Raw genomic sequence first — 60,948 nt, 5'->3', positions numbered from 1 at the left:
AAAGTGTGTTACCTTCCATCCTCTTGCTGTCATCCACCGTCTGCCAGCCTGCCCAGCAGTCAGTGGTTGGGGGGAAGATTCATTCCCTGGGAGAAACATACCACCAAAGAAGTGACCTGCTATAGATATATAGCTACCGCTACACTAAAGCCACAGGTCCTCTTGCTGAGACTGAATCATAGAATAGTCAGGGTTGGAAAGGACCTTGAGATCATCTAGTTCCAACCCCCCTGCCATGGGCAGGGACACCCCACACTAAACCATGCCACCCAAGCCCACATCCAACCTGGCCTTGAACACCACCAAGGATGGAGCATTCACAACCTCCCTGGGCAACCCATTCCAGTGCCTCACCACCCTCACAGTAAAGAATTTCTTCCTTAGATCCAATCTAAACTTCCCCTGTTTAAGTTTGAACCCATTACCCCTTGTCCTGTCACTACAGTCCCTGATGAAGAGTCCATCCCCAGCACCCTTGTGTCCTTCCTATTCCTTTCTTGGCTTTCCTTGCTCAGCCCACATCATCAGGAGACCCAAGCAGCTTTTCTAGATAATTGCATCAGGTGTGCTCCTTTGTGCAGGTGCTCCAAGTCTCTGCAGGGCTGCATCCAAATGCTTGTGCCCCTGCTAAGGAAAGCAACCCACCATCTCAGTCAAAACTCCCACTGTGGCCCCATACCAAACCCATTGCACCAGAAACAGGTGAGGACAGAGGGCACCACAGCTTTGCTCTTGAGCAGCCCACAAATGCCAGTGTTAAAAAAGGCACGTTCCTCTCACACCAGTCCATGGGCAAGATGCAGAAGAAGAGGGTCTAGTGGTAAATCTTCACAGAATATCAAAAAATGAGAACTTGTCTCGCCAATGACTAAAAGTTTTGCTCCAAGGAAGGATCCTGCAAACTCTGCTCAAGGCAATTCTTTCTGGTATTCCCTTCTATACACACATGGAAAACCTGGCTCTATTTCCCAAAGCAGATGAGGACGTTGAAAAGCTGGGCAGGACTGCAGCTGAACACTCAGTAGGAAGATGCACTTTTGCCACCTGTCCTTTGTTTTTTAAATTGTGCCAGATAGCAGCTTTCATTACACTGCGAGCAGTTTTGGACACAGTTCCACTACCTCTGATATTTATTCAGTCCGTTAAAAATTCATGAAGTGGATGCACTATTGATTTCAGAAGGGCACTTTGCATAGCATCCTAACTCAAATACCACTCCGTGTGGCTGGGGAAGCCTGTGGAAAGGTAATATAGTTAGTGTGCGACCAGCCCTGAATGTTAAGAGAGCACAGAAAACCCCCTCTGCAGACACAGCATACACAAACTAAGCTTAAGCAAGCTTTCTGAGAGGCAGAATTTTTGTGTCTGTGCATGTTTTAGTTACTGCTGGCAAACAACGCAATAGTTTTATCAGCTGCCCATGTTCTATGTCCTATAGAAGGCGTGCTAATGCAGAGAACATGGAGGCAGAGTCTCAAACAGCACTGAGCAGGATGGGGGAGGTTGCAGGTACCTGAAGGCTTTGCAAAGGGGAAGAAAGAATTAATGTTATTTCAAAAGTACCAGGAAGATCAGACAGAACTGCAGAAGGGAGGGAGGACAGTGATGGAATGAAGGGAAAAATTAAAAGAATTCCACTGACACATAAACTCCTATATATATGCAAAAATATATATAGGATGAAAGCAAGAGAGAGTCTAATAATGTTGGGGAATTATCATATCCAGGCTGGATTTAGCTACCACTGTTAATCACGGCAATGAAATACAACAGCACTAAAGATTAAATCAAATATCACCATACTATACTCAGAAGTAAGACCACCTTTGGGTGATGGGGACTCCAACCTGTAAGTACAGAGGAAAGGGGACTCCTGGACTCTTGGAGAGAGATCTGACCCAGCCATAGGTGTCACCAGGACAGACCCACTTGCACTGTGAGCCTTCAGTTGCTGACAACTCTTTCAGTATGCTGTACTTAGCACCAGTGTAAACAGGCAATTGAAAAATCTAGTCCAAACACATACACGCCCAAAAATTAACGCAGAATCATTGTCACATGATAAAAGAATGATTTATTAGAGCAATTTTATGATAAAATTATATAAAATAACAATTTGTCTTTTAAAGATGTCCACAACATCACCTTGAAACAAAATGTACAGATACTGCCTATAATCTGACTAAAAATAAATTACCATTCAAAAAGAAAACAAAACAGGAAAACAATTTGGGCAGGAGAAACAAATCAAAAATATACACAGCATTTCAAGAGGGTGTGGAAAAGAGAAAGTCATTGATTCAAGTTATACAAACGTGTTTCAGCTTTACTCTCAGACAGCTCAGCTTGCATTTGTGTTGCATGCAAATGGAATGATCCAGTGAACAGTTCAGAACAGCAGAATCAGCAGCATAACAACAGCAGAGAGTGAAATAGGCACAATTCAGCACGGGGCACATTGAAAGTGAACAGGTAGTTCTGTCTGGTCTTTGCAAAAGTTATACACATTTACAGAACTTCAAAAATAGCTAGTGTGATCTGCAAAACAAGCAAAAATTAGCAGAATCTTGCACTTAGATACTATACACTTTATCTTTCTTCTCTCTCCTCTTTTTTGCTTCAGTAGGCTGTATGTAAACATTCCACTAATTGTACCTTTACTGAAATACTCAAAGATGATGCAGGCGTTCCTTTTCTCCTGGAGCATGACCACAACATGACGTCATTGTAGATACATTTAGGTCCTTGCTCCCAAAGCTTGTACGCATTCTCGCAGGAATTTACATTCACGCTATCAGAACAGAGTAACAGGTTTTTACATTTGAAAGCGTCAGACTGAGAACATGGTTTTCAAGTATAATGGAAGAGCTGAGGCTGGGATTTTGAAAGGTGTTCATGGCATCAGGCACCCAAAGAGTATGGAAACCCAAAGGGACCTGAGCATTTGCTTCCCCCATGACTTTGAGAATCCCATCCTTTGTTACATTTTTTGAGTCAGATACAAAACACATGAAAGCAATATGGTATGAAAGTGACCCACAGACCACTGTCACCACTACCAACCTCAACACAAGGCCCATCTGTACCTCATGGAAGCCAACAGGTATTTCACACACTGATCCTGGGCCACCTAGATACTCCACTTCTAGTGGAGTCACCCAGAGGCATGTTTTAATGATCACGTACAGTACTGCTTGTAATAATGAACAATCAATGAAGGAGTTAGTCAGGTGGCCAGCTCTTTGGCTTATCTGGAGCAGACAAGTGCAAATGAGGTGTACTTCTGAAGCAGTGAATACAAGAAAAAAATAAAAATATGTTGCATTTCATCATTAACTCGCAAAACTGTTTTAAATGCAGAGATCCAAGGAATGTCATGTCAGGACACAGAAGCATTTTATAGTTTGGCCGAGTCACAAATAAATCAAGCTGTGCATCCTCCACTCCCTTCACACACACATTTCCAAATTATAAACAGACACCAATTGTTGCATCTTTATTAGTTACTTGAAGAGGTACCGTATCTTGTGGGTTAATTGATGTACGGTGTCTGTGGGCTCTCTCTTGAGTTCAGAACAGAGCAACCAAGGAATAAAATCCATCCCTGATGTATTCATGGATGAAAGAAGAAAAAAAGCAATTTTCAAGTGAAAGTACATGATAGGACCTCTGTTTAGAGAAATAAAATCCACTAGAGCATAACCATGAAGATGTAGAAACACAGTTATCAAATAATAATACACGTCAGATGTCTGCATAATTCACTTGTCTCTACAGCAAAACTGAAACTAACAACAATACCTAATCGGTGAAGGCCCTTCAACTCCTAGTGAGTTGAGGTAGCACCTGGTTGGTTCAAACCCTAACCCAGAAGAGCCTGAAAAATTGTGTCTCATATGTCAGAAACAATACCACCACTTCTGATATTCATCAAGGACATAGGTATTTCAAGAAAAGACAGATCAGAATAAACGACTGAATGAACACATTCAGATAGTGCGTATATTACAGGCAGAAGAATATCAAGGGCAAATTCTTTTTTATTCTGCATTCATCTACATGAAATCCAGCAGACTTCTTCATGGAAGAGCATCTCCACACAAGCTGATGAGTCTTATAACCTACTGGAAATCTTGGAAGGATATTTGCACCTATTGTTTATCAGCCAGCATCTTGCACACTCAAAGAAACTAATGGCCTGTCGGCATACTCCCACTTTGGGACTGACCCTGTTCTGCTGAATTGATAGACAGCTCCCACTGGCATCACCAGGAAAGCCATCACGATCTTGGCTAGTAAGATTAAACACTTTGTGAGCATCCCTATTTATTTAAATTATTTTAACAGGTTCCCACTGTTACAACATTCTAGCAGAAAAGCTCAGGTAACTACTGAAGCTAACTAAAGAATCCACTACCCACCCCCAAAATATAAACTCAGCACACAAGAAGCAGTCAAGCTTGGGAAATCATTTTCACTGGTTAAACTACGCACTGTATGAGGGCAAAGTGGAACTCATCTGCTCACCTTTCCCAATAAATGTATCCTCGTCAGCTACAAAAGAACTTCTTTACCCAATTACTTTTTATTGACCAGGAAGAATGAAAAAGGAATTGATACAAGACTGAAAAAACTGGGAGCAAACACATCTGGCCCCCTCAAAAACCAAAAACTTAGTTCTTCAAGCCACAAAAATCGCTTAAGTGTTTTGCAGTTTAGCAGAAAGACAAATACAAAAAAACCAATTGGTTTTAAACAAGAAACTGCTCAGTGCAACTGCGCATAACCCTTAGTGTTTCTAGGATTATAACAGACCAAAACCAAAATGCAGACAAAAACGCCAAATGTACCAAGTGCCTGACACTGTTGAACAGTATCTGAAGAATACCACAGAATGATGGTCTTCAAGCACTTTCGCATTGAAAAAGATTCATAACAGAACTAGCCATAAAAGGTGAAGCTACATTTTAAGCCATCATTTTTTTCAGTGCTGTCAAGGGAACACTAGTTCACAGCAACTGTGTAATTAAGTTTATTGCATGAGCCATTGGAACAGATGTTTTTCTTAGCAATTAGCTCATCACAATATCTTAGTCTTTGGCTCAGCCAAGAGCATTTGTAGCTCATTGTAAAAGGTTGTATATGTAAAGGAGAAAAAAAAAACCAACTCCAACAAAACAACCAAAACCAAAAAGCAGCTTAAAGACAGCATTTGTACCAAAGTCATAAAAATTTGGCAAGCTAAAGTGTAAAATCTGACTTTTTGTACCTACCCCAAACTTTGGGCCTGAAACATCATCAAAAATAGTAACTGTATTAGTAGTCTTTACATTCATATCAGTATTAACTTTTACACTTTCCATAGAGAAAAAAAAAAATAGTTTATTCTGTTCTGTTTTGGGTCTTGGACTGAAAAACATGGACAACTTCACTGTGGTTGCCTTTTTATGGCTTCTTACACAACTGGACTAAGAGTTTCAAACAGAAACCCATGATATTGCACGATCATTCTGTTGGATTTGCACATTGATTCCAACAGAGTTGTTATGCTTCTTGTATGCTTCTTACTTGTACGCTTAAAAAAACCCAAATAAAACCAAAACAAATATAGTACCAAAAAAAGTGGTTTTTAAAATTGCGCCTCATTACAACTGAAAAATTATGAACAGGTCAATGCAACAACACTTTATCTTCGACAGTATTGGATGGAGCATGTGCAAAGCCTGTTTTCTTATGGCACACTGGAAGAAGTAGTGAGTAACTTTCCAAAAATCAGTTTGCCTCTATGCTGAATATGTGCTGCTCCACAGTGCTAGTCTTGTTTAAAAGGCATACACAGACCTTCCATCCACCCTCACAGCATAGATTTTTTTTGTGCAACGTGTTAGCAATCTAAACAACTGCTCCACACAAACTGTCCACAAACCACTCATACACAATACTAATGCAACAGTAGATTACAATATGATAGCAATACAAAATATTCTATCAGATCACGTATTTCTCTCCATCTGGAATGAAATTCGAATCTTGTAAGCTAGAAGACCCACAGTTCGATTTCTGCGTGTAGCTTCTCATCTGTGCTGGGGACAAAGTCTCCAGTGTTGACCCAGAATTGTTAGCAGTCCTTACTTTAGTGGCTGTAGATTGTTTAGCAGCAGCAGATGTTTTGTTACTGGCAACTACATCCAAGTTTCCAGTAGGGTCAATGATAGCGTTTATGACTGGGGGGAAGGAAGGAAAAAAAAAAAACAAAACAACAAAACACACAGAGACTTATTAGCAGCACTCAGCAGAGTTTCTAAACAGAAGGGTGGTGCCTTCATTTTGAAGGCAGTAGAACTGTAGGCAGTACTTGCATTGATTTTAGTCATGGTATTTTCCTCATTAGTAGCTTCAGGCCTAAGCAGCTTTAACAAGCAAAACCTCTCCCAAACTGAAGCTATGAGAATATTCAACTTTCTGGTTAAATTGGAAAAGACAATCTACAGCAGCCAAATGGCAAGCTTTTAGTAGGAGCCCAAAATGTCACCTCTACGTTTTTGTATGTTTTTTTTAAGCTTCTAGATGATGCACGAGCTTGTCTTGCTTTTTCTGTCGCACAGAGCTCTATGTGCAAAATTCAAGTCCAAAAAGCATAGCAGAGCCTATTGGCTGAATGAGCTGTTAAATATTGTTTCAGCATAACAGACTTTTGTCAGTTAATCATATAGGAATATGCTAATTCCCACAAAGCATTTCCACAGCAACAACTTCCACACTTTAAAAGTCAACAATTTTCTCCAAAATTGGCAGCACAAGATAAATCTACTGTTCATTCCATATGCACTCAGAGAGCACTCTGCTAACAAACTAAACTTCTGCATCCTTTCCCAGCTTCCACAGGCACATCAAGCCACATTATTTTGTGCAACTTACTGGCATTTGAGTGAGAAAAAGAACATTTTAAATTACCAACCTTCAAGCTGTTTTTGAACTCTCCTGAGCTCCTTCAAGATAGAACTGATTTCCTACAAACAAAAGCATCAGAATGGAAAATTAAACAAGTACTCAACTGACATGGGAATCTAAATTCTTTCTGCCTTACCTGATCAGTAAGACTCAAAGTCAGTTCCAACCTTGCTTGTTTAACACAAAAGACAAAGCTAGTACCTGTACCTAGGTGTATTTCGTCAGTGCACAGGGACCTCTGCTCTGCATCATTTCACTAAGTACTACACCACCACTCAGTCCATAGCTACACTGGTTTTCAGATTTGAAATGCTAGCCAGATTAATTGTGCAAAGACTCTTCCACACCTCCTTAATACCAAATACACAACGATATTTGTAAATTCAGCTCCTAGATCAGACAAAGCAGTTGGACACACATATACTGCGGTAGCACCGAGCTACACAGGTCCTGCACAGTGTTATTTGTATGCTTAGCATTAACTATATTTGCTGAGTCCATCACTGTACTTAAATCCCGACTGGCAGTCCCCATCAAGGACAGTAAGGCACCATAAGAACACGAACACCACCCTAGGGCTGAGGCTTTTTTATTATCCTATTATCAAACTGTTACAGATGAAGAAAACAACCATTCACAAGAAACACCTGTCTACAACTGAAGCTCTGTCAACCAAATGGTGAGCAATACTTTGGTAGTTGTTTAAATGAGGCCTAACAACCCTGAACTTGAACTTCTGTTAGGATCTTTGAAGATGAATCACAAAGGGAGAGGGGAGGAGTTCACTGAAACACAACAGCTGAAAGAACTTACTTTGTCATACTTCAAACTGCAAGAAAAACCCAGCAGTTCAACACATGGAAAAGGACTGGAAAGTTCAGAAATGGACATGAGAAGAGCCAGAGCTTGTTTAGGTTTCTTACAAAGCTTTCACAAACAAAAGCCTTCAGTATTTGACTTGTTCGCATGGTCTTACCTTGTTTGAAGTTTTCAGAATTGGCACTTCATTTTCTGAATTAATTTTGGCCTCCATCTCCTCCCAGGTCCTTTCTGAGTTTTGAAACAGAATCCTGCAGTACAAGAAGTGAAGCAAGTCTTAAAATCACGATCCAGAAGCTACTTGTTTAAAAGACTTAATTATCACAACATGTAACAACAAAGGAGATTAGTGGATTAGCGACTGGACAAAGCATCTTTCAGCTGATTTAGGAACAATCCAAAGTCCTTCCCTAACTGATGTCTCCTAGAGCAACAACAAGCTTTGAAGAGATTTCACTAGCTTAGTGAACTGCAGGCCTTCTGAAAGCCTTGGGACAGAGAAGGAAAGAGACAACCCACCAATTTTCTGCTGTATCTTTGTACAGGCAACATTTTGAAGTTAAGGCATCAACAGGCATTACAAATCCAATATTAAAATTCCAAAGGCCAAACAAGGAAAAGAGATGGCAAATAATCTTATTACCCCCAGTTCTGTACTACAAAAGTAGTACAGAATTACCATACTACTCTGTACTATACACAGAGTTTCCCACATCTAGATTCCCTGCATCATGATAACAAGCCTTTTTAAGACAACAACGCATTATCTTCCACAAGTAGCAAGCCAATAAACTCAGCAGCAAGTCAACATTTCAGGCCAGAGACAAACTTACTTACTTCATTTTTTCAGCAAGGTTTTCTGTATTTTCACGGATTGTATGTGATAACTGGGACACTGGGTTCAACATCAGATTGTCAAAGATTACCTAAAATGTAAGGACAAATCAAAGAACATTTAGCAAAAGTGGCATATTACAAAACCGGAGGGTTTTTTTTTACAGTAAATGATCTCCACTGAAACATCTTCATCTATGTGGATGATACTTGAAGCTCAAGGGAGATTAAGAGGATATGCAGCTTTGTTGTAGCACTTCAGCAAAAAGATCAATACTAATTTATTCAGACTTTTATTTTCTAGAGACAGAGAGACAGAGTTATCCGCAGTAATGTTACTATTTAAGCATTTCTGAAAGAACATGCTTAAGACTTTCCAAGTCTCACAGGCACCTCTGCCCCTACCCTCCCCCTGGGCCTTCCCCAACCCAAAACACCAAATCACAATGCAAGACAATGCACAAGCAGTCTCACTGAACACATCTAATATAATTTATATGAGTTCAAGCCACCTCCATAGCTAGGCATCCCACCATGTAAAATTCTGCTTTATTAAACACAACAGAAAACCACCAAACCCCAAATATTCAAGTCCTGTGGCTCAGCAGAGCCCCTGGGGTTCTGCCAGGAAAGCCCAAATCAGCTGGAGACTCTCTGTACCTGCACCTTTTATTCAGCCTTGACACCTATCTACAGGAGAGTGAGAGAATGCTTGAAGTCAGTCACTGGCAGGATCAGTACCAGGGCTCAGCCGAAGTTCCCCCTTCATTTGCCTGTCTAAATCACACTCCATTTCCAGAGCGACTGTGCTGGAGCTCAGCTCTCCCCTCCTGCCTGCAGTGCCTCCCTGGAGTCTGCCCCAGCTCTTCCATCCTAGTCAGAAAAAGTAAGCAGAAGCAACAGCCAAGTATTGTTCCTCTGCTCTCCAGCACCATCACCCCGCTATACCCCTCATGCCAACACCATTCCCAGCCTCAAGATTCAGAGCAGGCTTTCTCACCCTTTAGCATCATTCCAGTGACTTCCACCTTACCCTGCTCTCTCAGCCCTGAAGAATTACATCAAATTGCATACATTGTAGGGAGCAATGCAGCGCTCAAGCCCAGCTGCAGAAACTCCTTGTAAGGTCCACATTCTGCCACTGCTCCTCCATGGGCAGCACTAACAAGGATTCAAGTCGCAGAAAAGTAAGGTGCCATTAAACTATCAGTGCTGCAGATTCCAAGGTTGACATTTTTGTATTTTTCTATAAAATAGCAGTGAAATAGCCTACGTGGGTTCTGACACTGAATGCCTCCTCCCAAACAACAGGTGAGCAAGCCTAAGGTTTTAGTGGTGTTTTACACAAAAGAGGAAACTTTCAGTCAGTATTGGCAAGAAGGGTGATTCCGTTCCTCTCTTTCTTTTTTAAACACCGTGCCTACAACCTGCAAGTCAGAGCTCTTGAGAAGTGCTGCTTTTTTTTGGAGTAGCAGCCTTTGGCAGCTTAGAAAGAGCAGCTATACATACTGCAGCTTAAAGCAATGTCATATATAAAGTAAAGAAAAAGGTGGCCTGCCTCCTCACGGTTTCTTGTCCTTGTTTTTCTTGAGGGATCCTCTTCTCTATTATTGTTCATATTTTGGTCAAAATCCTTCAGTTCCACTGATCCCGGAGGCACTTTCTGGTAGTTCAGACTTGCTTCTGGAATGTGCTGCACCAACTTGGAAGTAATGAGTAATGAGTCATTAAAAATTAGTAGGGAAGGAGGCACACAGGCACTCACTGCAGGTATTGCAGATTTTTAGGCAAGCCCCAGAGGAACACTGATTCATTTAAGTCTTGTTCAGACAGATATGTGCTCCTAAGCAAATTACTAGACCCCAATCCTGCAAGCGTCTACCCACTGCAGTCATCCTATGAAACTCAGCGGGGCTATTTCACTTTATAATTTTGATTCTTGAGCAAGTATTTGAAAAGTACATCTTTGCATTTTTTTAATTTAGCTAAAACCCAAAAAGGCCATGTTTTCCCATATCTTATGTTTTAATATATCAATGCAACATTAAAGCCACATTAAAATCATTCAGAAACTATTTAATAACACATGGAAGAGATGAAAAAGCACTACAAACCCACTGATAATGCAAATAATTAACAGGAAGAACAGAAAAGACAAGACAGCTACTCCTATGTGGTTGACTGACAGACAGAAACTCTAAAAGGGGAGGAAAATAACAGTGACAAGACAGAGATACAAAAAATAATGGGATGGGAAGTGCACCTGAGATGGATATGCCAGCCGAAAAGATCTACGAGCAATCTGTGTTAAAACAGAAACAAAGAGATCAATGCTAGTGAATGGCTGTGACAGCAAGTATCAAAGAGAACACATGGTTTGGGGTTATTTTGGGTTGACATTCCCAAAAGCACATTCCTGAGGACCAGCACTCAATGCCCACCCTCCCACATGCACTGAAGCCCATGGAAGTCCTGGTCACCAACCAGTTCAGCAGGGGTGGTCTCGAGCAGCTCCCCAGTTACTTTGAAATGGACTGAGTGAAATCCAGCAGCCCTCCGAGCACAGAGAATGGGTTAAACATACAGCCCAGGAGGCTCTTTCATTGGCAAAGCACACAGCTCTTGCGAGGAAACCATGTGCCATCCAAGGTCCAGTCTCCCCACACTCTATGCAATAGCACTCAGGTTATACACAAGCAGAAGGTATGAGATACTACGGTATAGGGGCACAACAGCCAAAATGCTTAAAAAGAGAAGCTTATTAGCTAAACATCTTTCCATGAAGTGCAGAAACTTCAAGTTAGGCTGCCTGCAGCAGTCAAACAGCATCAGAAGGCAATGAGATATGCCTACAGTCCAGCGGTTCTCATCACAACCAGTTAAAAACACAGTAGGGACAGCACCTGCTCCACCATCACCATGAGAGTTTCATATGTGACTTGGTCTCTTGTCATGTTTTCTGTTCTGTCACATGTGGAAGCATTTCCTTCTGTCATACCAACACTCATACTAATTACATTAACCACCAACTTAACAAACATAATTGGGCTCTTCAGTTTTTGCTGTATCATTATCAACTTTAAAATAAGACCAATCAAAAGAATTTCACACAGGGCTAAAATATGCAGAAATGGCCAGTGATTTGGGTTGACCTACAAGACTGTTTGCAGGAGCTGTGCTCAGGTTGACTGCTCTGCAGAAAGCTGGGTCCTACAAAGCCTACATACCCACAACCCAAGGCATCCCAAACAACCTGTGACTTTAGTAAACAGGAATCATCAAGGTTTCACCCTGCTGAACGATTTTCATGTTTTGTTTGGGATTTGCTCGGGTTTTTTTTTTTTTCTTAATTTGTAGCAATAGTCAGCTCAGTATGCCAAGAATTTAGATTATTATGAACTATACAGCTGAGGCTACAAAACCAAAACCAACCCAAACATGCACTGGGGAAACTGAAAACCTCCCTCACAAACATCCAAGACAACACCAGACCTGAAAGAACAGAACATGAAGAATAAGGTTTAAATCTAAGGCTCCATCTTAACTTTGAAGAGAACACACATGATTTTAATCTTTAACCAAGCTTTGCAATAAAAGTATTTTAAAAAGCAATTCATTTAAGGCTGAGAAATACCACACACTGGTCCAAAGTGAAGCTTCTGGTACAGCATTAAACTCTTACTTTTTTCCCCACATTATTAGAACAAGTATCAATATTTAGTAGTACAAAATCAAGAGCTAGCAGAATGGCATACAACACTGCAAGAGCCAGCGCAGTACAAGAGACAGTCACACATAGCAAACATTTCTTAGTCACAGACTTCCTTTAATCAGGTGTTTCAGTACATTACTATTGTAACTATTGTAGCTATTCTCATCACTATGTCCTCTCCTAGAATATTTAATAAACTACTTTATTAAACACTCAGAAAAGAAAAAAAAAAAATCACAGTGCTTAGCATCATACACACTGATATTCAAATGTTTCCTAGCAACTTCCGTGCACTAAGCCAAAATAACTATTTTAGCACAGATCCAGCAGCATGTTAGCTGAGGGAAGCATGCCTGCTGATTCTAGTCCAGTTCTAAAGAAGAAATATGTTTATTAAACCCACATTAGTTTATATTGCTCCCATTCACAACATGACCCCCAAGATGCACTATTCAGGATCCAGCTTCACATCTCAGCATTGTTAGTAGGAAGTCCTGCTGATTTAACCTGTTTCTGACTACCACTAACACAAGGTAGCTCCACTGATGCATGGTGGCATTTTGGGTGTAATTCAAACGGCCTCCCAGGCACTGGCCCTGCTGAAAACCACAGTGCTATCTAACTCTATGAGTCCAGTTAAAAACCACCACTACATGAACATGAACATGAACATGAACCAAACCAACCACTACATGAACATGAAGGTTATGGCTCCTGACCTACAGAGGTCTTCATAGGCCCCTACCTGTGCTTCTTCCTTTACACCACTCTAAGAACTCAGAAACTATACCGGTGGGTACTGCCAGGAGCACTACTTATAGCAAGACACAACCCTAATTTTGCTCTCCTGACTATTTATTGCAAGGGGGCTGACTTGTATGTTCCATAGAGCAGCTGCAAAGCCACATCACAGAGAAACCCTCAATTCTCCTGGGTCTTAGCAATCCTGGCTTTGTGCTCTTACCACTCATCATCACAACCATGCACTTTGAAGCCCATTGCTTTGCACAGAGTGGAAACACTGTTTTAAAGGTGTTCCTTTAGCAGCAGAGGACATATCCCTCTGTATGAGCTGAGTTACGGCTGCACCCTTCAGTGGCACTCACAAAAAAGTAGGTACCCTGCTTTTCTGGAAGGGAATGCCAAGTACTGGTCACTACCAGCCCACAGCAAATGTTTCATTTGCAAGTCAGAAGTAAACTAGATTTGTCACCTTAAGTGCTCAAAAAGGCAGTTTTGCAAGTGTGGCACTTGCAAGGAAACAAAGCAATAAAACACTCTCTCAAAGCCTGAAGTTATTGCGAAACATTTGTGTACTGTGGCTCTGAACAGCCCCAGGATAAAACACCTCCCTGAGCAGGCTACAAATGACCTCATTAGCCACCCTTACCTGAACTTCTGGATATCTCCCTAATTTTCTGCTTTGCACCTTCAGGGATGATCACAGCAGGGTTACAGGGCCTCCAAGTACTCTCTGGCAGGGTAACAGGTTTGGTCCTCAATTCTGAATACTGCTTAGGACAGGTTTGCACTTCTCTCAGCAGTCAAAACCAACAGAGGACCAAGAGGCACATGTGAACAGCTAATGAAGAGAGCTGTGTATTTTTTTAAGGCCACACTGCTGGTAGACTGGAGGGATCTGGGGTTTAAACAGGAACAAAACCAATTTTGCTTTAGCAGCTGGAACCTCCTGGTGACCTTGCTGTCAAGTTTAAGCTGAGTCCCTGTGCTGTGGCACTAGTAAGCCAAATTAAGAAATCACTTCTCTTATCCCCACTCCAGTGCAGACACAGTTCAGGAGGAAGCCACAGCTTCACTGAAGAGCTGGAGGCCAGCACTTCCCAAGCTAACTGCAATCCTTTTTGTCTAACTCGCTAACTGGAAAGCAGAGTCCCTGCTCTCACCCATCAATACACAGCTGGAGGAAAGGGATTCAAGTAACACCTGCATAGAATTTCAACAGCTCTGGGAGAAAGGACACAGTAGAGGTACAAAATACAACTAATACAGAGCATGCAGCTAGAGCACATGATCTGTGCCTTGTCTGAAACAAGGAGGGAAACTCTGGATCCCTAGCACAGTAGTGAAGCACACCCAGTCCATCCTGTTCTTCAGGTGCAGACTTCAGGACCCAAGTCCAACTAGAGGCCATGAGATCCTTAAGAAATAACATGACTTCCACCTCTTGCAATGCTGGCTGTGACACAGAGGAGGGCAAAATAAAGAGTGCTCTAAATAAACTACAGTCAATCTTTATGCTGATGTTTTTTAGGACAGGGGATGAGGGTTTTTCAATGCTGCACCAACTGGAGATGCTGTCCTGATCTCCTACCACAACCGTGCCCTGCATACGTACTAGCATTTCTGTTGTCTGGGTTCTTACCTCTTCTCTCGCCGATATAGTAGAAGCAGGAGTGTTGGGCATAGAGCTGAGGGAGGTGCTTGGTCCTGTCCCCGATGAACTCTGTGAGTCCCCATCTCCAGCAACATCATGAATCTCACGAGCAAGGATGGCCACATCCTTAACCAAGGTTTGGCTGAGCCTAATGCACAGGGCATGTAGTAGAGCCATTAGGACACATGATACAACAAGCCTCACACTCATAAAATATAAAAACAGCAACCACAAAAACTGTGGTAACCCTGCACAGGTTAGGAAATGAAGAGGTTTTTTTGGGCATCTTGGCAGGGCGCTGAGGAGCATTCTGGCTGCATACAAAGTAAATTTACTCCCCTCCTGAACCCAGCTTCAAAGCAGAGATTTGATAAAAAGCAAATTCTAGTGACTACACACTACCGGAATGTATTTGAGGCAATCCATAAAGAGCCTATATGTTACTGCTCCCTCACCTATCCACTCTGCTTCCTTCTTTTTTTTTCCTCTTTTTTATAGAATACAGACATTTTTCTTCTTGGGACTCCTTTGGTTTCCCTTACAAATACAACAAGGAAAGGAGTTTTTTACTTTGTTACTCAAATAGTAAGAATTCAAATTCTCTTTCACTTTTCCTCATGGTTTATAGACTATATATTGAAATATGTTTCCATGTTCTCCAGAAGGACTGAGGGATTACCAGGCTAAGCAAAGCATACCTTAGGGGGACCTTATTTTTGGAAACCAAGTCTTGAAACTTCAAGCACCTTGACAGGTGTCCAGTTAACACTCAGTGATTGCAGCACTCTGCTCTACTTGCTCTAGATCTCAAAAACAGTTTTAAGTCTCTGGATTGTTGCTAGCAGAGGTTACCAAAAAACCCCTTCAGACCAAAGGCAGCCACTGTGGTAACTTTAAAGAAAAGTTTCTGAGAGAAAAAAAGATAATCTTACAGCTAGCCAGCTTCATCTGAAAGACACTTTCTTCTTTAAGTGAAGAGAACCAAGCAATGTGATAAAACTGTCAGTTCATCAAAACATTTCCTCGGAAAGAAAGTGCATAATTGAACTAATAAAAAGCAATTTGATCTGCCTGCCTAAGGTGCCCCCTATCTGTGCTGGTTTGGTTAGAGCTGTCACCGAACACATCCATTATATGATTCACTTACTGTAAGCAAGTGGCATTTTCCCTTTTAACTCTCCCTGACTCTTCTACACCCCTCCTGCTTAATTTGGGAGCAGGAACGGAAATCAGAACTGCAATTATGAAGTAGACTCTGTGACCAAACCCTGAAATGTGCAGTGCCAGACATGTCTGATGAAACTATTTATTTATAGCTGCTGCAACCCGAAGCACTCTCCTGTGCCAGGAATGCTTCTAGGAGAGAAGCCAGCATCTCCCACGTGCACACTTTGTGCGGCACAGGTAACACAGCCTCATTTGAAGGCTGACACACTTCCTAGCAGCCTGACAGCAACATTCAGGCAAGAAAAGCCCTTTTGAGATCAGTGTGGCAAGCGAGAGGGGTGATGTGGAACTGCTGACCAAAAGCAGACAGGAGACAGCTTCCTCAGTCAAAAGTATTTCAAGTATGGCCAGTACAATGGAAGACCAGTATTTCTGGAAAGTTGGCATAACACACTTGCATATTAGAGATGTCAAACCTCAAATGCCACTGCTTAAAAAAAGAATCTATTTGCTTTACTGCTGAGGTCCTCCAGGCAACCATCAGACCACCAGTATACAATAGCTCCTCGTATCCAGGAACACCAAGCTAAGCAACGACTCATTTATACACAGGGCCTAGACAGATTTGGATTCAGTTGTGCCAAGCAAAGAGATTTCTGCCCTTAAGTGACTGCTTACTGCTCCTTCACTGGCTTCAGGCAAAGCAGCTTCAACAGTTTACATATTCAGTCTTTGCTAATCCATTCAACTTCCTCTGAAAGAGAATTAGGACAGTTCACACCAACCGCTCCATGCACACACAGTGACTTCAAGCAAAAAGCAGAGGTAAGCAGGTATAGACAGTTATATCTTGACAGACTTCAGACTACAAGAGAAGGCCCATCCACAGCTTGAACAAGAAACAAACCAAGATAAAATGTCCTGCACCTTGGCATTTTCTATAGAGAAGGTACAACCAGAACATCCTTGCACAGGCTACAGGTTTCATAAAAACCTGCCAAGTCTGAACAAGTTGGTGTTCAGATATGAAGGAGATAGGGAGCATGCAAACAACAGGAGACAGTGCCTCTCCTACCTCTGCACCTGGGTTTGATTTGAACATCAAGGAGAACTCAACTAGTTTTCAACATGTGACTCAATACATAAAGCCCCACCTCACCTGGCTATTTCTGCTATCTCTGCTGTTTGTGCCATGAAGTTGTAGGGGTCAGGATGGTCATCAAATTCTTCATCATCATCTGTTTCTCTGCCATTGTGCTTCTGCTTGCTCAGCCCAGAGCCACGCATCCTCGGTGTTTGAGTGGCTGTTGAAGTATGGGAGCGTTTGTGTTTAGGGGAGCTGTGATTTGAGCCATATTCCTCCTCCGAAGTAGAAGTGTAATCTGAACCCTGTGGTCTCCGCCTTGATGCTTACAAAAAATGAATTGGTTTCAGACAGAGGAAGGTAGTAAAGAGTAACTACAAAAGGGCAAAAAGGTAACACAAAACTAGCCCAAGAGCACAAGGAAAGCAGAGTTTCTGTGCAGATTTTAAGATAAACAGCACATTCTCAGAGCTAACTTCAACGTTGAGCACTTCTATGGCTCACATTCCCTACACAAATTTGGAGTAGGAAATTCCAATGGAAAAGCAAAATGACTGTGTAAACTCCAGTTTAGTAAATTATTACCACAGACTTGGCTTTATGTGCACAGAAGCTCTGTGTGTCAGTAGATCACATTTCAGACTCTTCATAGACCCACAGAAGTCCTTTTCTAAAAAGAGCCCTATTTTCAAGCCTGCAGACACCCTTCCAGTTAGCTGCAACTACAAGCAAAAGGAGTTTTGAGTGAAGAACAGATTGTGGTGCTTGGTGTTATTTGCTGGAGTCCAAACCCCGGCACTGACCTCCTGCCTCACAATTCACATTAATGACACAAGAAAGAATATTCACACAGTCAGGACTGGCTTCAACCCCTGAAGCCAATTGGAAGCTGCCCACTTATCCCAACTGTTTCTGCAGATCTGTAGACACCCAGGTCCTCCTTGCATGGGAAGTATCAAGATCATTTGAAAACTGGGCTCCCAGTGTTTGGTGCCTCACTACACTCTCTACAGATACCACTTCATTCCCTTCTGCACTTCCCTGGAGAATGAAGACCCACCAAACACAGAACCAGGCAAGTTATTTAGTATTAAAACACCTAAATGCTTCACTGTGTTACCAAGCTTATCATAACACTGAAATACTGCAAGCAAATTAAGCCAGCATCATAGATCACACAAACAAAAGTAAAAAATTTGGCATATAAGATACAGGTTACTGTATAGTGAAAAAAGTATTCCTAGACATTGCTATCTTAGCTATAGCTATATAAATGTCTTGGATTAAGGTTTATATGTATATACACACAGAAAAATACATTTTGTCATATTCCGTCTGCAGAGATGTTTGGGGTTTTTTTTAAACACAGGTTTAGAATCAAGAGGTCATCCTCATCACTGAATAGCAATTTTGAATTCAAGAGCCTGATTTTCCACTCCTCTATGCCAAGGGAAAGCAGAATCAACTCTCTCCGTACCATTCAAATGACATGGGGTAAACAAATCATGTACACGAAAGAGCACAGGAGATAGGCCCTTAGCTTTCAGAATTGGTAACTTTTATTATTCTGATGTTATCTGTGCATTTCACATGAAGTTATTTCAGATGGCCCAACAATCTACTCGCATCTCTTGTCTCATGACTAGATAGTTCATTCTGTTCCTTCGTTAGCAAGATTAACTTTCTCCCACTGGGACAGTTGGAAACTACTGTGGTTAGCTAAACACTTTAAGAAATCTTTGAATAAATCAGCTACATTTGCTTCCTTGCTCCCAAGGCTTAACACTCAGTGCTTTTAAGGGTTATTGTGTCAATCTAAAAAATGTCTTGACGGCACAGTGCAATAGTTCAGTTTATCAATATTTCACTTCACAGGAACAGGGTGCTAGGTGCTGATTCACTACATCTATAATAGCATTAGTATAGGCACACACATCACACTTGGTACAACACAATGAAGCATGAAGCACGCTGGGATGCACAAGGTCCATAATCCTTATCAAGGAATTAGGAGGTTAGTATTTTAAAAGCAACTAATTCAGAGAAAGGATTAGTATCATCTGCTGCAACTATGGACAAGGAAGGTGTTAGCATGCTGCTACAGAGTTACAGAAATAAAAAACCAATTCATTTAAACAAGGAACCGGCCAACACTTATCATTTTTCTCCAAATGATTTGAAGTCTGTGGTCCGAAGGCAGAGGGAGTGCAAAGAGTGCCTCCTGTTTGGAAAACTCTAACCACATGATTTTGCTTTAAATTTGTTATTGTTTAACAACAAATCAGTATTAGCATCAGCTCAAAAGAGGCTAGAGAAGAGCCTGTACATACTCTTTTAGCTTATTCATGTTCTGATTTACATGCATATACAAATGTGTCAGGAAAAAATCATCAAAATAAAAAAGGAAGCTGGATGCACTAAAACAATCCAAATCAAAACAAGCAGCAAATAACATTTTTAGCATGCAATAAAAATGAATAATGCAAGAATAATAATTATTTCAGCTGTGTGAAAATGCACAAAAAAGACACATCCAGAACTTTGAGACCCCTTCAAAAACACAGTTCTGTTGAAAATAGCATTTCTCTCAATAGGCCCAAGAAACTCAGCCAAAGGGCTTCTTCCTGTCCCTTTGGCCCCTATCATTCCTAAAATCCTAAACAGACGCTGCTTTGCCACATCCATGGTAGGTCAAGGACTACAAGCATAGACCAGGACTTAGACCAAAGGTGTCACAGAGACAACCTCTGATTACCAATTACCATCTTAGAGTTGTCATCTGCATTGTTCCCACCTCTTAATTAAGGCTGATTTTAATATGACAAATGTTGATATTGCAAGAGTCTGCTGAGTGCATAGCTACTGGGCAAGACAGCCCCCCAAACCTCTGCCTTGTGGGTAACACAACTGTGCACCTGCCTTACCTACAGCAAAAGTGAATGAAAATACACAGTAGTGGGAATCCCTTGGGGCAATCAATGTGTACTGTCAGCTCCACATTTGCACTTACAGGAAGAACAACACAGGGACATATATTTCTTGTTCTCCTGTTTCAGATGCCTTCAAACCTGCCACCTTGGACATCAGCTGTCATCAACACCATTACAAGCTTTCTGGGAGCAAACTCTGAATCTCAGAAGTCAGTGAAAACCAGAATTCCTAGTGGCACTGGGAAGTGCATTAAATTCTACCACTTCTGTGAATCAGAAGAAAAAAAAAAAAAAAAAAAAAAAAAGCTATTTGCAATATTCTCACAGACAACACCACAATAATATCTCACAGGGTATGAGAGATGCTCTGGTGTCTCCAATCCCACAGGAAGTCAACCTCCATACCACCTGTTAATGCATACTTTGTACTCACCGATGCAGCACTTGTATTACCAAGATACCAATCCTTGGCAACCACATATAGCCTATAAATCAGAAAGAGGGGAACAGGAGAGAAATATAAAGCAAGAGCACTTACCAGATGAGGAGGAATACTTGACACTGCTTGAACGGGCCCTGTTGAAAGGCTGCTTTGCAGAGGCAGCGGCTGCCATTTTCCTCGCCACAGCTCTAACATCTGAAACACCTGTCTTCCGATAGGACTCCACACTCCGGCCAGAAAACCCCGTCCTCGACTGCGCCGTCTCAGAGTCACTGGGCACCGTAAATGAACCTGCCCGTTTCCTTGGCATTGCGAGGATGTCCAGCCGGGAGAGCTTCTTCGTTTCCGTGGACTGCTTGGGGCCCGGAGCAGTGGCTTCAGGGTTGGAAGCTGTTTTCTCAGTATCGACACATTCGTTATCTGAGGCATCTCCCAGTCGGGCGCGACGCAGCTTCGAGGCCCTTGTGGGTCGCGGGGTGGATAAACTGTTAGAGCGGGTGAGGACTTGCTGGATCTTCTGTACATTGGAGGTTGTTTTGCTGTGGTCCTCCTTGGTGGCCTGAGTAAAAGGTTTTCTTCTGGGAATTGGACGGGTTACAGAGTGCTCATGGTCAGACACAACTGCATCAGGGACCGGCAAGTAAGGCAAGCTTGAGCTTCTCTCATCATCTGTGAAGTCAAGAGATCCTCGAGTCCCAGCACTGCGCTTCATCTGGAAGCGTTTGGCAGCCTCCACACGATTTGATGCCTCTGGTGCTTGTGTCTTCTGCTTCTCCGTCAGTCTGTCCCGAGCAGTGGGCTGCCCGCACTGGTCCTGGATGGACGGCGTGGAGGAAGATTTCTCCTTCTGCAAGCTCGCAATCACTTTGCGTTTTGGGGCACTTGTTGGGACATTTTTGCCGCTCACCATGCTGACTGTGCTGGCAGTATCCACATCCGAGTCCCCAGACAAGGAGTCCTCCAGCTGACCAGTAGTTTCCAAGGGCTCCAGCTGTTGGCTTTGACCAAGTAATTTGGCTTCCAGTGCTGCCAAAGCAGTTTCAGTGTCCTTAAGGAGAAGGTGAGTCTCCTGACCAAAGTCCATACGAGTTGACCGAACAGCCTCTAAATCTTTAAGAAGAGGGTGACTTGAAATATGCGGAAGTTTATTTTGAGGAGCACCACTGCTAGATTTATCTTTGGTAAAACTTTCCTGTCTAACAAAAGATGATGCTTCCTTTCCTGCCATGTTTTCTTGATCTTGAGGAAGACTCTGATGAAGGGAAATAATGACTTTTCCAGATGCACTTACGTAAGCGCTAACATCTTTGACAGGTGGCTTTCCAGGAACTGGTGTGCCAGCAGACTTGAAGGAAAACTCCTGATCCTTGCTGTCTTTGTCTGATCGAGCATGGGACATGCTCAGAGAGAGCCTGGAGGGAATCCCCACTTCGTTGCTGTCATCACCAATGTAGAATGAAGTAGAAACTGGCTCACTTACAGCTCTCATGTTTAAGACTCGGGAGGCTTCTGACTGCTGACTCTTTGATCTTGTGTCTTCTGTCTCCTCTAGCATTTTACTGTTCTCTTTATATTTCTTGCCTTTCTCTGTGCTGAAGCCATCATCAGATCTGCTGGCATCGCTAAGGCTATCTGGATCCAAGTCCTCTTGGATGAAGAGACGGCTGCTGGGATCACCGTAGGCTTCCATGCAGTGGTCCTTCACAACGGTTCGCTTGGTAACCTCAGAATAGGACTCCTGGCAAACCAGGACCGTGGGTGTGGGACTGTCCGATTTATCACTTGGTGGGAGTTGGGGAAGAAGGCGTCTTGTTCTCAAGGGCACAGTGTTTTCTGGTTCCCCAGATTTTGGGGCTACACCATTTTCTGGAGAGAGTTAAGTTGGCAAGAATCAACTGTCATACAACTATACCACTTATTTTTTTATTTAGGAGGAGCTTCATCCTGCAAAGTTCAACTCCACAAAAGCACTCACAATATATGTGCTTAGAACTAAGCTTTTATGTAATATGAACATCCGTAGGGCCTGGCTGGTATCTGCTCCCTTCGGTTTATCAATACAGACTCTGTACTTAATTCTTTTGCTGAATCAGAGTGCTCAACACCCTCCCTCTCTCAAGGCAGGATTTCAGATTAATTCTCCCATAATATTCTCAGTACTAGCACATGCTTCAGAGGCTAACAGCACCGCTGGCATCTACCTACCATAAATAAGCCCACAGAAAAGAGACGAAAGGCCATCAGACACATCACTACAGCGATGCAATATTTTAACTGCCATTCATAGATTCGTAAAATCAACTAGGTTGGAAAAGACCTTTAAGATCATGAAGTCCAACCATTACCTCAGGACTGCTAAGACTACCACTAAACCGTATCTCTGAGGGCCCCATCTACATAGCTTTTGAACACTTAAATAGGTGGTGTTTTTCAGAGTACACATTCTCATACAATCATATCAAGCAGCAAAGGTTCAGGAGAAAGACCCTATAACAATTAAGAGACTATAAATTATTGCTAACTACCCAAGTGGGTGGACTTAGCAGAATGGATACACTTCATAGAAAGAGTGCTTTTCTGTCTCACATACCACTTGCCAGCACTTCGTATCTGATTCTGCCTCTAAATACTAGGATAACTGGTTATTTGACTATGGTAATATTTAAAACATTCAAGGAGTCAGGTTCTCACACAGTGTGAAAACAGTGGCAATGACCTCTGAAAGAAAGGTTTCTTCTAATCTTTACTGAATCTATCTATAGCTGTTGATGGTAAGAAGGTAATGACAAGTATTTCCAAGCAAATGTTGAAAAGGTTTACAAAAGCCAACAAAGCACCCTTCTCCCTTTCTCATAAACCAACCAGACCATGGGGTCTGTAAAGCTGTCTTCTCAGCTATGATGAGACCCTGATCTCCTCCCACTCTCTTTCTCCCCTCTATACTCAGCTTTCTAATCTGATCCCATGCTTCAAACCTGTCAAACAACTGGGCCAATCCCAAAACTGCCTAAAATTCTCAGCACAGCCAGACATAGGAGAAGCACACAAATCCAGTCAGCAATCAAATCCAGGCAACTTGAAAAGGGCTTTCATCTGGCACCGTAAGGCAGTCTAAAGAATCACTACTTGGGGCTAGCTAACATCCAAGGCCCTTACGATCTTTCTTCTTCCCAGATGCCCTTTAGTCATTTTAAACCTAACATTTAAGACCTTCTTGGATCACACTGAAATGCAAACCAGAGGCTCTCTTTCTCCATCTTTACTCCACTGGGAATGATTCACTCTGTCCTTCCCATCCCCAAATACATTCGCTAAAACAGAAACTAAGCCACAGTCAGATGCACAGACGCCCTTAATTTCTGCTTTCCGTATCGTCCTGGCTTAGATTCAGCCACCTTCAAACAGTAACGTCAGGATGAGACTTACCTGCACCTCCATCACCCTTCCCAGAGACAGATCCAGAGTCAGAGTAACTGTCCGCAAGGCTTGCCCACCTAGACACCCATTTCTGACTCCCTTGAGATGCTGCAGACATCTACAACAAGGTGGGGAATGTAGTATCAGAAGGAGGGTTTTTGAACCAAATTCTAGCCACAAAAATCTCTCCTCTCATACACACAGCATTCATTCTCCTCAAAATGGAAATCAATTTAACACATCGTATCTCCATCTAGACAGAAAACCCATCTACACCTCCACCATCCCAGCAAATTTACCTGAACTGCCCATACCTGCGCATCAGCCTGAGACCCACTCACAGCTTTTGAGGCAAATGCCTGGAGCAAGGGTGACTTCTGACTAGTGCCATTTTCACTGATTAGATGCTGATGAGAACTGGAGTCATCTTTTTCACCTTTAATTATTGGTCTAAAAGCTGAAGAGATTCTGGAAAATTCAGGAGACTCAAGAACACCAAAAACCTGAAAAGGTGTTTGTATGGGAAAAATTAAAACCTAGAAAATTAAAAACATTAGGCCAAAATCCAAAACCATGACACATTAGTCAAACACAAACTATGATCCCAAGGGGCCAGAAACATTTGCCAACCCTTCCATACCACCTATGTAAATAATTTTCTTCTGTACTCTGCAGTAGCAGCTTTAAATCCACTTATTCATAGAATCCCACTCATGCCCACCTTTCCCCTCTCCACACTTCAGTGTGCTGCCTTTAAAACAGTAGTAACTTTCACTGAAAAGGAGTCACTTTTCAACCCTGAGAAATGTAGGATGAGTGTCAGTAAACCTATTTACTAACCCATTCATGAAGAATTAGGGGAGGGGGAAAAGACACTGGAGTTCCATCTACAGACTATAGCAGAAAGTGTGATGAGCAAAGCAACCCTGCACTGCCATGTGAGGACCTAGGAAAGGATGCACCTCAGACTTCTGAGTCTTCGAGCTACTTGGCCAGATTCTCTATGGAGATAAACAGGCTGTACTACGCAGGTGACCAAGATCCATGCTTCAGAAGGGCCTGTTTCTCATCCCTGACTACCAGTAGTTCAGAGGAAGATGCCACCAGAAAAGGTGTCTATGCTGGGCAGAGATAGCCATAAAGTTCTCCATTCTTGTGTATAAAGGTGAGGGAATAAAGAGCAGAATCACCTCAAAATCTCAAGTCCAGAATTCATACCATCTTTCTTCCTGGACAGAAACACTGAGGTCCAATTATTAGTTGTTTCCGAAGTGGCAGGTCTGCACTTGTCCTGGTTTTAGCTGGGCTAATTTTCTTCCTGAGCCACAACAGCACTGCACCAAGTCTACAGCAGAGTCAGCTTGCCTGCCCAAGTCATATGGCTGCCAAGACTACTCCCCAGAAATAATCATATTTTTGTGGCATTTTTCCTCCTATTTCCCCCCAGCACAATCAACTATCTAATGTCAGGACCAGGGCTTTGCTGTGGCTTAAACACCCTGCCCTGAAAGCTTCCGATCGCATTTCAAACAAGATGTAAGGAACAAATGTAATAAGTAAACAAAAGAGGGAAGCTAAATCCAGGCTCAAAGAACACCGTATACAAAGCTTTAAAACCAGGTTCAATTAAGGCTTCCTTTAAACCTCACCATCCTCCTGCCTGCATTACACTAAATCTTCATGGCAACTTGCCAGTTTTGTTTTCATAATATACCACAGATGAAAGCCAAACTTGAAAATCAGCCAAACCTTGGTTTGCCCTGCGGTTGCTTAGTTGGGTGGGGTTTGGGTTGGTTTTTTTTCGCCTCTCCCTCCTCTCTGCAATTTTGTTTTCAGCCACTTTACAAAATCCAAACAAGTATAGATCTATCTAGGATTGCCTCTGCCCTACAGCACACCCTTTGCTATCTCAACTAGCTGCCATTTGCCCTGCCAGCAAGCACTCCCTTTCTAACTAGGCATAACGAGCTACAGAATCATCTACCACTAAGGCTTGTGAAGGATCAAAAACCTCAGCCCTTAGCCTACATTTACTTTGGCCTAGCATGGGATGCTGCATCAACGATGGGCTGCAGTTCCCATCTTCATAACAGTGGGCAGGAGGTGACACAAGGCCAAGGCAGAGACTTGGGAGCAGTTCTGAAGAACAGGAGCTCCCAGCCACGGCTGTTGGCAGCATGAGCCTAATCTTTATTCAGTTCCTCTAAACAGACAACAAGCCCACTCTTGCATTTTTGCATCTAAATCCCATTTTGGAAGCAAGGCAGCTCTTTGTTGTGATTTTACCTTGCCTTCTTGCACTTTGTGGGTTTTTTGTTTGTTTGTAATACGGTTGTTTTGGTGGGTTTTTTTAAAGACCAGCCACACAGCTTGCTGCAACCTATCTTTAACACGGGTCACCCAGGATGATTTCCTACCCTTAACCATAAACCCCTGCTGCATCCAGCTCAAAAGGGAGCAGCCCTTTGTAGCAACAGCTAACAAAGGTAGGCCCGCCAGCAGAAGGTGCAGAAGCCCAAGCCTTCAGCCCTCAGATCACTGGCTAAGCACAGAAAAGCAGCATTTACCTGATCTATCATTTTTCGTGCTTCCTCCACCTCTTTATCCTGTGACTCCGTCTCAATTGTGTATGTACCCGTCTCACTTACACTGTCTTCCTCATCATTCCTCCTGCCCTGGGCAGACTTTATCTCTGGAGGTGGAGTAGAGGCAGACTCTGGTTCTGACGATATAACCACACATGGAGCTACCGGCACAGGCAGAGGTGCTGGTTTCTCAGCATTTGGCTTCCCAGACTGAGCAGTCTCCCGCAAGTACTCAGCCATAAAATCCTGAGCCATTTTAGACTTCCTCCCAACACTCCCATAAGTTTTGACTCTGGAAGCAGAGGAGGATGAATTGCTGATCCGATCCTCCGTCTTCTCCCTCTTGAAGGAGCTAGTTCTTTGGGTCCCGGAGGAGCTGTTACTGGGTTTGCCTGTCTGGGCTCCGAGGTGGGACGGTGGCACCGCATTTCCCAGCTTTTCTGCTGGCAATGCATTCTTGCGCTTTTCAGCCTTGGTCTTCATCCCTGGATCAGTGTCGCTCTGGGAGGAGTGAGCACTGTGTGTGAAGGACTGCGACCGCTTCTTCCGAGGCGTGTCCTCGAAGAATTCAATGACAAAGGCCTGCTTGTTGTGCAGCATCTCGTGGGGATCACGCCTCATCTGGCGCTGCAGCTTGGTTTGCTCTGTCGCACGTTCACTGCCAGTCGTCGTCTCCTTCTCTGCCTTGGGGACCACGGGGTCTTCAGAGTCGCTTTGCGTCCCGTCCTCGTGCCTATTGCCTGGAAACAGGGTATGTAGGTTTGACTTTCATACTCTCAGTTGCTGTAGCCCTGTCATTACCAACTAGTTGAAATTTATCATTCCAACTAAAAGAAAAAAAAAAATACAACTCCAGAGACATCTACTGTGGTACAGGGATTGCATCCCATCAGAGGAAACAGAAGAAAAGGCAGATATCTCCTGACCCCACTTTTCACAACTGGCTGGCTATCAAGTTATTAAAAAACAATTCAAGAAATAATTTCAACCCCAAGGGTTTCCAATTTTGTAACACTGATTGTTTTAGATAGCTAATGTTTTACTTCTTTCTTTTTTCCATTTAAATAAAAAAGTTGACATTATTTTGCCATGCTGTTCAATTACAATGGTTCAAGATCACCTCATTAGGCTTTGTTACAGAGCAGAAATATCTCTGCAGGATCAGCAAATGATCCCCACATACTGCAACCCATGAAACCAAATCCCCACAGTGAAAGACCAGATCAGTGCATGCACCTCTGAGTACCTACATCATCCTTCTCTAGAAGGTAGAAATAAACCAGAGGCTAAGCAGAAAAGTGAATTTTTTACATTTCCGAAGACTCAAGAATCACACCACGACACCCCCATGAGTTGCATCATCCTATCACCAGCCAAGCAAAGGTTAAATCATTACTTAAGAGTTCACTGAGCTTAAAATAAGTTTAAAATTATTTTCATTTATGTTAGCAGCAACCATCTTTACAACCTTCTCTATGTATCAGTGATGCCTGCCCCTCAGCACCACAGTTCAGGACTCTCAGAAAGCAAGTTAAACAAAAAGTTAAAATAAAACAAAAAACAAACCTTTTTTTGGAGAAGGAAACGGGTGTGAAGGCACACAACACGATTCAGTCAACGACCAGGAACCTGTCATTGGGAGAACGGGGAAAGAGGTCTCTGCGCTCTAGACTGTAATATGCAGCAAGATACACTGTCTAAAATACCACGTGTTTGTCAGGGAAAAGGCTCAAACCTACTTTGCAAGTTCTCCAGGCACATGCGTGAAGACCATTTATTATCTCAAGTTAGTTGTGAAATATTAGAATTTAATACAAGATCCATTCAACCCAGGAGTCAGTCCTCTGAAGAGTTTCCTAACACCCTCAATGAAGGGAGCCAGCAAACTTTGCATTGTGCCCCAAGGGCTGATAAGCTTCATCCTTGGAAGGGAAAGTTCTTAAATTAAAGGTTCTTGGCTAAGAACTCTGCTGAACGCAAAACAGTGAGGACACAAGGAGAAACACCCACTGTGCCCCTGGATGCTCCAGCAGAACACCATGCACATCCCCTCAAGCTGCTAAGACCTGAACTCTATAGTCTTGATAACAGGCTTGACATTGACCACATTGCTCCTGAAAGTGAACAATGTAAGTAAGAACCCTGACGGTGGGCATCTCTGATCCTGAAGACCCAAAACTGGCAGGCAGCCAGCGGTAGCCTCCAAGACATCTTCAAAATTAGCCATGCCAGAAGAACATGTTACACGGCTATCACAGATAAGTAATACCCTGTCTTCTGCGAAAGCAGGCCACCATCACTGTATGTTTTAATCAAATGTCCACAGAGTTGATTTCTTGATATGCAAATTATGCATTAAATTACCTCAGCTTCTTTCCTTATGGACTGTAAAGAGACAAATGCAGTCAGTCTCATATTCCTGTCCATCACTCAGTAAAATGCTAGGATGAGCAGCAGCTGCCTAACTCTAGTTTTCACCAAGAGGAAATCTACTGAAGCACATTTCTATCCTTGTCAATGCTCAAGTCAACAAAATCCAGTACCACAGCAACAAAAAAACTCCAAACCAACCCAAACCCTCTATCACATGGTCACATTAAACTGAAAATAAGACCCTAAATAATCAATCAGAGCCCTTATTGGGAAGAACTAGAAACAAGCAACAACAACAAAACAGTTCAATGATTTGCCATGCCAAATCCCAAGGCTGGATAGGTGAGACCTTCTTGACCATAGGGGCTTCTCAAAAACAACATACACAAAACAGCAAGTTGGGAGGTGTAAAGGCAAAACTCTTCATATTATGAGGAGGTTTTCTTCCAACAAGGACCAAGCTAATACTCATTTAGGGAAAATGAGCTACTGCTCTTGTTTAAGGACCTCAGACACATGTAGGTCTGATAACCTTCAGTATGACTTAATCAGTGAAAGTTGCAGTTCATAGGAGAGCTTTTCCAGAAGCCTGCAAGACAGTGAGAATGCAGGAATCTGTGGTCTCCCTCCTACCTGTTCAGCGCGTGGCCCAAGAGAGACATCTAAGCAAGCCCAAATCTTGCAAAATATATTCAAAGTCACATGCGAATCATGTGAGTCCCAGCAGCTGCACAAAAAACTGGGCTCCAAAATACACTTTGAACCTTTGAAAACGCCCAAAGAATTCCTCACAGTGACACACTGAACAGGACACAGGTCCACGAAACCTGAAGTTTTTGAACAGAGCAGGGTTTCAGAGAAGCTTTAGTTGAAGAGAAGAAACCTTCTACAAGTACAATTTCCTCCACTGGTGATCGCGTATATCTCAACTCAATCACCCATCTCCGTGTCAGGACATTCTGCCATCTGACCAAGTGGCTCTGGTCATTACAGCCATCAAGATGATCACAGCGTATTCCTGACTACAACTGAAAACAAAAGTCATCCCTTCAAGTTAGAAGCCAAGAGAAGAAAATCGACTGGAATACTTGTGTTTACCAGCCTGCCCAACCACATGGAAATTATGTCACACATTTAAAAATCAAAATTCTTTCTTCAATCACTGTTAACTGCTGAGCTAGCATTATAGATGTAGAGGAACCAGATTAGAGTGTCCCCAGGCTAGCATCACACATGACTTCAGGGCCAGGTGAAGAGCCTGCTAGCTGGATTTGAAACCATTAACAGCCATTAAACAAATATTCTTCATCTTGCAGATTTGGAGCAGAGATAATTAAGTTCAATTCTCCTTGAGAGAAGAAGGGGTTTCCCCCTTTCTTATGCCACATTTGTATGGCCAACAGAGAACTATGTCACATGACAAGACATTCACTCACCTTTAAGCGTCCTCACATGAACCGGCAGGTCACTCTTTGTACTGTACACATCATCACTTGGAGACTGCTGTCTCATCAAGCTTGGGTCATTCTGGACAAGCCAGTCAGCCACTTTGCTCTCTGCTGACATCACTTCTGTATGAGCTGGTTCTTTACTATACGGTCTTCTCTGTCTGAGTGAAAATTTAGTCACATGGTCTTTTATCTTTATTTTACCCGGGGTACCATCATCAAATTCAATGGTGAAAGAGGCATGACTCTGTACAACAGGGGCTACTACAGCATCAATATCCTTTGTTGGGACCTCATGAACCTGTGTTTCTTGAGATTTTGATGGCTGCTGAAATTCTTTAGTTGGAATCTCAAAGTAACTCGGCTCTCTACGGAAGGCAAACACAGACTGTTCTTGGGCATCTCTATAAGCAGAAATATTACCATTCAGTTCCTCTTCATGTTGGGTTATCTCTTTCGGTCTTTCTACAAAAGGGGAAAAAAAAAAACCAACGGCAAGAAAACCTTAAACTCCCAAAAATTAGGTTAAATGGATTAAAGAAAAAAATACAAGTTCTGGTTTAGATAGCTTGGTACCTTGGCTTCATCACTGAAATAGGTGATTACCGCATTGCTGTGATCACAAATGCATTGACCAGCATTTGTGATAACCACTTTGTCCTTTTTTCCACTGGTCCCCAAAGAGAGAGCTGAGCACATATACACACAGTTCTACGCTTTGAGAGAACCTGTGCGGCTGGTAGCATTTTAAGGTTTTTGTATGCCAGGGCTGATGTAGAAGGAAGATCCTGTTTCAATTTGCTGAATTCACTTGCATGAACACCTACTCAACTTTCCAGAATTCAATGGAAAAGCTTGAGTGTGTGCAAAGCTAATCATGGACATGGTTTTTGCTGGATCAACACTTAATCCTGTAATATGACCAAGGACAAAACCACGTTTTTTTGGTAGTACCAAAACTTCTTGGCACTCACTTGGCACTTGGTCACTTATCTCAACCTCTTGGGAGAGCTGCTAATCACAGCCCTTCTCTGCTAGAGAATAGATACGCTGCATGTGCATCATGTGCATCAAAATAAAACACTTCTTGGTGCAGTAAAGCATATGCTTGATAGAAACATCAGGTTTACTGCACAAGTGAAAAACAATGCATCCTCCATGCATAGAGGTTCACTACAGAAATGGTAAGGCTAAATGGCTTCCAAGGATGATGAGGTAAGAAACACACTGCTTCCATATTAATCAAATCCAGTCAATGCATCAGCTCTTAAAGCACCTTTTAGATAGGAAACTCCTAGGAGCCACTGAATGGTTTACAGAGGTGGGCTACACACAGTCACAGATAGAACACTGTTGTATGATTAGTCTCAGACAAGCTTAGCAAGGCCTTTCTCATCCATATTGAATTATTCCACAACTGCCATTTCTAATGTTCAAATGCTTCCAGGGAAACATTTTAATTTTCTCTTATTTTGGTTTCACCATCAGCAATCTACAGATAGGACTATGCAAATACTACCACCAAAAAAAAAGTGGTAATTAAAGCCTTGAAGCAGGATGGCTTCGCACAGTAAAGATCAAAACTGTGCAGCAATTTTGTGTCCCCCCCCCCCCCATCTTCTCCCACCCCAAAGTCACCTCCATTACCTGAATAATGTTCCTCTTGCCTTCTGTCCTCCTTGTTATTTGCATCATCTTCCCCCCACCAGGAGGGCTGCCCATAAAGTGGGGTGCGGTAAGTACTGGTTTCTAGGAAGAGGATAAGCAAATACTTTGATGAAGAAAATATCAATTTATCACGTTCATAGAGGTCAACCAGATGCCAAAAAGTGAAAAAACAGCAGGGTCAGATGAGATCATGTACCTGTTACATTGCAGTTGTAACAACAGCAAATTATACATCATAATGAGTGTGTTCAGGCTTTTCAATTTTCCTTCCTTTTTTCTTTGCATTCAGCCACAAGATGCTGACTCCACCTCCCTTCACTGTCTTTCATAGCCTTGTTTCCCAAATACTAGCTTTTCTCCCTTTCCAGCTTCATTATTCACAGGAAGTGGAAGACTTTTGGCAGGACAGGCTACAGAAAACCAACCACAAAATTGTCTGCAAATCACCTGCAATTCAGGTGAAAAGCAGACTTTTTTTCTGACTTTAACTGGGAAAACTTAGCTGTGCCCTTTCTTGGACGTTGTGAGGCCAAGAATTTTTTCCAGCTATCCACCACTCCCACTCTAGAGACACACATCCCACAACAGGAAATTCTTTATGCATTACAAATTTGGGGAAAATGGTCAAACCATAATCTTACACATACATGAAGAAGTAGTAAACTCTTGCTCTCTAAAGCTTAAAGTAAACCAAGTGGATTTCAGGGTCACTGCAGGACAGAGGTTTTTCTTATGGAGAAGCTTCTCCTAGAAGAGCCAGGCTTCTATCATTTTCTCTGCTTAGTGAGCACTCACTGTAAGATCAGGGCTTTGCTGTAGCAACTGGTGCCCAAAGGGCCTGATGACCTGCTTCTCATTTTGTCTCCTGCAAAACAAGATAGTGCTTTGGCAGTGCCTCCTGCTGCTGCTGTTTATGCAATAAGTACAAAGAATACACCTCAATTTATCTGTGGTATAGTTATTATGTTTTTATAATAGTTTAATAAAAGCAAATACAGTAGCTTTTGTTCTTTCATCTAGAGGTGACAGAAACACAAGGATAGGTCAGGGGTTGAGGTTCAGCTTCAGCTTTGTTAGCTGCTTCTTCCTCTACTTTTAACAGTCATCAGCACATGCTCTACCAGTCACGTCTTAAACCCTGGCTCCAGCTACAGAGCCATAGCTGGGCTTCTACTGCCAGCTGCTGCTCGGCTTGTGGTTTTAAAAAACACACACTGCTCTGTAAAGCCGCCCTCAAACAGCCCTGCAATTCTGCATTCCTCACTTTAATAGGGACATGACAGAAAGTAGTCATTAGCATAAGGGAAGTTAGGAGAGGAAGGGAAATTAAATATGTCAAAGAAAAAAGAAAGCCTGATTCTATGCTGCCATTTCTAAAGCTACATAGGCCCAACGGCCGCTACTTCATAGAACCATAGAATGGTTTGGGTTGAAAGAGACCTTAAAGATCATCTAGTTCCAACCTCCCTGGCTATGGGCAGGGACAACTTCCACTAGACCAGGTTGCTCAAAGCCCCATCCAACCTGAACTTGATACTTCAGATGTTCTTATTCCTCAGTACTTCCAGAGATACAGCTCCTACACTGACAGTCCACAAGCAAAAATTTTGCTTTATAGATGCAGCCCACAGTCCCTTTTCAAGAGATGTTCTTCATGTTTCAAAATTAACCACACTGCCTCCCTTCACACTGAGGATCAAAAGAGGCTGAAAGTATTACTCTCCTTTCTGCCTAGAGTACGTGGAAGTAACAGTAAGAACACAGTTCTTAAGTAAACTGTGTTCCCATTATGTAGGCGGCCTTTGAAAGTTCAAAGGAGGAAGCATTTTTTACCATGAATAAATTGGAATTGCCAAGCAATATGTTTCATAACTGAGGATGGGTTAACTCAAGGGAGAGGGGAAGGAATAAAAAAGGAAATAAAAATATTCACAAGCTCCCAAATGCAGAATTTAGACTCTACTAGGCTGAGACCAACCACCCTCTTTTCATGCTATGACTTGCACACTAGACCCACAGCCCAACCACATGGGATCTGCTCTGATAACATCAGGCACTTCTTTTGGGCACACACTGCAATGGATTATCCCCTTCTGATTTTAGGTAATGATCCTAGGGTTGACGTCCAAGAGGCACTCAGGGAGAAGGTGATGGACAAATCCATTAACAGCTAGTTATGCCTGGGGTAACTTATGCCTAAACCATTCAATGAAGCACAGTGAAGGGCTCAACCATGAAGAAACACATGAGATTTTGGATATCTGTCTCAGATTAATACGACCAGTTATGAAAGTGGTTTATTTTAAGTTGCTGGTGGAACAATCCTGAGCATACTACCCTACAGATGAAATACAAAGACCATCTTGCATAAGCAGCAACTTTCCCGAGCATGGGTGCTGTTATTGCTTGCACCTTGCAAGGAGCTGCCTCATTACAAGCTCACCCCTCCAGCACACTCCAGCTCCTCACAGGATCCCAAAGCCCCCGTACTCTAGAAAATTCTAGTTGCCTAGTCCAAGATTTTTTACTTTTTTTCCAAAGGGGCAGAAACAAGCAAAGAGAGCTCGTATGCATCCTGCAGGACAGACTCCTTCCCAGAAGCTGCTCTAGCCTCAAGATCTGTGTGCCATCTGCATACTGAACACAGGAAACTTTGTGATTGCAAGGAAAGTGAAAGGGAGGGAAGAAAAAAAAGAGGACTTGCAAAGACTAATGATTCAATTCCATTTTCCCCCTCCAAATAAAAAGCCCTAATAAATGCCTGGAAATTCCCCAATTTCCGCCTCTGACAAAAGCTAGCACAAAGACAAAACGCCGGGAAAATGTCAAGGAGCACCTACAGAGAGCACATCAGGTTGGCCAGAGTGCACAGACCTGTGGCTACCAGAGGGGAAGCCACTCTGCTGCACGGCAGCAGAAGGTCCCTCCTGCCCCACAACACAGAGCTTGCCAGGCCTCACCTGCAATACTTAGCTACAGCATGTGTAACACATCTACCCACTTCTGTGGTCTTTGGCTTTTTGTTTGCTTTTGTTTTTCCATTCCTCCCCTCTCCAAGCCTCCACAATAAACTGGTACTTCATTTTAAAGACTGCAAAAAGCACAGATGAAAAGCTGAGGGGTCAGCATTTTGCTACTTGTGGACAGTTTCAATATTTTAAGAGCAATTATGTTCCCATTGAGCCTTCATATTAGTCTGCATTTTGAATAACATTATCAAATGACACAGATACCCTCATTCTCAGCTACTGCTGAAAGTGGCCAGATCCTGAGTTAGAACAAAATTTCCCTGAGTTCAGAAGAGCTACATGACCTTGCTGCCCTGCTCACGTCAGAAGCTTCCATCCCTTCTAATTTGCAGGCACAACCAACCCGACGCCTCTCCCTGCTCCAGCTCTAACACAACAATATTGTATAAAAAGGGGAGGGAGGAGGATGGAGGGCGAGGCATACAGAAAGGCAGCTAAACCAGATGGCTGTGACAGAAGTGGGGCAGGGAGCAGCTACATACACACTTATGCCAGGGGGCTTCGCTCTTTACCAGAGGTGATGCATTTTAGGTAGCAATCTCAACCTGGACTCACAGTGTCCTGAGCAGTGTGCCTGCCTGTGTCCCAGGACTCACATATCACCCTGAAGGTACTACCTATCTGTTATATTTTAGTGTAAAATGAAAGCTCTTGCAAGAACAGAGAGACCTGGGGCTTGCCCAAGTCAGCAGTAAAGCGACGAACACCAATGAAAACTAACTGCTCATTCATTTTAATCACATGAGACTTCCTCCAATTGATGGCAGCTAGTTACCACCTCTCTCCACCGTGCCAGGCTGCCCAGATGGTGCCAATTCATTTAGACATATTTCTTGGCTCATCTATTCAGGCAGACAGTCCAAAAACCATCCTTTTAGATAACTGAGTTGAGGTCAGCACAAGCATTCAGCCAGATAAATACTGGGCTACCTGTGACAGTGTAATACAGGGAAGACCACTGACATACATATGTTCTGCTCCTGGATATGTGTTTGGGGCAGTCACTCAAAAGAAAAAGGAAGACTGTTTTACCATAAAACAAGGCAGGTTCATTTGCTTAACAAGTCTGACAAGAACGTGGCCTGTTAAATTAATACAGAACTATTGATCAGCTGAAGGAGAGGCACCACAACAAGAGAAAATGAGATGTGTCAATACAAAGGATGTGTTTATGGAGAAATGAATCACACAGAACACAAGGGCAGGAAGAAAAATACAATCCAGGTGATGAAAAAGCAAGGAGGATGCCTATGTTAATGCTGCTTTCTATCAGCAAGTGGGCAGAAGAGATTTCATGACAAGCACACAGCTCCCACTACAGAGTGGTCTGATTTCCCACAAGAGTGTCCCCTGTGGTCAGGAGAGGACTGAGGGCTGCTCTTCCTCACAAAGCTTTAAGCCATCACGACACACCAACAGCAGTGATAAATTGACTTGCCAACAGAAGCACATCAGCTTCGAAGCTGTCTACAGCAAGTCATAACAAAAGCATGAGAAATCCAGCTTGCTTTAACTCAAACCATTTTCGATTCATTATTAGTAACAACACTGTCCATCTTCAGAAGATGCAGAGTAGGCTTCCTACAGGAGAGGCCTTAGGGGGAAAAAAAGATGATCTAGCTATAACATCTTAAAATTAATTCCTTACATCTCTGCTTTTTAACTCCTCTCCGAAACAGAAAATTCAGACCTAGCAGAAATAACCATAAAACCATTCTCTGACTCTTTGCTGTAGTATTTATTTCACATGTGCACGGCAAACCTGAGCCCTGGCCTTACGTACCTGCTGTGAATATAGACAGACCCCAGAGACTTTCAAATCTGGCTGATAATCACAAATTTGTCTCAATTACATGTCAAACCTTTAACATGTTGCAGGTACCAGTACCCTAGCTCAGACAAAAAACAGATACACCATCACCACTTCCCTAAATTAAAGGCTAGGGTAGAGCTGTGTGCCTAAATAGCTATTACCATGATCTCATGGGGAAAGCAGCCAAAGTCCATGGAAACCACTTCACAACTGGGCACAATGCCCACTGCCTCTGTCCATTCTGCCTGCTAGACCTCAGCCTCGGACACCAACAAGACTTTCAAGTTAAACACTCAGTTGAAAGGACTCCCTAATGGCACAGATACTAACCTGGTGAGCAAGACTATTTCACAGATCCTGGCTCAAGTCCTGCTCCTGCAGCTGGTGATGCCCATTTCAGCTAGATGCTGCAGGCAGCCTCCATCCCTGGAAACTCAGGCCTGCAGCAGTTATTCAGAAGTTACTCATCAGATTCAGCATTATCTAGTCCCATCAGGCCTTTAAAATTAAATAAATTAAGATCAGCCTGAGGATTAGCTATGTGTTGAGAACAGAAGACCACAAAGTAGCTTATCTCATCCAGTACCTCAACTCAGGTAGCAACAGATGGGGACTGTGAGTCTTAAAATCTGCTCAGTTCAAGGCTGTACCTGACCTCCTGATTGCTTAAGGCTTTAAACATGAAAGCTGATGGCTATTTTTAGCATTAATTAGCTGAACTGTGGACACTTCTCTTATCCATATCCAACCCATAGGGCTCATCAAACCTGCTCCTCACCCCAAACATTTCACAAAGCCTGATGATTTTCTGCTTACATACACTCAAAAGCTGCAAGTACAACAGCATAAAGACTAAATGGCTGTTTCCCATTCACTCCACTGGATCTCTTTATCCTCAGTCCCGCACCTCCCCCTACTTCTAAGCAGCAATAATTGTTCACATTGTTTTGTTAAACCTCTTCCCTGAAAGCTTGCTATTCCCTCTGCCTCTTTTCTACCCAGGCCCTGGGAAGCTATCCTTCTAAAGGCTTTTGTCACCCCAGACCTTGCTTTAATTAGTCAATGCAGATTTCCAAATATCTACAGGCTTAGCGAAACAGCTCTTTCCCCAAAGCCTCCTTCTGCCACCATTAAGCAAGCCCACTCCCCGCGAGAATACCAAATTCTTTTTTCCACTACATTTTAAATTGCTGCCACTCCTCTGAGCAACCAAGGAGAAACTGTGCATGTGTGCAGCTGAAGACAAGGTGAATTAGTCACATCGCAGATGAAAAAAGGGACCCAATAATCATTCTGCTCACATGACAGAGATGCTTTTAGGAGAGTGAGGTGCTGATTTAATGCTCAGGCTCCCTTCTCTTGCTTAAACAGGCTTCAGTCCAACCCAGCAAGATATTTCCAACAAGAAGTCCTAAATTCCTCCATCTTCCAGTGGGGTTAGCAGCACTTCACAGATTTCTTTTTAATATGTCTGTCACTCCCACTGCACATGACATACTTCAGCATTGGTTCCCAGTAAGTAATAACAGTCTTTCTTGGTTTAGACCCATGGTCTGTGCTCACTGATGATGACAGAAACGTAACACGGGTCTGAGAACCACACGCTGGAGAAATGGGTCACCTTGCTGAAGAGTCACTTAACATCCTGACTTTGAAGGTGTTCCAAATATCATCTGCTTATGCTATGTAGGTTAAAATCAACTTGTGAATTTTTGGAAGGTGGCAAAAATAAAAATGAGAATTTTCATGCAACCAGGCAGCAGCAAATACAACATGGTTCCAGTTGTTGGCAAACTGGCCCAGTATCCCATGCCCCTTGAAAGGCAGCTGGAGAGCTTTCCCCCACAGCAAGATTCACCTCTTTTCACCCTTTGTGGTGTCTTGGTTAATCATCACCAACTTCATCCCTTTAACTGCACGCTTGTGAGGCAAAGTCACAAATGTCACATCCATGGGGGTGGGCAACAGACACAGCTGAAACAACACTAAAAAAGGTTTTGCAGTGTAGAAAATGGGAGTTGGGCACATGGGTGCATGCCCATGTGCTTCCATGAACGGCTGAAGGCAACAGCGAGACCAGGGAGAAAAATTAGTTTTAGTACACCCTGTCAGCTTAAAGGGATTTTCATAAAGACAATGCATGGGAGATTAAGGTCAGCTAACCCACTCCAATTAGTTATCATAAAGCCTTGGCAGCTTTACTCGAAGTTGTACACTCTTCTAGAAAGCTGCTGTATCTATCCTTATCTCACCTCTTCTACTTGCCTACCCTCTTCCCTCCATTCACCTCCTTGCTTCTTCTTCCAACAGACCCAGCGGGCAGGCTCTCTGCTAACCCTAAAACTTTCCTATCACTCAGCCATCCTGGTGCCACAAGACCACCACTGGCAGTCATTCATCACTGGGATGCTTTGAAACCATATTTGTTCTTCCTATGCATCATCAAGCCCTAGAAACAAACCAACTGATACCCAAGCAGAATTTGGAAGAGACCTGCCAGGGCAGTACATACAAGAGGTAGGAAGTCAGGTGAGATGGCTGAGACCCAAGACTGCTGGGGAGGTCCTGGCCCACCATAATGGGGAACAGGGAAGAAGCAAGGTTTGTAAACGGACTTTAAAAGAAGGCAGCAGTGGATAAAGAAATGAAGAACAAAAGGAACTTTTCAAATTGAAAAGGATGGCGGCTGGGGAGTAGTGAACGTGAAGCAAGCACCTTCCAGTTTGGCAGTCAGTTTCAATCCCACACATTGGTATGTTAGGAAGTACAGCCATTTAAAACCATGCTGGGCTTTTTGAAAGAAATGGCTTGCTGCTTCTTTGCCTGCCTGCCACCAGCACCATGCCATGGCAGCCACACATTTTCTACTCTGAGTCACCATCTCTGTTCAAACACCAGTTCACAATTAGGAAATTAAAATAGACCAGACAGGTGCCAAAGAACTTACCAAACCTGCTCAGCCCACAGATTCTCAAGCACACACACAGTGACAAGGCGTGTGTGCCATCACACCATGATTTTTTTTGGAGGTTGAATCTCCAAAATCTGAGTTTGGAGTACTCAAGAGGTTTAGAACTGCAGACCCTTCTGGAACTGCTCCTAGATGTAACCCACAACACAATAACGTCAGCATCATGACCCACTGCAGGGCTCAAGCTGCACTTTGTTCTGAATCTTGATTAACTGGTTCCTGAGCAAGTACCTGTAATGGCTTTCCTCTCTCCTTTCTCCAGCTTTGCTTGTGGGGACTCTGTGTAGCCACTGTGCTCCATGGGCTGTTCTGCCCTCTTCATTGCCGTGCCTTTGTAATTCATCTGAAGTTGGCTGGTGTACTTCTCATGCTGCAGGGACAAGCAACAGTTGTAGTTTGCCAGTATGATCTGTGTGCTAACCTACAGAAAACCTTCCCTGCAAATAGATCATGCAAAGGCAAACACTGTAGCTATGCTCTGCAACAGAAAGCAAGCACACCTGAGTAGAGGCTACAAAATACAGCAGAAATGCCAGCAGAGAGGCTTTCAAACTCCCCATTTGGAAGATTAAGTGACAATTCTAGTCCATGAGAAGGTCACTGTGACTTAGCTCTGCGAAATATTTAATTAGAAAACCTTTTAAGGAATAAACTGAGAAGAATCAGAACTTAGGTCATTTCTCACTCAGGATTCAAATCCTGAAATCGCCTTTGCTCTTAAAGCAACTTCATAAATTCTTTCAGGACAGTCATCTGCATTATCTCACTTTTTCAGGAAAGACAATTAAAATCCATTTTAATTATTTCTTGCCAAACCCTCTCCCCAGCTAGGAAAGTGCATTAAAACAGGCTCCACATAGTAAATGAGCTATTTAAAAGTGGGTTTACTACAAGTAAATTAATAAAAGGGTGTAGCCATCCAGATTACCCCTGAGTAAATTCAGTGAATCATTTTCTCAATTTCAGCTGCTATATTCCCCATCCCTCCAAGTCCTAAACATAGAACCAGGGTTAAGACAGTACCTGCTAGCCACACGGTGATGCTTGGCACCGACAGCCCAGTCCCTCAGCTGAACATAACAGCTTTCTTGCCTAGGGGAGGTTGCTTTTCTGCTTTAGATAAGAGGATGCTTGAATATTTTGTACCTGCTACTGAACTCTTTGTTTAAAAAGACACCTCACTCATAAGAAGACTGCTCAGTAAGTAAAAATTGCAAGCTCAAAGGCAAAAATTAGATGATACACAGGAATAAATTAAGCAAACTTAAGTCTGCTGGAAGAAGTATGATGGAGCTGGTCTAAAGCCACCGAGCTCAAGAAAAAGGCATCTGCTCCACTTCTGGGAGGGAAGAAGATCTGCTGTGCTTCATCCACAAGCTTATGTGGTGGCTGTTCTTTAATATGTTACAGCTTTAGTAACCTTTTCTGTTGGCAGTCATGAAGTCATCAATACCTTCATCTACATGTTAGCACAGGGATCAGAGCCAAGGTAACTGGGAAACGTATCTCTCCTCAAATTAAGGTTTTATTAAGTCCTCATCCAAGGAAAGCCCTACACTGTGGAGCATTTCACTGCTATGAAGAGTATTTTAATATTTTGGTCTGCTTGGCCACTACTAGAGCACTTAACTTTTTATTTTTTTTCTAAACGCACCTGCACCCAGACACCCTTACCTTTAATGCTTCTTCTGGGACTTTGTGTTGAATTTGTTCCAGGACGTACATGTTTGAATGTACAGCACTCATTAAGGAAATTACAAAGGAATTGGATGGACAGAGAAATCTAGCATTTAGTCATGGAAAGAAAACAAGATATAATATCAGAGAAGCTTACAACTTGCAGGGTACTAAAAGTTGCCTCTTCTATAACTCACCACGGACTTTGCCATGCATGTTTTGCAAGACAGCATGCAATCACATCTGCTGGCGAGACCCATGCTAACTGAGGGGCAGCAGATAAGGGGAGCAGGGCAGGAAAAACTCGAGGGAGCACTAGCAGCTCTGTGCAGGACCAGAGGGAGCAACCAGAACCCTGACTCAGCTCACACCCCACTCCTCTCTACCCAGCTGGCAGCTCCAGGCAGGTCACTCTCTCCCCATGGTATCCAGGCCAAGATGAGGCAATCTAGTGCGCTCCGGACAAGTGAACAGTAGAGTCCAGCTCCCTGCAGGGATGCCTGGCACTATCATGCTCTCTTGCCCTGACAAGGCCTTCCAGCTACTGCAGTTTCCTGGATGAAAAGTAAATCAGGTCATGAGCTGCTGTGACCTCTTTGGAACGGAGGCATTCAACATGATTGAGCCTAGGCAATAATCCTCAGCAACGCTGTGCAAAAAACAAAAATAAATAAAGGAAGCATATGGCAAAGTCAACATGAACAACCCAATCAGCGCAGCACAGAGCAAAGGGGAGGAAAAAGGAAAGATGGAAAACATTACACTAAAAATAAACCAAGTGATACTGGCATAGCAGGGAATCTGCACAGCCTGCATGTGAAACTGTAAATGGAAAAGAGGCAAACGCTTTCATGCAACAGCACACAGCTGACTCAGACACCTCAGGAGATGCTGCCAGCCACGCTGAGCTATGTGGTATGCACAGAAAACACTACTAAAGAGAGGCATTGAAGCAGCAAAGGAAAGGAAGAGTTTGTAACTGCCATACTAACTATGCTGAAGTAAATAGATAGCACTAAGATCTGCAATTCTTTATCATTTTCCTGTTGGTGGCAATAAATTCTACAATTCATAAATGCAGTCATTCATTTCACATGAGTATCAGTGTGAGGGCTGCAGGACTAAACTTCAACTCAGCTGCTTAGTACTCAGAACTGCTTTCTATAAAATGTTTAAACCTGTATCACAGCCATTAAAACCTACCCATGCTCTAGGCACTGGCTTATGCCTTCACTAGGCTAGAGTTCACAGCAAATCTTCTATGAGTTTGTCCACACATCTAAAGACCAGAAGATACATGACCAGCTACATCAAAAATACCTGCCAATTTGCAAAGCTAGAACTGAGGTTGCTGTGGGACTACAAGAGGCTTCATAACATGTGCACCGAGACACCACCTTTAATGACATGGTCCCAGATGACAGTGCTCTTCTGTCAGACAGCACTCAGTAAGGGGCTACTCAGTATCTCAGAATCCCCAGCATCACCACCATGTTCTCCTGTAACCCTCATCAGCTGCAAGTTGTTCAAATACCAATCTAAAGGCAAATAATCTGTCTCCCTTTCTTTTTTTTCTTTTTCCCTTTTTTTTTTTTTCAAGATTCAGCAATTACCTCACTTCTAAAAATCAGAAATACCACTGTGATGCAAGGATTTTTTTTTCATCTAAAATGGCAAGAGACAGAGCAAGACCAGAACCAAGAGTACAACCTTACACAAGGCCTAGAAAACCTTTTCCAGCAGATCCAGGACTGCACACACATCAATTTAAGCATCCCTGCTGCAACTGTGAGTGCTCCTGCACTGTCAGTGGTTAGAGCTGAGGTGCCCAGATCATTTGAAGACCAGGGAGGCTCAGTCTCCTCTTAGTGCCCCAGCTATCTGGACTCCAGCAAGGTTGGATGTATTTCAAGGGCTCCAGAATGGCCAAGCACAAACTGCTTGGCAGCAGAATGTGGCCCTGGGGTCAAGGATGCACAAAAGTTTTCTAGCCAAACATCTCCCCCCACCCAGTGGTAAAACTTCAGTCTCTGCCTCTATTCTGAGAAATGTCTGGACTGTTTTTAAGTGAAATTTCACCACAAAAAAAGAAACCTGGAGAAGATACTTGCTACTTCTAAATTCAGCCTGAGTGGGTAAAGTTTAGCAGATAGAATAAACTGAAAAAAAGGGAACAAAAAAAGTATTAGATTACATGAAAAGGCAGCAACAGGAGCCTCTACTTACCGCAGTAGCTCTGCAGGCTCAGAATGAAACATCTATGCTTACATCCAGTCATACAGCCCCATCAGTATAAAAAGGAAAGGGACGAAGGCAAAGGTGCTTTAGCAGACACTAGCAGAATTTCTCTGTAAACAAAGTAGTAACTGCAGCCCAGCCTCCCTGAATAAAGGGGAAATCTGCTGGTGCAAAAGAGAGATTTGCTCTTGTATTTTGTGGCAAAAGCAATTTTTCATGGGCAAACTTCAGCTGATAAAGAGTCAGGAGCCTGACCACAAGCCCCAGAGCTAAATGCTGAAAACCTGCAAATTGTCTGAAAGCAAGCGTTTGGGTGAAATGATTGACAAAAACACACAAGTGGGATTAAAAAAAAAAAATAGGAAGATGTTAATTCATACAAAACATATGGAATATATTTGTTCCCCAACTTGTACCAGTTACAGCTGCCACACAGAGACCGAAGAGGCAACTCCATAGTCACTACTGCCAGTTCGAGCCCTGGTTCAAAGTCCAGTGAGTCATCATGATTAGTATGCTTTGAATCAGGTCCATGGTGGAGAAACAAAAGTTTATGAGCCATCCAAAGGCTCCAGGAGGGAAAATAAACACCCTTATTCATTAGTCACAATTAGCACTGTTAACTTCCCATAGAGCAAACAGCAAAAACCCAGTCAGAGATAGTGTCCCACTCCCTCTTCAGATGAGAAGGATATCATAGCCGAAGCGAATGACATCATTCAGTTTTAGGGTGATGTACTTCTGGTCAGGAATTCTCATGTCATTGACGAATGTCTGCAGGAAAGAAGCACAGGAATAGTTTTTGACTGAGGGTATCAAGGTGATGCATCCCAAATACACAGGGCTCCTGGAGGGCACCAAGGTCCATCTGTTCACCACACTGCACACACTCAGGGTGCACTAGCACAAAGTCAGCCAGGCGAGGAGCTAAGCTCCCTGCAAAAATCCACACTTGCAAGTAGCTGCCATGGGCAAGTTAGAGCAGCCCAATTATGCTTCAAAGCAAGGCACTCTGGCAGGATCTCTAGGGAAAGTCACCTTAGTACCAACTGCAAATGAAATTTTAGTCCCCAACTTAAACAGGTAAATGAGGTGCCTGCAGTTAGGAACTTCAGATGCTCTCAGCTCTCCTCAGCCCTCCACGTCCAACAAGAGCAGCAAACGGTGCCACTCATACTCTAATTACTGAGCTGGGAACCAGCTTTCTGCTGGATGTCAGACAACACTGGTGTCAGCTGCAAGGCCTGATAATCTAACGAGCAAAACCTGTCATAGAGGAAGGGGAAAATGAAAATGCACAAAAAAAAAAAGCATTTGCAGTAGCAACACCATGATGTCTGAGGCCACTTTGTCCAAGACATCATATGTCAGTATAATAGGCCCCTCGCATAAAACATTCACACGCTCATTTTTCCCATGCTCCAGACAGTTCATTGAGGCTCAAAGAAGTTAAGTTATCCTCAGAAAGGTACAAGAAATGTATTTCATAGCTGTGAACAAATGTCTGGGATGTCTCAGATGCCTTTTTTCCTGGGGACCCCATAAGGAGCAATTCTCACAGAACAGTGGAGGAACAAATCAAGCACTCATGGTCATCTTCCACAAATAAACCCACACGCTTTTGTAATAACCAGGGCCATATAAAAACAAAAATAAATCAGGAACTCAGTTGAAGAAGTACCAGCATGCTGACAGCGATCAGGCTCCCAGTTACAGCCAGGGCAGTCAGAGACACCAGGAGTTTCTCTACCTCACAAGGTGGGATTCACTCAGTCTCACAGATCAGGAACCCACTGCTGGCTCTTCGCAGCCTCAATGCAAATGCAGCTATGCTCGAATGAATCAAAATTATGCTAGAAAATGTATTTACAGGCTTTCACCACTGAGGCACAGTCTTCTTCTGCCTTCTCACCTCAGCCAAGCCAAATATCCATGATAAGACCAAGTATTAACCACAAGGGAAAAACAAATGCTAGAGCAGGAAACTAGAACTTCAGCAGACAACAACCCCCAGCTTCCTGGCAATTTACGGAAGAGCTGAGTGAAAGGCCTGTAATTTCAGAATAAAAGCAGTGAAGCTGGTTAAAAGGCAAGGAATTCCAATTTCCATGAATTTTTATAATATTTAAAAATCCCAGAAGAGTCACATCTGGAGCAAGAATAATTATTTAGTGAATTTTCTGCAAAACAAACGTCTGCAAGAAAACCCATTTTGATGTCATTACCTAATCATCTGTGGTTACTTCAAATAAAATAAGCCAAGCAAACTGCTTATTGCAGACAGAAATGCTACCTTCAAAACCCAAAGACCCTTAACAGACTGAAGAATCAGCTGAACATTATAATAGAAACAATATAAAACATTTCAACAGTTAATACAAACCAGATTATCCAGCAAAGCCATATAATGCTCTGTTGAAAAGCCATAAAGTAAACCGAAAATAAAAGCAAATTCTGCAAGTGGAATTAAAAATCTAGGTCCTCAAAAGCAATTTCTTTAGTTTCAGGGGGAAAACAAGGTTTTGATGAAAATTTTCAAATAAGGACTTATGTTTCTTTCATGCTAAAGAAATTCAGTTTGGCCCCAACAGTCTTCTCCAGCAGAAGTGTGTCTGACCAGCTGCAGAAGGCAGGCACTGCTGAAACTGTTTTTACTCCACTGCCCCTCAGAGCACAAGTCAACCCCTAAAATCTTGTAAACTCATATGAATATAGAAAAGAATTAGTGGTACAATCCTTCCCTTATTTGCAAGCAGAGTTTTCAGCTGCTATTTTGCCACCAGGCGTTAAATACAACAGGTTTTGAACCACAGATCCAACCAGAGCCCAGACCAGTTACTGAAAACATTCCCATCTCAGCACGGCTCTGCACCTTCAGCTGTAAGGTTGAGAAGGAATAGCACTCATTCTTGCTGTTTCCAGATGCCAGAAGCAGCAGAACACTTGAGATCTGCTTTAGCCACTGTTTTTTTACAAGTTTCTGGGATTGTCTTGTGGTTGTGATGGTGGAGGGTTTCTGTTTCTAAGCCCAAAACAATGATTGCAGAAAAACCCCTGCTGGGAAGACAATTATGTGAATCCAGCTTAGACCTGCTCCAGCAGAGGAATTGCTCTGCTGGTATAAAGAAACAGCCAAAGAAGAGGCATGCCATGAAATTAGGACAGATTTAACTACAATGGTATATTAAAAAAACACAGAATGCAGGTGGGCAGACAAAGCCCTGCCTAACTGCTTAACACCACTGGTGTGAATTGGGACCAGAACAAGGGTTAAGATTCAGGCAGGCTCAGCTCCCTGTTCTGGGGTCACATTACCCCTTGGTCTTCACACAGACTAGGCTCAAGGAATGCAAAAGAGCAACTTTGATTGGGGGAAAAAAAAAAAAAAAAGAAAAGGAGAGAAAGAAAAGGTGGTTTTAAATAGTTTCTCCCCAAAGAAATTAAATGTCTCATCATCCCATAAATCACTGCATGCACTGACAACTGAATTGCTAGGTCACCCTGCTCATGCTGAACAGCTGCTCCAGAATCTTTCCCAGTTCAATGTTAACATCCCCAAAATTAGACTAAATTTATTTCCTCCTCTTCTGCAAAGAGCTCTGTGATTTTATGAGCCCTGAATCATTCTGCAAGGACACCAGAAGAAATGGAAAAAGAAATACAAAATGCACCAAAGCTTTTCTCTTCTAAGATGAGGTGCTACATGACTTTCATCTCAGGCTTTGCAAATAATTATGTACATTTAGCTTAACTCACATGAACAGTTCCAGTGACCCAAAAGGGTCTAACAGTAGAATTAAGTGCACAAGGACTTGCAGACTCAGCATGGTGCATGTTTGCTTTCATAATCCAGGAGGTTTACTACTTACGCCATTTAAACTCCCAAGATCCTTCACCCAGTGCTCATCTTTCTCCTTGTCATAGTTGATCACAGCATGCTGCTTATCGACACTGCGGGACTGGCAATGAAAACATAATGAATGTGAGACTGGTCACACATAAGACACAGTGTTAATCAAAGCAACATTTTGACATTAAACTAATTTGATATGGCGTACAGGGAGAAAAGGGAAAAGAAGGAAGGATTAAATATTATTTGCTACTACAAACAACAAAGGATAAACAGTAAATGCTTCCATGGTTGTTTAAATGGTTCAACTTAAAAAGAGAGAGGAAAAAAAAAACCCACAAAAAAATTACTGAAGGCTGTCAAGACTACGCTATAATTTCAATGAATTATATCAATACACACTGAAAATAAAACCAGCCAAATGGAAAGCCTGGGGCAGGATCTCAGTCAGTGTGAACTAGAAGAGCTTCATTTTTCACCAGCCAAAGCTGGTGGCCTCATCACTAGGGACATTCCTATTCGGGATGATTAATTCCTATTTCAAGGAAAGATAAACCACTTTCTTAAGTTACAACAATGTATTCTCTTCCCAGGATTATGTCCCAGATTTGATTTAAATTCTAGGATGTTTTCCAAGTTGAAAGGAAGTTAGTAAACTTGCAATAAGAAAGAAAGCAACTCCAGGAAAATTCAAATTTAAGGCTAGGTTTGAGAACACTGAACTGGACAGTGATTTGGTGCCATTGGCTTTGCCACAATGCACAAGTAATAAGCGCACTTTATCTTCAGAACAGAGAATGACACTTCGGCAAGAATGGTCTCAGACTTCTGAGGAAGAACTGTTAGATCAAAACCTCTAAATAATTTTGAAATATGTTGTGTTACAGCTTTAAAGACACCAGACTGTCTGTATTTAGATCTGCCTCTCATAACTTGAATTCTTGCTGCAGTTGACCTCAACCAGTCACTGGAACCACTTACTCCATCAGCACGCACACATGACACTGAGACCTCCCTGGTATCTTGGGCCAGAGGAGGGTAGGACATCCTACCAGAGCAGGGAGACCAGCCAGGCTCTAAATCAGCAAATCCTCCTCTTCCTGGGCATTGACCAACACGTTCTTGGTGAAAGTACTTCCCTTTTCCCCAAGTATAAATGCACTAGTTTCCACAGCACTGCTCTCAGCAAGCCATTATCTACTTCCTTGCAAGCATGTTGAGGCAAAGATCGTTTCAGGGGAATTCCTTAGTGAAGATACAGAGGTTTTGCTGGACAAACTGCTACCATTTGCAGGAATTTCTTCTGCCTCTGCCAACATCAAGCACACTGTTAATATCCCAATAACTGATAAATGTCACTTTATTCCCCTGCAAAGCATACGTCAGCCCAGGAGACCTGTCCTCCAGAATAACCCCAAAGTACTAGTATGAAGAAAGCATGCACTTGGCCAGAAGACGGCTCTTCCACCTTGTGACATCCCTCACACCATTCAAGATATGCCACCACAAGCAGAGGCAGCGAGGAGAAGGGCAGGTGACTCCAAGCCTCCAGCTGCCTCACTAATACAGTTACTTAGCACTGCTGAATTTGCAAGGTGTCAGCTCACATAAGTCCCTGATGAAAAATGAGGCAGCACTCGACACTCTGCTGCTGCTCAGACACCAAATGCTCCCCAAAGAAACAGAGGCAGAGACAATGTGGTTGGGGACACCCCACTTGCATCTCCTGCTACACCAAGCCCTAAACACGGAAAGTGAAGCACAGAAAGGCCCCCCAGGAGGCACACACAAATCTCTTGCCCTCATGCAATAATCACCACACTTGGTGTCTGACCCTGACCTTGATGTAGGGCAGGTCTTGAGTGTTTGCAGTGAGAAACTATTGCTTCTCTCTGTTACTGTTCACATTAGGTGAAGCACCTCAGTTCAGTCTGCAATCGCCGAAGTGGCTGTGGCAGGTATGTGCATCATAAGGTAACAACTGTCCAGGCAAGGATGGTTGAGGGATGCTGCCCAGGACCTGCACCTTGGCACATGGTCCTGACGACAAGGAACATCTCCAGCCACAGCCTCATGTGTAACAGCACCCGATGCTACAAGAATTGGGGTTGTACCTGACCTGCCATACAGAGGCATAAATGTACTACCTTTCACTCTGATGGACTCAAAGATAAACATGCACACAGGTCCTGCCTGCACAGGACAGATGCAAGGTCTTCCCCAGTTCCTGTGCTACCCAAAATTGTAGACACCGCTGTTCCCAATGAGACGTAAGGGAACATGGATTAACTGGTGCAGCAATGTTTGCTTTAGCTTTTTACAGCATGTCATAGAGACTCCTTTAAAAATGAACAGATTTTAAAGGCAGAACAATCCCTCTAGACCCCCCCTTTCAATGGCAGAAAGGCTTCCACCCCAAAAAACTAATACAGACAAAAAATTAGGGTAGATTTTATCTGGTATCTGATTTTAAATGAATCACAGGACATTTAAAAGAGGGTTTATTTCTGTGAACCAGCTGTCTCCCAGAAATTCAGTTTGCCCTGCATCTGACCCTGATGCAAGTCAGCATTGCCTCTGGGGTGCTGTATTTTACAATAGCTGACTACAGCTACTCAAGGGTCCCAAACCAAACAACAGTCATCACAGGGGAGCAAAGACGTGTTCCAGCAGCATGATATAACCCCACATAAAAGCTGGAAGAGGTCACCAAAAGAACCAATTTATGCCCAATTCTAAGGAAGCTGCAGCTGTGTTCAAGACAGCCCTTTGCAAAAGGAGTCAAATTGATATGCAAAATCTGACCCCCAGTCTTGATACAACCTCTCAGCATCTCTTTAAAGAACACACGAGGAACACGGCAAACTGTTACACAAACCACACTTCCGTGAAATATCATTCTTTTGTAGACAGAGAGGAATTTTCTCAGTTTTGTTTATGTTAAACTAGCAAACATCACAGGAACTGGCAGCAGGAGTTCCTAAGGGCTTGTCTCCAAGGAAACTCATCTTAAAATAACTAAACTAACACCTTATTTATTTTGATGCAGACTTGCCAAAGGTCACTCTTACTTGAGAACTGAGGTGTGGTTTATTTCAACATCAGTTACATTTAACATAAACTGCTCTTGTGTACAGTGACAGTAGCAACCCAGTGCCTGATTAGGCTTTTGTTCTCAGAGAGGAGCAGACTGCCTCAATCCCACTTCCAAAGACTAACTGGTTTTCAGACTGGTAACAGCTGAGAGCTTGAGAACAGTCCTATGGAAGCCACTTCAGCCCAGCAGATCAGTGGTTTCTAATGCATGACCCACCTGAATCACAGAAAGTGATTTAAGAAGCCCGAGTCGACACATTACAGAGCAGGCCATGGGTGCAGAGCTCCCAACAGTCTGCAACTCCACTGGCAAGATTTTAGGCATCTATAAATTGAAAAGCTGCAATTAAGTCGACTAGTGGATGAGCCAACCAGGAGAGGAGCGCTGCTGGATCTCATCCTCACTAACAAGGAGGGTCTGGTCGAAGCAGTAAAGGTTGAGGGCTTCCTTGGTTGCAGCAACCACGAGATGGTGGAATTCAGGATCTTTTGTGGTAGGACCAGTACAATAGCAAGTCAAACTGCAACCCTGGACTTTAGCAGGGCAAACTTTGGCCTTTTCAAGCAATTGCTAGGGGAAATCCCATGGGCAAGGCTGCTTGAAGGTAAAGGGGCCCAAGATAGTTGGTTGACATTCAAGGATTGCTTATTCTGAGCTCAAGATCAGAGCATCCCGACACGTAGGAAGTCAAGGAAGAGGGCCAGGAGACCTGCGTGGCTAAATAAGGAACTGCTGGGTATGCTCAAGTGGAAGAGGAGAGTTTACAGGTAATGGAAGGAGGGGCTGGCCACTTGGGAGGAATATAAGGCTGCTGCTAGAGGATGTAGGAAGGCAGCTAGGATGGCTAAGGTCTCCTTAGAATTAAATCTGGCAAGTGGGGTCAAGGACAGCAGAAAGAGCTTTTTCAAATACATGGCTGATAAAACTAACACCAGAGGCAAGGTTGGCCCACTGGTGAATGGGATGGGTGCCCTGGTGACAGAAGATACAGAGATGGCAGAGTTATTGAATGCCTTCTTTGTCTCTGTCTACTCTGCTGGAGGCAGTCCTGAAGAGCCCTGTACTTCTGAGACCTCAGATGAAGTCAGGTCAAGGGAGCAGTCTGCCTTTAGTCGATGAGGAATGGGTTAGAGACCAGTTGAGCAATCTGGACATCCATAAATCCATGGGTCCAGATGGGATGCACCCGCGGGTGCTGAGGGAACTGGCGGAAGTCATTGCTAGACCACTCTCCATCATCTTTACCAAGTCTTGGGAAATGGGAGAGGTGCCTGAGGACTGGAGGAAAGCAAATGTCACTCCAGTCTTCAAAAAGGGCAAGAAGGAGGACCCAGGTAACTATAGACCGGTCAGCCTCACCTCCATCCCTGGGAAAGTGATGGAACACCTTATCCTTGGTGCCATCTTAAGGCATATCAAGGATAAGAGGGTTATGAGGGGCAGTCAACATGGCTTTACCAAGGGGAAGTCATGCTTGACCAACCTCATAGCCTTTTATGAGGAAATAACACGGTGGATGGATGATGGCAGAGCGGTGGATGTGGTCTACCTTGACTTCAGCAAAGCGTTTGACACAGTCTCCCACAGCATCCTCATAGCTAAACTGAGGAAGTGTGGTCTGAATTATCAGGTGGTGAGGTGGACTGTGAACTGGCTGAAGGAGAGAAGCCAGAGAGTTGTAGTCTATGGGGCGGAGTCTAGTTGGAGGCTTGTATCTAGTGGAGTGCCTCAAGGGTCAGTATTGGGACCAGTATTATTTAATATATTCATCAATGATTTAGATGAGGGAATTGAGTGTACTATCAGCAAGTTTGCTGATGACACTAAGCTGGGAGGAGTGGCTGACACGCCAGAAGGCTGTGCTGCCATCCAGCGAGACCTGGACAGGCTAGAGAGTTGGGCAGGGAATAACTTGATGAAATATAACAAGGGAAAGTGTAGAGTCCTGCATCTGGGCAGGAACAACCCCAGGTTCCAGTATAGGTTGGGGAACTACCTGTTAGAGAGTAGTGTAGGGGAGAGGGACCTGGGGGTCCTAGTGGATGGCAGGATGACCATGAGCCAACACTGTGCCCTTGTGGCCAAGAAGGCCAATGGCATCCTGGGGTGTATTAGAAGGGGGGTGGTCAGTAGGTCGAGAGAGGTCCTCCTCCCCCTCTACTCTGCCCTGGTGAGACCGCATCTGGAATATTGTGTCCAGTTCTGGGCCCCTCAGTTCAAGAAGGACAGGGATCTGCTGGAGAGAGTCCAGTGCAGGGCAACTAAGATGATTAAGGGAGTGGAGCATCTCCCTTATGAGGAAAGGCTGAGGGAGCTGGGTCTCTATAGTTTGGAGAAGAGGAGACTGAGGGGTGACCTTATTAGTGTATATAAATATATAAAGGGGGAGTGTCACGAGGATGGAGCCAGGCTCTTCTCAGTGGCAAACAATGATAGGACAAGGGGTAATGGGTACAAACTGGAACACAAGAGGTTCCACTTAAACTTGAGAAGAAACTTCTTCTCAGTGAGGGTGACAGAACACTGGAACAGGCTGCCCAGGGGGGTTGTGGAGTCTCCTTCTCTGGAGACATTCAAAACCCGCCTGGACACATTCCTGTGTAATCTTATCTAGGTGTTCCTGCTCTGGCAGGGGGATTGAACTAGATGATCTTTTGAGGTCCCTTCCAATCTCTACCATACTGTGATACTGTGAATCACGAATATAAGGGGACTCCCTAGGTCAAAATGCACACTTGCATCAAATACTGAGCCTTGCTTATGATCAAGCATGATGGGGCTTTGAGCAACCTGGTCTAGTGGAAGGTGTCTCTGCCCAAGGCAGGGGATTGGAGCTAAATTATCTTTAAGATCCTTTCCAACCCTTCTAATCACAACCTCCACAACAAAAGGCAAGGCTGAGCCATCTATTGGGAGTGGACACAGCGGCGCAAGCTGAAAAAAAATGTATTTTCTAATCAAGTGTTAAAAAAACCCTGAAGTGCTTATATCCAATTGCAAAAGCAAAAAATAAACAGCCCCTAGCAGTTAATTTGTTTCACCAGAAAAGCACTTGTGATGGGATGAGCAGCACTCCTGAGCTATGGCAAGGATCACTGAGATTCTGCTTGGATCTGAACAACAAAACCAGAGCTGAATGAAATTCAACAAGGGCAAGTGTAGAGTCTTGCATCTGGGGAAGAACAATCCCATGTACCATTACAGGTTGGGGGTTGACCTGCTGGAAAGTAGTGAAGGGGAAAGGGACCTGGGGTCCTGGTGGATAGGAGGATGACCATGAGCCAGCAATGTGCCCTTGTGGTCAAGAAGGCCAATGGCATCCTAGGGTGTATTAGAAGGGGGGTGGTCAGTAGGTCAAGAGAGGTTCTCCTCCCCCTCTACTCTGCCCTGGTGAGACCGCATCTGGAATATTGTGTCCAGTTCTGGGCCCCTCAGTTCAAGAAGGACAGGGACCTGCTGGAGAGAGTCCAGCGCAGAGCCACAAAGATGATTAAGGGAGTGGAGCATCTCCCTTATGAGGAGAGGCTGAGGGAGCTGGGTCTCTTTAGCTTGGAGGAGACTGAGGGGTGACCTCATCAATGTTTACAAATATGTAAAGGGTGAGTGTCAGGATGATGGAGCTAGGCTTTTCTCAGTGATGTCCAGTGATAGGACAAGGAGTAATGGGTGTAAACTGGAGCATAAGAGGTTCCATGTGAACATCAGGGAAAACTTCTTTACTGTGAGAGTGACAGAGCACTGGAACAGGTTGCCCAGGGGGGTTGTGGAGCCTCCTGCGTTGGAGATATTCAAGGCCCGGTTGGACAAGTTCCTGTGTGAGGTACTCTAGGTTACCCTGCTCTTGCAGGGGGGTTGGACTAGATGATCTTTTGAGGTCCCTTCCAACCCTTGGGATTCTGTGATTCTGTGAAGCGCCTCAGATGACACTGAGGAGAAAAGAAGACAAGGAAGAGAGATGTCCACCTAAGCACTAGTGATTTTCAGGCAAGAAATAAGGGTACACTCTAAGAGGCTGGGAATGAGGGAAGAACACAGCATTCTCACCATGTCCCAACACTGGACCATTTATCAAATGAAAACAACTCTCAGGAAAACACAATGTGTGCTTTACTGATTAACGTTTACACTTGTCTGAAGGGAAAACATGGACACTGATTTGTTACTACACTTACATTTCTCATCCAGGGCTTGCATTTCCAGATATTCAAATCACTTCCTAATATAAGGCTGTCCTGCTTCTCCACCACCTATCTCCAATGCATTACGTTTTAAATACCTAGTAGACAAAATGCACATGCAGCATATATATCTGAAGACAGAGCTATTTTACAGTTTTTCTTTTTTCCAAGATCATATTAAGCAGATAGGATAAATCAGAGACAGAAATGGCATCTCTGGGTCTGACAGTCCCATACCGGTACCTACATCTGCTATCTTTAGGCAGCTGACTTGTGATTCCCAAAACTGCACACATCAAACCAGCAAAAGCCCCTGCTTAGCATGGGAGCAGCAAAAGCAGCTTCAGAAGTGCTCAGGAGGCACATATCACGCTGGCTACATGTGCTGCAGATACCTTACAGCTTTGTTTGGTGAAGGATCTGATACACAGAACAGGGCACTCGGGATGAAAGCACAAGCTGCAGAGATGCCAAGCAAAACCCACAAGGAAACAAGACCTGCTTAGGGAGACAGGAGGAGAAATACAGCCAGGCAGCCTGCATTTCCCCAAAGGGCCAACAAGCAGACGCAGCTCAGCTGTCTACGTAGATACAGATGCTGCCTTTTCCCCAGGAGAATTACCATGGGCAAAACCCTACTGTTCAGGGTAGAGATCTGGACCTCAGCCCTGCCAGGGCCTTGAAGCATCGTGGTACTGGAGATAAAATAAACAAATGAGAGCAGTTTCCCTGTTCCTCACTGCAGTCTGTCATGCACGTCTGGCACAAGATAACTGCAGCATTCTGGTGGCAGCAACCAATAAACACTTGCTGAAATACTTTCCACAGTGAACAGGTTACATTTCTGACAGTGTCTGCCATTTCTGCTGTGCTCTGCAGAAGTGTCCCAGTAAGGAAATACAAACCTCTCCTAGTGTCCCACTGTAGAAAGGAGACAGACAAAGCCAATTTTCTTTTTAAAAAAGGGCAAAATAAAAAAAAACCCTTGCATTCTGGCTTGAAATATGATTTTTGCTGCTCAAAAGTAAAATCCCAGATAACATCTAATGACGGATATGAATACTGGGTCTCCTCTTTGACCACACTTCAGTGCTTTTCCAGAATATTAGTGAATGCTTCATCCTGACCGAGGCTGGTTGCAAGTGTGACACCCCCACAAGAGGCAGTCCAGTCACTGGCAGGGGTATGTGCTGCCAGTTTCTACATGACTCTGCCTAAGCAGACAAATGTCTCTTCAGCAAGCGTAGCCTTCTTGTCTTGGGGCTGGACTCACTTTACAGCTTCCAAGCTGCAGAGGCTCCTGCCTTCAGCTTTGCTGCAGTCAAGATCACAGGATTAGTGGAGCTGTGGCAGGACCAGAGCCAGAGCATTCAGGCAAAAAATAAGGCCTTGAACAAAAAGAAAGGAATCCCCCAGGAAAATGGAACTGTAATCCCCACAGCTTGGCAAAGGGATTTGGAGGCTAGCATTGTTCCCGTAAAAATTTAACCCATTAATTTGGGGGTGAAATGGGCTTTGCTTGCTGGTTTCCCCTTTCCAAAGTGGAACACCAGTTCAAGTGACCCAGGATCAGATACTGACTGCAGAAAGGGAACATGCTGCCCATAGATGCACTGGCTTTCCCTTTGTTTTACATGGCCACCCAGGAGGCACAGAAAAGCATCACCTTAGGTGGGACAGAACCCTGGATTTCTACAGAACAGCCAAGCTGCATGCTAGAGCCTGGATCAGGATCTCAGACACGGAAGGGGTCCCCGCTTTCTCTGCTCACTCCAGAGAGGAACAAATCCTTCCCCCACAGGCCAAGCTTCAAGGACATTGCCAGCCACAAGCAATCCTCTCACCCCTAACAGCCACTCGCCTGCAGTGCCACCATCACCTCTTTCCTTACCCTGCCTCCAGCAACAAACTCCCCTCCCAGGTTTGCCAGTCCTGCCATGCTTCCAGACTCCTCAGCACACATTTCATCAGACACCAGAGTCCTCCTGTCAAGTGCACATTAACACAAAACAATGGGAGAGGCGATAGCCAAAAAAACAACTCTAGGCCTGGAATTACAGGATGCACATCCTTCCTCCCACAGCTGCTGCCCAGGCACCTAGAAACACTACCTGTCAAAGAGCAGAGCCTTCCCAAGGCTAGATCCTTTCTCTTCTGCCTGTAAGACACCTACACCTAATGAATAACTCTTGGCAATTCCCAATGCCCAGGGACTAACTTAGGTACTGGTTTACACCCTCTGGATAACTGCAGCAAAACAGCATGAGTGGGGCACCACCCTGTCCTGACTGTAGCTTCCCACTCCAGACCCACACTTCCATGGGGAAGGAGGACAGGACACAAAACACAGCAGAGATTCCCCATGGCTTCTACTGGGAACTCCCAATACAGGAAACACTTGAGTGATGGATAGGCTTCCGTACTACAGTGAATTCACCTACAAGTACCACTGAAAAGATAATCTACCAAGTTCACACCATCTGCTTCCTCCCAGCATAATGCTGTAGACAAACTACACCACACCTATCCACACATGTTTATGTATACACTTACTAAACTACGTAGGAGAGACATCATATTATCAAGCACAGCCTGGGGAAGGTAGGATCTATTCTATATTAGGTCAAGGAAATCTTAATTTGACCAGATGTCACATACACACAGAGTTCACCACTGCAGTGTATTATTTGCAAGGTGCACTGTGCACCCTGTGTACCAAACACTGAACAGAGCCTGCGGGGAAAACATATCCGGTAACGACACAGTAACAGATTGCATCTTCATGCCTATGTACACAGGGGCACAAGCAGGATTACACAGGCAATCTTCACACTGGTATGTCATAACTGCTCTGCAGTTATAAACACTTAGCAGCCGTAACAATGTTCCTTAGGTGTCTAGAACACTTGTCATTCCCTCACTTTTTACCAAAGCAAGACAAAAAGAGGAAAACATCTATTTAAGCAGTATCATTACCATTTATCCAATTCACTAGCAGAATGAACTTGTATGTTCAGCTCACAAGCCTCTACACCACTTGAATGAATAAATACCATGAATTGACATGATAAGCAGCATGTGATGTCCCACATGGACCAGTGACAGATGCTGGGCTAGTAAATTTTGCAGCTAGCTGCTGACACCAGAATAAAAGCAAGTCTTGACCCACCTCAGGCCCAAGGGAGATGCTGCTCAGCAGCCACAACCTGTAATGCCCACTTCCCCCACACTTAACAGCTTCTGCGCTACATGCACCACCTTCCACTTCTCCAAATTCTGCTGCTCCTCCTCTCACTCTGCACAAATGACAGGCTCCTTTTTGTGCCTCCTTGCTCAGCCAAATCTTAATCTCACGGTGAGGCTTTATAGAGTAGAAATTCAACAACCAGATGCAAAGATCTGGCCTCTGGCTTCCTGAAACATGGGTCAAGAAGTTGAGCAAGTACTCTGGAAGTATTATTATACTCTTGGCTTGTCCTCACATTTTCCTCGACAGCTGCTTTGACCACTGTCTGAGTCAGGATATCAGGCTAGGTGCAATTTGATCTAATCTAGTGCAGTTCCTCTTACATCTAAACCCCAGCCTTGCATACCCCTGCACCTATTTCCTCTTTGCCCAACCTACAACAGTTCTGCCCTCCAATCTGTCCCTTATTAACCTCACCCCCAGATGAAATATGACTTCAGACAGTAGTATCAAACAAGTCCCTGCTGACCACATGCAAACACCAACTTCTTTTTTTCAAATGTTTGGAACTTGTTCAAATGCATTTAGATTATTGATGAGGGAGAAATAGCCTCTGATCTAGCCATTCACTCTTGAAAAAAATCACAACCCAGCTGTACAATGCCAGAACTTAAAAGAACAGGTTGAAGATACTTTTAAATAGTTTACATGAAGAAAATGCTATTTTTCTCATAGTTGCTCCCAGCGAAGACCAAAGAAGGCAGCTGATTGTGTCCAGAATACACTGTCTAAAACAGACGCCTGGAAAATAAACTCTCATGCCAAACAGTTACAAAGTTTATTAGAGCTATAAGCAGTTGAAAAAAGCATCTCCTGGTAGGAAGTGTCAAGTTGTCTTAAAAGTCACACAGGACAAAGGCATAAAACTGATGCATCGTGCCATCTATACCTACTCCTGCTGTAACTCAAAACTCACCTGGTGTAGGATAATAGCATGCCCAAACCACTGCTTTAACGAGAGGGGCATATGCAAGGGAGCACTGGTCAAACATTTTGCTTTTGCAATTTTTTCAGTAAACATCCCTCTCCCTCTCACACAAAACCAGGGAAGTTATGACTCTGCTTTCCCTTCTTTTAAATATTTACACTTAGCAAAGATGCAAAGAATGCTTTGTTTACGTGCAGAGGGAAGATTTTAACGGTTAAGTGAAAATTCTAAGTTTGCAAAATGTTTATTCCCTTGAGTAAATACCCATCGCATTAAGCTAATGATCAAAGCTGATAAAAAGAGCAACTTCCCAGGAAGGATTTTGGGGAAGGGTGGAGCAGGGAGAATTACTTTGTTTGATAGTCCAAAAACTTTCTTTCTTTTGGTAAAAAAATAGGAAAGCAAACCTTTTCAGAGAATTCCTTCCCATCACCCCAAAGCCCCACAGAAAAAACAAACACACTAGAGCAAGTTAGTGAAGGTCTAGATTTCTACACGCCTGCTGTTTGTTACCTGGAGGAAGCCAGTGAGACTGCTGAAGAAATCAAGCACTGTTCATCAGAAAAACGTCAGAACGGAGCCCTTGACACTGTGTAACAACACTGTGCATGCCAAGCAATGCTAAATGGCACTTTTGCCATGCATTAACATTTAAAATAAATGTAAATCTCCCATTTAGTTGTACTAGAAGCTTTACAATGCTGCAAAAACATGTAAAATATTTCTAATCTTCTTAATAGGTATAAAAGATTTCAAGGTAGATTATGCTTCCCCACTACCAAACCTATTTAAAATTAAGCTTTAAGACTCTGGTTTTCTTCATTTCTTTGTTAACGCAAAAAGCAGATCTAGTACTTGTATGAAATAAGTAATCACAAGCAAAACGAAAGCTTGATTGTTTGGTGACAAAGCCATCATTTTTTGGTGTTCAGTGATCTGATACCTTAAGACAACATGTTCCAATATCAGAAGACAAGACACTCCTAAAACGGTAAAATGAGAAAGGCAAGACTGCAAGGTCTCCAGGACAAATATCTGCGTTGTATCTCCGTGTTGTATGTTTGCGCACCATCTAAGACACATAGTCTCAACAGGGAACCACAAGCTGTATCACAACGAAATCACTAAGCAGTGACACTGCCAGTCTGCTTCCAGTTGCGCACTTTAAGGGATAAAGCAAAATCTTAAAATATGTAAGCAGAATTACTGTGCGAAAAATATAAAGTTTCAGGGTCTGTATCACAGAAATACTTCAGGTGCAAACACTGTCACTAGAGCTGTGTCCATCTGTTGTGATAACTGCCCTGCTTCTTATGCTTTCCCCAAGACAAATGATTGTGCCAGTCTGCACAATGATTTTGCAACATAGAGCAGGAAAAAGTCTATTTTTAGATCTCATCCTCCATCTGCTCACACACAATTTTGCTTGGATATCAAGTCTCCGCTCACAATCTCTCTTCCACGCTGAGTCTTACTACAGTCATCTCATTTGGAGGCCAAGGTAGCTCTGGAAAACATCTCTATAAGCAAATGGCTACATAAATAATGTGCTGTGCTGGTCAAATTAAGAATTTATATGTGATCCTAGAAAAAGCTTTTTTACTTGAGATAGTAAACTAATATGCTTATAAAGGGTCACATGTAACTCACCCTATGAGCATAAACAGCTGGCTTTTACAGGCAATCTAGAGCCTTCCTCTGGTGAAATAATGAAAACCTTTAAAATACAATCGCTTCACTCTCAGATGCAACACCGACAAGCTAGCTCAGACTTGCAAAGAAGCATGAAATACTCCATGTGGTGTGGAGTGGCTCACAATCCATGCTGTCCAGTTAACCCCCTAAATAACCAGAGAAACAAGCAATGCATTCTAAGCATGATAGACATTTGGGTACTTTTAAGGTGCACAACTTGAGAATGTGACTCTCAGAGTGCTGACAGACCCTGACAGCAAAAAAAAAAACCCACAACTACCGTCAAAAGGTATTAAGATGAGCACTCTAAAACTTGGGCCATTTTTGGAAACCGAGGCCACTGTATATGTTTACTCCAAGTTGCAAGAGAACACAACAATCAGGTTCCTGAGCTGTCAAA

At 43.3% G+C, this 60,948-nt stretch overlaps 1 protein-coding gene across 1 annotated transcript; it reads right to left on the bottom strand.

The window, feature by feature from the left end:
* Positions 1-5,810: 5,810 nt before the first annotated feature.
* On the bottom strand, positions 5,811-44,327 carry CEP170B (centrosomal protein 170B). The gene is made up of 18 exons (XM_080619156.1): positions 44,249-44,327; positions 41,313-41,371; positions 39,870-40,008; positions 31,805-31,906; positions 30,146-30,622; positions 27,903-27,965; positions 26,319-27,076; positions 24,066-24,254; positions 23,761-23,869; positions 20,431-22,200; positions 17,038-17,287; positions 14,700-14,859; positions 10,868-10,906; positions 10,163-10,306; positions 8,608-8,696; positions 7,928-8,021; positions 6,959-7,010; positions 5,811-6,224 (listed from the first exon to the last, which is right to left on the bottom strand). The coding sequence occupies exons 1-18, from the start codon at positions 44,310-44,312 to the stop codon at positions 5,989-5,991; spliced, it is 4,794 nt and encodes a 1,597-aa protein (XP_080475282.1). The 5' UTR covers positions 44,313-44,327; the 3' UTR covers positions 5,811-5,988.
* Positions 44,328-60,948: the final 16,621 nt, after the last annotated feature.

The sequence above is a fragment of the Psittacula echo genome, assembly GCF_963264785.1.
Source record: "Psittacula echo genome assembly, chromosome: 5".
Classification (NCBI taxonomy): Eukaryota; Metazoa; Chordata; class Aves; order Psittaciformes; family Psittacidae; genus Psittacula; species Psittacula echo.
This window is presented reverse-complemented; position numbering and strand designations above follow the sequence as displayed.

Excerpts from the sequence above, each read along its gene's own strand:
- CEP170B (XM_080619156.1), bottom strand. The coding sequence starts at position 44,312 with ATGAGAATTCCTGACCAGAAGTACATCACCCTAAAACTGAATGATGTC. Across the intron at positions 41,372-44,248 it reads TGTCATTCGCTTCGGCTATG|ATTCAAACATGTACGTCCTG; the intron begins ATATCCTTCTCA and ends TGAGTGCTGTAC. Across the intron at positions 40,009-41,312 it reads TCCCAGAAGAAGCATTAAAG|CATGAGAAGTACACCAGCCA; the intron begins GTAAGGGTGTCT and ends TTGTCCCTGCAG.